Raw genomic sequence first — 72,089 nt, forward strand, 5'->3', positions numbered from 1 at the left:
AGGAAGTGCACATAAAAGCTTCAAGATATTGTAATCTTCATGATTTGCATAGCAAAAGAAGTCGAAAGCATTAAGAATCACCACTCCACTGTTATAGTCGAAAACTACCCAAAGACTCAACTCTTCTTCACACCAAGCTGCCAGTGCATGGATCAATCCCCAATTTATCATTGTGCCTGCTGCCGGCGTTGTCGATTCACCAACATATTTAAGAGTGCAAACATAAAGGATATGATCATGGTGATTGTGCGAATAGCTTGAGCATCACCTTCACAATCTTCAAGTTCTCTTAAACACACTGCAATCTCTTCTAACGGAGTTCTTCCAGGCATCTTCTTTATCTCATCAAAACACATGCCTCTTCTAGGCATAACATGCAACCAAGTACACCCGAGACCATTTAGTAAGGTGGGATGAATCCAATACCAAACGTACCCGGCATCTCCACCAAAAGATGTGACATGAAGTTGGGGGTAATAAACTTCACGCACCTCTTCACTTCCTGCTGCTTTCGAACTGACAGCCAAAGATATTTATCATTGAGAATGGGACATTAGAAAACAAACTTTTATGCCAAGATACCACACCATACTTTCCTCCCTCAGATGAGAATGAAGATGGTAACATCCCAAGTGATGTTGTAATCAAGCATAGGGAGAAGGAAAGGATCAGCAGAGGCCATAATCTCAGCGAGCCGGTCTGCACCGAAAAGAAGAGCGATACGTTGTTGAAAGAAGATCTTGTGGCTCAACATGACATGAACTGATATATATCGAGGAGTTTGAAGGGGCTGATTAGGTCAGATGGGTAGATTCCGAGGAAACATTGCACCTCCTTCATAGACACCTTTATACTTAGCTCAAAACACTCTACAAACTATCATAAGACACAGAGGCCTATAATTTTCAATAGAGACATGATATCAAAGATTCAAGTACAAAAAGAGATGCGCCTTGAGATGGGCTTCATGCTGATATAAGTTTCATTGAAAACAGACAGACGGTTGAAGAGATATGGACAGTTTACTGGAAGGGGGTAAAAACTGTCATGAAAACAGACTGTCAAACACAGAGACTCATAACTTTTTGCAGCAGTATTTGATTCAAGATCTGATTATATAGAAACATGCATCTTGAAGAGAGCTTCGCGCTGATATAAATTTCATTATAATCGGACTACCGAGAGCAGAAAGTTATGAGCAAAACGCTAACAGGGGGTCAAACTGTCATGAAAACTACCCTCCACCCAGGCTAATTTCGCCTGAGCAGGATGCTCCCTCAAGACTCCACCTTCATCAACGATCCACCCCTCATAGATTTCGCCTAGAAGGAGGGGAAGAAGTTTGCATAGTGGCTCGGGAAACAAATGGACCATGTGTGCACAGTGAGCAGCCGAATAGAAAGAACTTTTAAGGCTTTGAAAGAAAGAAAAGGGAAGAGACACTCAAGAGAGAGAGAACCTGAAGTGACCTTCATTACAAATAGAGTGAGAATCCACCTCAACACTACAAACACAAGGGAGAAGAAGAGGTTTCATACATACAAAAGGGAGCGGGAGCTCCAAGACTACTCATAGAGAGAGAATAAACTAGAGAGAGAAGGACTCAAGAGTCTACATAAGAGAATATCTACAAGAGGAAGAGAAGGCTCATGGAAGAGGCTTGGGGAGACTAGAACTACAGCAACATAAGGCCCAATGGTGGAAGAGATTCTGCTGAACAAGGGAGAGGAGGGCTCCTTTTATAGAGATTTTATTACCCTCCTTCACCCATTTACAATTGCTGCCTGTAGATTCCTTTCCCTATCAATCACCTAAGCACGTATGTCACCATCCATGTCCTTTTTGGCTACTCTTGCCATGTGTCCCATCAAAAGATGCTCAAGACTCTTAAAATATTGAGAAAGTCAAGAGTCTTCTCACATGGAGCCCATAGGGACCCTCTATTTTCCACATGTCCACATCCTCCTTATTCCACATAGGAGTTCTAGAAGGATTCCTCTTGACTTCACACTCCTCCACATGCCTTCCACATGCTTGGCATGTGGCCTCTCTTATATTATTGGAACACATGGACATGAGCCCACCTCTTTATATGACTCACTCTTCCTATTTTCTAAAAAACTCATAATATCCCATACACAAATAACTCTCACCCCATACCAAGGTATTTATAATTCATACCTATGGTATTTACAATGAGCCATTCCACTTATCCTCTTAATCCCATAAATATCATAGAAAATAGAAATAAGTGAGAGCTGCTAGGCTATCACTTGATACTCAAACCCTTATCAAACATAGAGAAAAACAATATCAATGCCAAGTTAAAAATATCAATTTTTAGCATCACAATGTCTACTCATTTATTTCATTCTTAAATCACGGGTTATTTCTTACTTGTTATGTAGATTTAATTTAAAGAATCACTCCACCTTATGCACATGGCATCAAATGGCAATATATGTATAGAAGAAATGAATGTGAGACAGGCTTAGACAAGCAGACAAGGAAAATTCAATACGCATATTGCGTATGGTGACACTTAGAGAGATTGGGTTACTAAATCAATCACAAATGGAGGAAATAATAAACAGCTCAGCAAATTTGCATCTCTTTAAAGATAAAATTATAGCTACAACCCAAAGAGAATTCATAAAAGAGGATTTAAAAGAACTTCAAGAAAAGCTTGATTGGAAGAATCAAGTCATGAATTGGATTGAAAGTTTTATAGGATGCAGCATCACTACATATGAGGAATCATAAATGGCAATAAATGTTTCTATCTTGTATTTGTGGGATTCAGCGTGGAAGAATATGAAAGCAAAAACTAAGGCAGCTAAGAAAAGATTACTGGACATTGATGCAACACTTGCAAAAGCCAGGATAGCTTATTCTAAGTCTCAAAGAATAAGTGATAGCATTGGAGATGAGGAACATAGCCTAAAGCAGAAGGTACATGCATCTTATTCTCACTTTGAGAATTGCCATATAATGGTATTTTTGACAAAAAAGGAGATTATAAAGGGAGATAAGCTTGGTGAGGGAGCATATGGGAATGCTTATAAATTAAAAATCATAGGAAATCCATGGCTTATGGATTTTACTTGCTATGCAGGAAAATAATTCAAGGGTCAGCCAACAAGGCAAGCTACTGAAGCAAGACGAGAACAATCGATGCAAATTATGCATCATGTTCTTATCCGTGTGATTAAAGCCACTAGTGTAAAACCTTTCTGGAATATTACACCATTCTTTAATGGAGGAAGCTACACCAATTCATGCTTAAACTTCCATAAAGCAAGGGGAGTTACACGAGATACATCCATAGAAAAGGAATTGAAAAAAGAAAGTTTAAAAGGTTTCAAGGGAAGCTTCCTAAACTGGAGATTGCACCAAAGGACCTTGAGAAAATTTGCAATTTTGGTAAGGCTTTACCAAGTTGTTTGCATGCCCTTGTATAAAAAATGCACCCACTACATGATGAACAATGGATGCAAACTGATTTGCATGCAATTAACATCATCCTCATCTTCACTTCTAGTGGGGATTGTAGACTAGGGAAGGGCACTTGATGTCACAGAGGATAGAGTGGCATTTGATGTAATGAGAAAGAATGAAAAAGAGAGTGATGAAACTTTCCAAGCTCAAGTTGCAATAGAATTACAAAGGAGGTGTGGAATGAAGTGGATAGCCCCAGAATTGCATAATCCATTAAAAAGTGTATGCTATTCCCGTGCAACGGATGTCTATGCATTAGGTTGGATTCTAAAAGAGATGTGGCTCTTTTATGAGGATTCTAGATACCTTCTTGAAAAGGTGTCTAGATTTTTGGATATCCAGCTTATAAAGAAGGTCAAAGAATGGATTATAGACAATGTGATGAATGGAGATCCATGTGTTCGTTACTCTCTAGAACAAGTGGACAGCTTCTTTGCAAGTCTTGGTTTCAAAGGGTTTCTTGCCATGTGTCCTCGACATGAAATGGATCCTACAATGGTTTTGGGAGCAAATACTTGTAACTAAATTATTTAATATCATGAAAAAAATTTATTGAGATGTTATCATATGAAAAATGATAGATCTTTGGTATTTTTCCATTTTGGTTAAATTGACATGTTGATTGAGTTTTTGAAATATAATATTCTTTATATAAATATTAAAATGATAAGGCGAATAGTATTATTCTTCAATTAGGAAGAATATTTTGTGATAAAATCTTTCTTATGTTTCTAAGCATCATTAATTTTCCCTTGTTCATGTATCTATTTCTTAGGCATCCTTAAAATTGTGTATCTATATCTTGAATATTAACAATCACATATGAATTGATTATCATGTAGAAAAGTTGTTGATTCTTATAGCGCATTAGTCATTGCAAGTTCGTCTAGCCAAGTAGGAGAAAATCATAGCATACAAGATGGTACAAATGCTCTTCTCCTATTGCGTGCTAAAGTGGAAGCTACTTGCTCCACAACACCTAATATGGACGTGGAAAGTGTTTTCACAAGGGCAAGTCCTTTTTCCAATCCAAATGGACTCAAATGGCCAAAAGTTAAAAAGATTGCCCCCAAGGATGTTGTCCAACAACTTTGGACAAAGGGTTGTGCTGGGCATGCACATTGGGCTATAAAAGACTCACACATGTATTGATAAGAAAGCATGCTACTTAGATTTTTACTTCAGTCCGTGGAAGAATTGCTCATTTAGGTTGCATTCCAATATTCTAGAATTGCACAATAATTGTATTCAAAGTTTGAGACTGGAAGGGAGGTCGACTTCTCTAGTAGGCCTCCTTATAAGAGAAGACGTGTCTTAGAGCCGGCAAGTACATCAAGGAGAGGTGAGTTTGGCAAGTTAACTTGAAATCTTTTGCATTTTGATGTTTTATTTCATTTCTAAATATAGTTTTTTCTTTGAATACATGCAACAAGCACAACTCATGATAGACTATACACAAGGCATGCATTTGAGGACGAGATACATAATGCCACAATTGAACAATATAATGATGATGAAGAGTTAAATTGTGCAAGTATGCAAACATCCCCAAATACAATAACACTTACATTTCCTTCTATCTTGTTGCGTAATGCACTCCATCAAGTGACTAGTGAAGCCGAAAAAAAGGATCGAGTATATCAAGAAAGAATTGTGCAATTGAATGACGAGATTGCAAATCTTCAAAAATAAAACTTATCCTTGCAAGAGGAAATTCAAAAATTAAAAACAACAGAGAGTACATATTTTCAAGTACAGAGATTGGAAATACAATTAAAAGAGCAAGTACTCATAGCACAATGCTTTTCACGTGCTGCTGAAGATGTGAGGATTGCATTACAACACATTGATAATGGGGGTCGTGTTTTTTATTTTGATCATGACATGGTGGGACTAGCAGTAAGAATACCATCAAGTGTAGGACAAATTGATGTAATGGGTTATACCAAGGGGTACAAGGGTTGTGTGTTGGTTAGTGTGACGAGGTTGGTGGGCAAAGATTCATTAGGTGTGATTAAGAGACTCATAGAATTGATTGAGAAATCAGTGGAGTGATTTGTGGATCTAGAGATGCTGTCCTTTGGGACACATGCATTGTATCAGTAGCTACCCTTATAAGGGCCTCTCTATTCTTAAATAAACACCTCTATTTTGCTTCATGTGTTGATTCCTTGCTGTTGTTCCATCAAGAAGAAGACTCACCTCTAGCCTCTTTATGGCTATATGGGGTTTCCCCTAGACATCGACGAAGGCCTTAGTATTTTCACAACAGAGTACTCTTGACTTGTTAGGGTGACCTTAATCTGAGTCCTGGCAATCTGCATGGTCTTTGGCCTCTCCATCATCTCCTCCATTGGCTCCCTAAAAAAACTTAATGCAACTAGTTGGGCTAGCGGCAATACTGAGTTGTACAACTTTTCTCTTGCTCAAACGAGGCTCATAACCACTCAGTAATGGCTCAATGTAATCTTTTTCCCTCTAAGGCTCTCAGCGATCTTTTGGCTCACTGGATGTAATCTTTTGATCTCTAAGTCTCTCGGCAATTACTGAGTTTTTACTATATTTATGTATTCTCTTTTGTTCAATTTGAGGCTCTCAGTATGCACTATTGTTAACTTTTATATTTGAATGGTTATGGTTGCTAGATGTAATCTTTTCACCTTGAACGCTCTCAGCAATTGTTGAGTTTTTATAAATTTAAGATCCTCTATTCAATTTTTGCTCAATATAAGTTGTTAATGTTTATGTAACCTATTATTCGATGTAGATATACATTGTAATCTCTTTTGCTCAATTTTCACTCGATGAGTTGTAGTTGATTATCTGGATGGCACCAACGGGCCTCCAGTCACTAGTGGCTTAGAATACTTTTTCCCTCATTTATATTTATTGCAACAAGGACTAAAATACCAGTAAAGTAGGACTATAATTTCCTTGGTTTAGGAGCAAATTAGTGCTAAAATAGCTCCAACGACCCACTATTGTGGTTGCATGGAGATACATCTAGTAAAATACAATTAAACTTTTAAAAAATGCAATTGACAATATGGCCCTTGAGGGGTCCCCTCTAGGGGCAAGGGCAATATCGACATGCATTATACAATATCTAGGATGCCACTCAACAAATATGGCATGTCGATATGGCCCTTGCCCCTAGGGGGGACCCCTCAAGGGCCATGTTGTCAATTGCTTTTTGCTTGGTTGCATAAGGAAATACATTTTTTTTTGTACACAAATATATAACTCCAAGAACCAGCACGGTGGCTATCATAGATATCCTTCTGTTTGCTAGTGCGGTGGTCATCATAGACCTCCTCCTGTAATATGTAAAAATAGGTGATAGAACTATAACTCCAAGAAACAGCACTGTGGTTGCTCCAAGATAATTTTGAATTCTGGGCGATGATAGGTCATCCACTGTGTTGAGGTGATGTTTTGAATGATAGATTACATCTCATTATTAAGCCAAAAACTAGCATGGTGGCGGAGAAGGAAGGAGGAGAGGAAGGAGGAGGGAGGAGGACAGAGGAGGAGAGGGAGGAGAAGGGAGGAGAGGGAGAGGAGGAGTTGGGAGGAGGAGAGGGAGAGGAGGGGCTGCAAGGTTGGAGGAGAGGGAGGAGGATTTGCAAGGTTAGAGGAGGAGGAGGAGTTGCAAAGTTAGGACATGTTTTTGGACATGGAGTGCAAGGAAGCATGGACACTTGGAGACAATTTCTTAGAATACCAAAGTAGAACTCAACACAATGTTCCAAAGAGTGTGTGGGCTTCATTCCATTATGGGGTATATATACAAGTTAGAGAGCTTCTCTCTCTGCATGTAGGAATTGTAAGACATTCTCTCTCTACATGTACAACTTGCATATAGAAGTTGCATGTAGGAGTTGCATGTGCATGTAGAAGTTGCATGTTGCATGTAGGGACTGCAATAGATGTGATCCTGGGAAGGACCTGGTGCTATGCCATAAATTGCCAAATCGACTAGAGAGCGAGAACCACCACTCTCGTGTATGAGGAGAGAATCTAGTAATTTTGCTCTGTAAATACCATTCCACTTCCTTACAGTACGACCACCTGCTGCAAGAGGCAAGGAACTTTTAAATGAAAGCAATTCCAAAGCTCCAGAGGGCCACCAGTGCCCCCTGGTCCGATCCTCAGAAGGAAATCCATCCCAATGCCACTGGAAGTCCTAACCCTAATCTCAATAAAGGCAAACCCTTGCCACAAACTACTCTCCCACCTCTACTTTCCATGCCCAATGCTATGAGCACCACCAAGACATTCCGCCAACAATGTGTGCATAAGGCCATCCATGCACATCGCTACTCCAACGAAGGACAAGAATCTTCAAAGACCAAATCCATGGAATGGCTTTTGACCCCTTCTTGCCCTGCACCAACACAGGAAATTCCCATCAAGCAGTAAGGGTAAACAACACCAATCGCCTTGCTAGTAGCAAGGACAAATTCCAACACTCCATGGGCAAAAGTTTCACAAGTATTGGGTTGCATCAAGGCTCTTGAAAGCCCAAGGCTACTATCAAGGCGAGCGATATGTTTGGGTTCCCAATGTTCCAAATACACAACCTCAACTCACTAGGATTCATAAGGTAGTAACACATGAACCTGCGTAAACTCTTGATGCAGTCCCACAAGAACCTACCCTTGAGCCTGCACGACAGACCATTCTATGGGCATAAAGAAAATCATGATTCCACGTATAATGCAACTCAATGAGAGAGTTGCCAAGGTCATCGAGGGAGCAACACAAGAATCGACCCCTAAGAGCGGGGTAGTTACACAAGAACCTTACTCCAAGCCCATGCGAACACCATTGGAAGTCATTGTACTCAGGGTAGCACCCACGGTGTCGCCTGGACCTACTCCTCTTGTCAAATCAAAGCTCGCGGTACCACAAGAACCTACCCCCACTTTGAGTACAACCACACAAGAACCCACGTGCCTTATTCCAAGAGAGGTCCATCAAAGCAAACTCCACAGCATCGATACACCCCTGACAACCAAGATGATGCACAAACTCAGCACATGCTCTACCTGGCTAATGACAAAGTATGTTGCTATTCAATATTCAACTCCGTTGCATTCCACATAAGAGACCCCCCCTTTTTAAGGTGCACGATCATCAAGTCCATGTCTAGGTGAGTTTGTACCCTCCTTGTATATTCTGAATTCCTACTACTCCTTGTCTCCCAAATCTGGACTCCTTTGGGCATCCATGGGTGTGAAGTTACTTGTTTTAGGACTGCAATGAAATAGTAAGGGCTCATCGCTCTTGTGCGAGGAGGTTTTGAAGCATCTAGATTTGGCGGTCGGTCCTTTCCTCATTTGTCGCTCTTCCACAGTTCAAAGGATTGATTTGTCCTTGTCTAGTTGGTTCATTTATGAACTAGGGCTTCACTACAAAAAGCTCATCCTTGAGCTTCATAATAGTAACCTCTAGGTCTTGGACCTTGGTCCTATACTCGTATGCTGTCTAGGGTGGTTTGCCTAGTAGCTTGTGCGGTGACCATGTGGGTGTGGCTTTCATGTGCCCTAACTTGTGCTTGCAGTAGAGAGCAGGACAATTGGAAGGCATGCTCTTGCCTCCACTACAAAATTGTGCATAGTATTTGAGGGAGTTGGGCCATTGCCTCTAGTAGTTGGAGCTCCATGTTTGCCTTTGATAACTATTCGGTTGACATTTTGCTATATCCTCCAAGTGTTTGGTACTCAGGTGCATTGCAAAACTGTAGGGCTTTTGTGCCTCCCAACATTTTCTTTTCTTCTGTTGAAATGTCTCTTGTGGATTCTTTGTCGGCGAGCCCAAATTTGATTAGTGGCTACTGCTCCAACATGTGGTAAAGTATGGGCGTGTAAAGCTTTGGGTTGCCTAGGATATTGACATGTGTCTTTAGGTCCTCACTCATCTGAGTATAGAAATAATCTACCCAGTTGGTGACTATTGCTTTGCCAGCCTCGCAAGGATGTTTGGCACTATAGATTGATGGAGATCCGTGTGTTCAAAGGCAATTGAAGCATTCTTGTTGCCGATTTATCCAGTGCAGACACAGTGAGCTCTGAGAAGTGGATGCGAACCTTGCTTTTGTTCTTGCCATAGTTGCAAATCTTATCGAGGGGCTCATGTAGATTCCTCTTGTGTGTATACTTTTTTGCAAATACTGGTAGGTCAAAGGTCGAGCACACTACATCCACATTGAGGTGGAGGAAGGGGGGGTCCCTGTTGCATTGTGGAGGAAACTAGCCTGCAAATTTGAGCTGTAAGTGCTGATGAGCACCTCGAGCAGCTTCATGTTGAGGTGACATGGCAGTCGGTCTACAACTGGCTTGAGACCTATCATCCCCAAGGAGGCTTGCACCTCTGGATCCTTGAGCGCGCGGTATGCAACCACGATGTGGTAATAGAGGGTGTAATACTAACCCTCGTAGACATATTTGGAGTGGATAGCATAGCCATTAAGTTGTTGAAGCTAGGCTTCCCTGAGTGGAGAGTGTACTAGTGACCTTATGACTTTGTACTCCCCCTGTGATGGTGCTGGCATGCACTTCCTAGAAGATCGAGAAGGAGGGGTGGAAGCCACTATTGATGGCTCTTGAGAGGTCTATTACATGGTGATCTCCTCCTCATTTTGCAATTCGGCTGCTGCAGGGATGTCGGATGGCATCCGAATTGACCCTGAGGTTGTGCTTTGGGATTCAGATGGGATGGTGGGCAATGGAGCGATAGGTGCTGGATTCGGGGGGTGGAGACCGAGTTCCCTTTCAAATTTGAAGAATTCATTCTAGGGATTCATTGGAAAAAAGGCGGACTGCAGGTAACAAATGAGTGTGTGGAGGAGGATAAGGCCGATGACATTCTAATGGTGGCAAGGGGGCAGTAGGGAAAGAGGTAGGGAGCTGTGGAAATTCTGGTAAAAATTTGACAGAGTCTGATTGTTTTTGCTGAGGCGATGATCTAAGGGGATAAGGGGTACTTTTATAGTTTTCAATATCCCAACCAAGGGGATATCATTAAGGCAATGATCCAGCGAGATGACTGTAAGGTGACAATTCGACGGGATGTCTATAAGGTGACGGTTCGACGGGTTGGCTATAAGGCAACAATCTGATGAGATGACTGTAAGGCAATGATCTGGTGGGATGGGTATCAGGTGACGATCCAACAAGGTGGTTGTAAGGTGACGATCTGGCGGGATGATGGGTGCACAACCCACCACCTATACACTATCCCCATGCACAATCCCCCAAACACTTTAAATGCACTCCGCGCATAAAATCTCATCTTCCACATCGGTCTCACCACCCCTCTCCCACTTAACACCCTATCAACCATCCTCCGCCAAAATTTCGACCATTATCGCCCCATTCTAGCTATGTCCTACTTCTCCCTCGAGCTTCAACCCACCAACCTATCCCTTGTCTGCTCCTCCAATCTTCAAGCCTTAGCCACCCAACCCATTCTCTTAAACTTCTGGGACTGGTGTCAAGTAATCACTGAGTTCACTAATTATCCATATGACGATGATGTGATGCAGCTAGCGAAGCCCAACGAATTTAGTCCATGGGTTTGTACTCTCAAAAGCATCCGATCTAATATCAATTGGATGTAGACCTATGGACGGGCTTTTGCAATTCAAACTCAAGGGCATTTACCTTCCTATCACTTCATGACATACCACCCCCTTAGCATCATCATTTTGTTCAACAAGGTGCTACAAGCTCTCCACATGAGTCCTTGGTGAGCAATTTTGAAACAATTCATGCAGCATACCCTGAAGTTGTCACCAAGGAGGAGGGGTAGGAAGCCATCTCTGTCTTTAATGCTATCGCCCTCCCTGCAAATATCCCTCGCCCAAATCCCACTCCCTAAAAATCCCGCCCACTCTCCTTAGCAACCCGCCAATCCTTATCTGTCTCCTCTTCCATGCACAAGCCAACTCGAATACTCTTCTAATGCCTTCAACACAAGCACCGCATAGCACGGGACTTGCCAATCCATATCCTCCAACACTCCTGTCGACCTCCCAGACAAAGTGCTCAATGCATTGCTACAGCAGTCGGATAATTCTGGTCCATAGGCCGATCGACCTTTCGCCTGCAAGGAATGCAGAGGAGAACCCCATGCCAAATGTGGATGATGATTTTCCTCTAGCACCCCCCTCCTCACTGCTAGAAGATGTACAATGGCAGCCTAACCTACAATCCTTCTAGGACTTTGCTCTTATGCATCACAGGAAGTCACAACTTGAAGGATTCCACCTTCACTTGTATGAAATAATAGAATTTATCCCCCTCACTACGTTTATCACTCAATCCTTCAACAATTTAAGGTGAGCCAACCCGAAGCGCACATATGGTGGCTACCACTTACCTCCATACGTGCCCATTCCTCATCGACATGGATGCGATCTTAAACCCCATTTGTGTACCCCCTTTTTTGAAAAAGGAGCAATTTTGGTGCTACTATCATAGTGCACCCCTCGAAGTGGTAGATCCATCCCTTCTAGATGTCCATGGAACACCGATGGTGGTCCTAGGCTCATGGTCCTGGGCTCAATTCCAGGAGCTCCAACAAAAAGATCCCAATATCATATACTTTGATCCAAAAAACCATCTATAGCTCTTAATGGGCACCCAAGGAAATGACTCAAGAGGGATTTTTCTTCCTTCAGTCATTCAATGATACGTAAGCTTGGTTCTTGACCCCACGGGGTACTTGTAGTGCACTTCAACTACCTTATCCTCGTGTTGCTCTGGGATCTCCCCACCATACTCGTCCAATTTGACGACAAACTTCACAATCTCAACAACTAGATTTTCTTCAACCTCGACATTAGCCCCTCCCAATTCCAAGACTTACGCCTGTACCTTCGAGCCTGCAACCTCCATGGCCATCACATTCACACGTTCGAGGACATGCATGCCACCCACTTCTGGGAGTATCGAGCTTATTTCACATGGTCACTCCACAGCAATTGGACCACTATGCAATACTCCAGATGTTCCTCTCCACCCACCTATTGCAATGCAGCTTATTCGAGGATGGCTCAATAAACAACAAGAATGGAGGCATGCTAATAGCCATTGAGCATGCTAATGGATCTGGGCCATCCAAACCCTATGGGTTTTGAGACACAAATGGCTCAGTTTCAAAGTAGTCTCCGAGATCACCCCAATTGGCAAAAAAAACACAAGAGCCATTTGGATCCCGTATATGGGTAACACACAAGCCATTTGAAGATAGAGAGAAGGTTTAGAGAATCATTATATGCCTTGGTGCCATATGGGCCCAAGTAAGTGTAACAAAAGAGAGAGGATGATACAAGGAATTAGGGTTGGCCCTCCCTTCAAAAGGTAACATGTATAAAAGTCCAAGTGGTTGACTTTGGTCTCCATTATTGTATGCAACCTTTGAGAAATACAAGCTTTTCTTGCTCATGTGTTGAGATTGAGTTTTTCTTGCTCTCCTTGTTTGTCTTTGGTTTTTTCCATGATCCCCCTTCACCTTCGTCTCCTTCTCCATCCCCTTCTTTCCTCCCCCTCCCCTCTCCCTTTCTCACCCCCTTCTTCTCGATGGAAACCCCATTGCAACAATCTAGTAGGCACTCGAGTGACACGAGCGAAGGATTTACTGCTCCCACAAGGAGTATCATGGAAGTGACGAGCTTTGTCAATGCAGTTCTAGCATCCCCAGAGCACATGTGTCTTTGTCAGACTATAGAGCTCACTATACTTCGCAAGAAATAAAGCAAGAGCTGAAGCTAAAATTCAGACAGATCCACATGGTGATAGCATCTTCGAGGATCCTAACTACATACCAAGTGGAGAAAGTTCGTCATCAACAAATTCAGCTAGAATGTTGAAAGACTCAACACCTACTAAAACTTTCCTATGAACTACACTCGACAAAGATCTAGCTGTAAGCTTATACATTACTACTCAAAGACAACTGAACTTCAATCCCTTGCCACCCCAACCAAAAAGGAGAGCACCTGTAGTACCACCTGTCAGAATGCATAACCCATTAGTCAAAGCAGCAAAATTTGATGGGAAGAAAGGACAAGACCTAGACAGTGATGTCGAGTAGTTCGAGACCTATTGGATTGCTAGCAAATTTGGGGCACTACCTGATGCAGTGAAGAAAGAAAAAATTGCAACTACCTTTGAGAGTAAGGCAATGAGTTCATTTATGCAGTATGGTCTTGCTCATTTTGTAGATTATGATGCCTTGAAAAACTCAATAGAAAATAAAAGACTCTCTAAGCAATGCTTAAGAAGCTTTGGAATATGAAGTAGAAAGACCTATTGGTGGAGGACCATGCAAAGAAGTTTAGGGATCTAAACCGGAGGCTAGTTGCCCCAAAAAGGCATTCTCAAGAGCAACTTGGTGACTACTTTTGCAAAGGACTGAACAAACAATTGAAGACTGCAGTAGCAGCAAGAGACCAGTTGGCAGGAGCAAATGACTTCAACAACTTGGTGGAAGCATCCCAAAGAGCTAAGAGAGATTTGGATCTAACAAAAAATCAAAGAGAGGAAAGAAGAAAAAAACCCATGACTCTAACACAGATTCAGACATAGAATTTGATTCTGATGATGTAGAGGATGAGGACCGTGAAGACTCAAAGTCAAATAGATCTGATGAAGATTCCGATGACGAATAATCTAGCAAAAGCAAAAAGAAGAAAAAATACACGAATTCAAAGGCCAAGGATAATGCAAAGAACAAAAAGAAAGAGGACAACAGCTCAAAAGGAGACTCTATAGTGGAATAAATTATAAAAGAGCAATTGCAGAATCTGAGTTTGTCACCAAACAACGATAAGATTTCTTGTGAGTACTGTGTCAAAGACAATCATGAAAAATAGAAGTGTTGAGGGAGGGTACCCCATCATATTCGAGTAGCAAACAATGTAGTCCCACCACCTACAGTCAATCACATTGGAGTGGGAGGACAAATGCAACAAAGGTTCAATAATATTGCACCAAGAAGACAGAGCAATCATAATTGGGTAGCTCAACAAAGACCCAACATGAATCAATCTTGTAATTATTGTGGTGTGGATGGTCAAAGACAATGTCCACAACGTGAACTATGGTGTAATCATAGGGAGGAAAGAGGCATTCCAATTGTGCAATACAGTGGAAGAGGAAACCCAAATCCCCCAGCCAAATGTGTTACCAAGAATCAATGAGAGTCCCCTTAATACAAAAGATGATAGAGATTCACAAATGCCAAGCCACAAGAGGATAGCAGAGCATCCAACTAATGAAGAACAAGAAAGTCACAGTCAGAAAACTAAAACAATTGTCCCTGAGGCAAAGATTTAGATTTCTTTTGGAACTAAATCGGGGAGTAATCAAAAAGCAGAGAGCAGCAACAATAGACAACCAACAAAGGATTTGCAAGAGGTTATGTCTAACATGTATGACAACACTATGGTCTTGAAAAGAGACAATGCTCACAAGGAAAAAGGTCATGGTTGGCCTTATGCTTTCTTCAAACAACTACTACACTCACAACTACTTTGGATCACGTACTGAATCTAGTACCTACATTCAAAGAACAATTGTTTCAAGGCTTACAAGAATACAACCTACCTAAGGCACCAAAAGAAATGCTCGAGGAGGATGAAGAAGAAGCTGTAGAAATCTCCACCTTAGCTGTGGAAGAAGTGGATTATATAGTACCCACAATTGATGTGGAATACAAGAGACAAAGAATCTCTGATGTACTTATTGATGGAGGATATGGAGTAAACATATTGTCTGCCGAATTACTCAAGAAATAATTTTGCTCAATGAATTAGCTCCAGCACCCTTCCAGGTAAGAATGCAACCATTGGAAGGAAAAAGGAGTCAACATGTGGTTGAACTAGAGGAAGATGATGAAATTTTTGTGAGAAGGAACCCATCAGTTGTACCTCTATTTCAGGTGGATATGAGAAGTACTGTGAAGCAATACATCAATGAAGAAGGAAAACCACAAAATTATGATCCAACTATAGAAACTTTATAGGCACACAGAATCAAATAGAAGTCGGATACATGTTCTGTCAAAACAAAGGATAATGATGCAAATGAGTCAGAAAATGAGGATGATGCAGTGGATGGCAATCACAAAACACGTGTGCAGCCCATTATTGAGGCAGAGAAATAATTTGAATAACATATGAAAAGAAGTGCAAGAATAAAGAAGGTGATCTAGAGGAGATGAATCTTGGAGACCCTAATGCTCCAAAATAAGTGCTTGTAAGCACTGGGCTTCAAGAGCCATTCAAAGAACACCTCAAAAAATTGCTGATTGAATTCAAAGATGTGTTTTCATGGTATTATACAGATATGAAACAGGTAGATCCTATATTTTGGCAACATAGGATCAACCTCAAAAAAAGGATGTAACTCCAGTGATCCAACAAAGGTAGAATGTATCCCAATTATGCCAGACAAGTAAAAGAGGATCTGGATAAACTGCTCGAAGTTGGATTCATGTATCCATTGGACCATGTGACATGGTTGTCACCAATTGTCATTGTTCCAAAAAAGAATGGCGAACTGAGAATATGTGGACTAAAGAAAGTTGAATGCTGCCACACTTACTGATCCATTCCCACTACCTTTTTGTGACTCAGTCCTAGATGTTGTTGCAGGCCATAAAATCTACAGTTTTCTGGACGGATTCAGTGGCTATAATCAGATCAAAATGACCCCAAATGACAAGGACAAAACAGTATTTGTGACTGAGTGGGGAGTCTTTGCATCTAATGTAATGACATTTGGACTCAAGAATGCACCACCAACTTTCCAAAAATACATCCAAGAAGTATCTGTATGTAGAATACTTAACAACTTTCATGAGAGTATTTTTGGATGATTTCCCAGTTTTTGGAAACAGACATAAGCACCTTGATCAACTCCGGACTATGCTCAAACTATGCTTTGAAAAATGTAGAATGTCTGGGCTCAGCCTCAACCCTGCTAAATGTGCATTTGTTGTAAAAACGGGAGTCCTTTTAGGACATATGATCTCAGAAGAAGGGATGGAAATTGATCCCAAGAAAGTCTCAGTGATGCAAAAGGCAAACCCTCCAAACAATATCAAACAATTGCAAAGATTTGTTAGTCAAATCAAATGGCATTGTATGTTTCTGAGGTATTATCCGAAGTATGCTTCCCACTCACCAAGATGATAAGAGAGTCAGAACAATATGTATGGGGAAGAGAGCAGCAAGAAGCCTTTGATATCTTGACCTGATTGGACATTACCCTTTGATGTTTTTGTGGATGCATCAGATGTGGCTATTGGTGTAGTATTGATGCAGCAAAAGAAAGAAAAGTGGTTTAGACCAGTGTACTATGCAAGTCAGATTCTGTCCAAACATGAGAAGAATTATGCAGTCTCACTGAAAGAGAAGCACTTGGAATGGTATATGCATTACACACTTGGCAACAAGGTTATCTTTCATGTGGACCATCAAGCACAAATATATTTGGTGAATAAACCTCAATTGGCTGGAAGACTTGCAAGATGGATGCTTTTTCTATAGGAATTCGATTATTCAATTGTACATAGACCTGGCAAGCAGCATGCTATTGTAGATTACAGCTTGTCTTGTAAAGCAAACCCTACTTGGTCATTATTGGAGTTCTCTATAGGAGGGGGATAGATCGAGTCATAAGGAGATGTGTACAAAGTCATGAGCAAAAGGATGTCTTGGCAAAAGCTCATGGAGGATTAGTAGGAGGACACTTCTCAAGTGAAATCACACGAAGAAAAATAATGCAAGCATGCCTCTAGTGGCCAACAGTGCTAAAAGATGCTCATAATTATGCAAAAGCTTGTTTAACATGCCAAAAATATGATAGACCACTTGATGATGATAGAACTTCACATCAACCCATCCTTGCATTGGGACTATTTCAAAAATGGGAGCTAGATTTTGTAGGTCCCATCAAGCCAGCAGAAAAATACACCAAAAACCAATACATCCTAGGTGCAACTGATTATTGCACAAAGTGGGTAGAGGTTGTGGCCCTCAAGGACAACAAAGCAAAAACTGTTGCATGGTTTCTATACCACAATATTATCACAAGATTTGGTGTTCCTATTGAGATTGCATAAGATAGGGTCACAGACTTCAACAACAAGACAATCAAGAAGGTCACAAAACTACATATGATGCTCCACAAGAAATCAGCAGCTTACTAGCCACAAGGGAATGGTCAAGCTAAAAGTACAAACAAAAGCATGAAGAAAATATTCAGGAGGACAGTGGTGGCTGACAATCCTACATATTGGGATCAAAAGTTAGATTCAGTCTTATGGGCACTGAGAATAGCTTACAAGGTAGCAATAGGTCTAACACCATTTAGACTGGTTTATGGCTGTGAAGATGTAGTTCCAATGGAATTTGCTGCAGGAAGCATAACATTGGATGTGGAACACAGACTTTGCCCAAAAGAATCAATCAATTTTAGACTCCAACATCTATTACAACTAGATGAGGATAGGTTACAGAGTTCCTGCATTGCTGATATCATTCAAAAAAGAGGAGCTATTTGGATCAATAGAAACATGAAGTTCAGATTCCCCAACCAATACTGATCCGATTCCAGAAGAAATGCAGTCCGACTACAACAAGAAGCAACAGAACCTTACCAACGACTCCGACACATCCAATAACAAGGAAAAAGGATCGGGAGAGTGGCACAACAGGTACAATGCAAGCATGAGAAGGTCAGACAATCGCTTCGAAAAGGCAGACAGGGAAAAATATTTTGACTCGCAGCCGCATGGCAAAAAGAAGGCAGACAGCTATCCACAGCCGTGCATGTTCATATTGACAAGGGAGGAACACCATCGGCAAAAGAGAATAGTCAAAATCCACATAGCAAGCCATCCAATTGTGGTAAGCAACAGGGAGGATGAGGTCAGTTGGACAACAATCCCCACCAAGTGGAGTCCAACCCGCCAAAACGAGACTACAACTGGGCCCACAATCCATCTACGCTCCACCAACAAAGAGTCCACTAACCCAAGTCTAACTTTACTAAGCAAGAAAATAATGAGAGGGTACAACCCCATCCACCCATCAACCAAGCAACCACAAGGAAAAGATCAACGGTGCATTCAACTGTACTCCGACAAAACTGCATCTGACTTCTTCAAACGGCTCCGACCCAGTGTTTAAATGTCATGGAAATCAACATTTTTCTTCTTTTGATCTCACAGATGACCCCCTTCTCAATCGCTATTGTTCTGTGCTCATCGATTAACTTTGCTCAAGGTAGTACAAAAAGCATAAGCCAAAATCTACACATAGATTCAACTCATCATGTAGTAAGGACCAAACGTTGTCCTCAACCGTTTGTGGTGATGCCAACTCACACAACTAAGCTATGTCAACACTTAATGATCCACAATTTCTATGACTCAACTTTGGAACTCAAACTCAAACTATAACCCATGTACAATGAACTACTCGCCTTATATACTTCTCACCCTTGATGCTTAGTGTGCACTCCACATTGGGTGTTGTAGACGTGCAAAACTTGCAACATGTCAAGGGAAATTGGGCCATGTACGGGTCCCAAGAGCCGCCCCATAGCCACCCATAAATCCTCTAGAGTCTCCCAAACCCCAGAAGGGGATGACTCTGGAGGGTTCAATGGGTTATACATTCAAGTGCACTTAGGACACACTTATAAGCTTATGGGATTAATCATCCCTCAAATCATACATGTGTCACAACCACGTGGATCGTTCTAATAAACCATGCTTCACACACCCAAATGAGGGGTAAAGGCCACCACCTTCAACACCCCCTGTGGACAAACCTCGAGGTGCACAACGTGACTAGCTAATCAAACCAAAAGTGACCCAAAATTATATCAAGGATGAGCCGACCAAACCAAGGCACTTAATGGAGCTTAGATAAAAAGATGAGGAGAGCAACAGAACTGCAAGGCAAATCTGCAGTTAAGAGTAAGTGTGGGAGATGATATATGACAATTATGACAATTGAGGTTGAGGAGGCCTAGGGGACAGTTCGAGGTAGAGGTTTGATCACAGCAGGCAGGCCGATGCAACTGCAAAGGTGATGATTGAGGTGACGGACATGGGACTTGATTGACTGGGTGTGAGAGAAGCAGCTGCAGCAAGCAATCATGTTTCAGCTGAGGCCAAAAATGATGGCTCTTGGGCTCCTATGCTCATAAGAGAGCCTTGAGTTGGCCTCGAGCCATGCGAATGACCCTAGGTGGAGATGCAAGGAGCTCCAATACGGAGCTTAAATGGAAGAGAGCAGACGAGGCAAGTCCACACGCGCCTCAAGGGCTCAAAGGTCGTGAAGAAGGTGATCGGGCACCGTTTTAGGCTCACCTCAAGGGATATGAAGAGCTCCTTGAGAGCTGCAATAAAGAACTTCAAGATTGCAACCAAAAATGATGCGAGGGGACAAAACGTTGCCCACGAGATCTACTACTCGCCTCTCCCCTTTCCTTTCATCTTCTCTCACAGCCAACTCTCTCTCACTCACAAACTCTCACCAACACACAGATTGCAAACTCTCATATAGAACACCCAAACTTCCAGTTCTCATATTCCTCTTACCAACGAATGTCGAAATTGCTCCTCAACATGCTCTTCTTTTATAAAGAAATGTTATTGACGTACACATGCACGATTTGAATCCAATTCCTATGTCACACGAGCCGAATACTCTGATCATTATACGGACAGAAGTTTAAGAAATGCCACCTACTGAACAAAGTCCTTCTGCAGCAGTACGCTGCCCGCATTGCCCAAATAAATTCCTCATTTTGGAACTCATTTTTCAGCTCATGTGCTCACACTCCCAGCTCTATGCTCAGTATATTCATGGAGCTGCTGTATGTGCTGCTTATCTTCTTTATCTGTGTATGCTTGCCTATGAGGCCTTGCAGAGCATTATGCTTGTATTGCGCACAATGTCGTGTATAGCTTGCAGCTCCCTTGCTCAGCTTCCATGCTGCTATGGTATTTTACTCCTGGGTGCTCGCCCTTCATCACTCGCATTACTAGAGCCTCTATTTCTCTTTTTCAAGATCCTGTAGCGCTACCTACTGAACAAAGTCCTTCTGCAGCAGTACGCTGCCCGCATTGCCCAAATAAATTCCTCATTTTGGGACTCATTTTTCAGCTCATGTGCTCACACTCCCAGCTCTATGCTCAGTATATTCATGGAGCTGCTGTATGTGCTGCTTATCTTCTTTATCTGTGTATGCTTGCCTATGAGGCCTTGCAGAGCATTATGCTTGTATTGCGCACAATGTCGTGTATAGCTTGCAGCTCCCTTGCTCAGCTTCCATGCTGCTATGGTAGTTTACTCCTGGGTGCTCGCCCTTCATCACTCGCATTACTAGAGCCTCTATTTCTCTTTTTCAAGATCCTGTAGCGCTACCTAAGCTTGCCAAGCAACAATCCTAGCTGCATGTTCAGCATAGTTAATGTATTTTCACTTCTATTCAACTTCGACTTTGACTTCACCATCTACGCCTACATCCTCGTCAATTTCTCTGTGTGCATGTGTGTGTGTGAGGAGAGAGAGAGAGAGAGAGAGAGAGAGAGAGAGAGAGAGAGAGATGGGTTTTTCAAAATTAAAACTTGATCTTAACCTGTTTATCTTGATCTTAATTGAAGAATGCCACTAATTAATCTGTACTCCATCAAACCAATTAGGAGGAAATGCAACACTTCACTATACATAGAATGTTGGCCTTAAATCAGCTGTGATAAACACATAATCTTCAATAAAAGCACTTCTTGTTAGAATTTCATTGAACTTTAATCCGCCACAAGTTGCAACAATAACAACCAGAGCTTAGAAAACAATTACTTCCCAGAGGCCCCCAAAAAAGAATGGAAAACATGCTCTGTGTCAATTGTTGCGCCTGTGGCGCAGCTTACTAGAGATTACCGTACACAATTTTCAAGGCAAGAATGAACAATTTGGTTAAGCTTCGAGAAAGGATACAATACATGTATGAGCAGCCATTATTAATGACTACAAACAAATGGGCACCAGGCCCTGCCACCTGATACAACTGAAAACCCTTTGATCAGGTGCATTGCTGCTTCCTTTTGATGATGGTCAACAGGATTGAGCTACCTTGTACATACAGCACTTTGACTGATGGACTCTGGGAATTTGTTACAAGTGAAGCCATTCTCCATACCTGTAGTTTCCACATTGTAATCCATGTTTACAAGGCTTCTCAAAGAATTCCACTAACCTACTACAATACATTGTCTGAGCCCACAGATATATTTCTTTCAAGGGTCCTTGCAACCCAAACTGTCCCCTTTGGACACAACTATTGGTAATTGCTATCCAGAAACGCTTTCTTGAGCATGTTTACATCATCATGGCAAGGTCTGCCAAGTCATCCATTGGCACATCAAGGCCCATAATATCTCCTCCAGCGTCTGGCAATCCAGGATCCTCAAAATCCAACCACGATGTCAAATCTGGACCTTGCCCACCTAGGTCACCATTCCCAACAAAATCATCCATGCTGGGAATTGGCAAGTGACAGAGGTCAAGTGGTGCTTCAGGTTCAGGCTGTGCTTCTTGGACAATACCAACTTCCAGTGACATTGGTTCCTCTTTGGCCTTCATAAACCTATCTGCTGGCTTTTCTGAAGGAATGGAAAATGTTGGGGTACTCTCCTTTGCCAACTCTGGAGGTTTTCCTAATAATCCTACAGCCTTCAATAGTGGTGCAGTCTTTTGCCTCGGCTTTGTTTTGGTCTTTCTCTCACCTTTGATTGTGCCGAGGGCCTGCCGCCCACCCTTGTTGCCATCAGTTCTGCCAGCAATCTCCTTGCATTGATTTTTCCCATCCCTTACCCTTTCACTCCTTTTCCCCTTTATTCCACCAAGAACAACATTCCCAATGCCACCACTGCCCACATCTTCAAGCAAAACTTCTCTTTCTTTAGGTCTAGAGGACCAGACATCATACTTCTCTCCCATTGGATCTGAAGAAATTGCTGCAACTTGACCGCTTTCAGAAGATTCCTTGTCTGGCTTCTCCACACCAGGCATATGAAACTGCCCATTTCCTTCCAAAGCTGATTGTTACACCAAAATCAACAAACACGAAGTTAAGACACATTTCAGCTCATATTGCTCATTATAAACCAGTCTGTTTGCTTTCATCATCAAACGTGTGTCTATACATCTGCATGTGTATTGCTTTTCACATTAGAATACTTGGAATTTTGGTCCTAAAATATCAAAAATCACTGTTGTTCCTCGATCAGTGATCACACCAAGCATACCCAACCTAAAAGCTAGGAAAAATGTATGTCAGAACTTAAGCACATAAACATGAGATTCCAGGCAAATGCAATGAAGACAGCTTTACTGGCACTATCTTCAAGAGGCTTATCAATATGAACCCTAATCACGTAGAGTGATGCTTTCAATCTGCAAAGATCAAGGGGATACGCTTTCAATGTGCAAAGAACAAGGGTCCCACAATCAACTAGTTGGACATTTGAAAACCAAATTTACTTCCAATACCTTTACTCAAATGCTCCCCTTTTTCATGGCCAGAGGAGGGATGAAACCAACCCTATTATGCGGCCTTTGCTTACAGTTTGGCTAAGCTACTTACACAAGGAGAAAGAGCACCCACACAAAGCAGTCTACCAAACCCTCCTAGCAGCTTCAGTGGCTATACAAGCAGTCCTAACCTTCCACCAGGTGAAAGCAGCCCTAATAATCTACCCTTTTCAGAAACATCTGACTAAACTCCATTCCAAACAAGAGCATCCACACACATGCACAATGATCAACCTGACTATACAAACACCTATGATATGAGCAGTATTCCACCATTGAGAAATAAGATACTGTCCATGGTCTACCACGAGCACAATACATACCACATGGAAGGAAGATGTCTCTTATCAGAACTACAGCATGATTTACTACACAAACCGGCTGCACTTATATGTGCATGACATCCCAGCCATGTGCACATGCATCCGCTGGAGAAGCCTAATGACATATTTTGTCATATCAAAGCCATTTCAATCAGCTTTATCGCCACTCCACTTTTGCAAGTGAGGGGAAGTTCCACAAAGAGCACACCAAACAGGGCAGCATCTCCTCCTTGCCTAATCTTCCACAACATGCAATGTCTATGCTGAAGCCCTGGGGAAGCAGGTTATAACCAAGTTGCTTTCCAGATGGGAATACACTAAACATGTTCCATTCAATGTAGCACATTCCAGCAGGAATAGAGTATGCAATCTTCAAAAAGGTCTTCAAAACCCTGATGACATGTTACTTCCAACTTCATTGCCAGGGATGATGGACATATGAAACGCTTATAATTGTAGTTATAAATCATAGTAGCCCATGTGCACAGAGGAATACAGCTAGAGGAACGCATATAGGGATTGAGGGCATGGAGTGCAAAGAATCCAAACAACAAACCTGCTGACTTCAGATCAGAAGAACCCAGGGAGCACGGCCCACCTGAATTAATGGCCCATGTTTCACCTATGTTTGTCAAACCTCTGACTTCCCCCTCCTTTGACGAAACACAGAAAAGAATGTCCCTGAGGCCAGCATCTGTAAAGCAACTTTGTCCAGTCTCCACAAATTGTTTCCATCTTGACAAGGTTCGTTTTGCAAACGCCAAAGCTGCAGCTCTGGCGGCCTTGGATGTTGAACTCTTACCCCCAGAAGCCCCTAAGATACCTCCACGACAACCCTGCAAATCAGAAATCTCCTTATTAGGCCCATGCAAAGCAATTTGGATCAGTTTATCACCAATGTCATTTCCTCAATAGCAGGGAAATTTGCCATTTTTCTTTGACAATGCTATAATATCTTTCTAAAGAATAGGCACAGACCACACTGCATCAATATCATTTGCTGAATAATTGATCCAAATTGAGACTCTGAGAGAGAGAGAGAGAGAGAGAGAGAGAGAGAGAGAGAGAGAGAGATTATCAACGTCTAGAGAACAGTATCATAGTCCTTGAGACTAACAGCTGATGCAGCAACTATAACTGCTGAGCTTAGAACCTAAAAATGTTGAGTGCTAGTGCTCGACACAAACATGTAACTAGCCTCACGAGTCACAGAAGTCGTGACAGCATACGAGATCTCAAATACTTTTAAAACACGGACCATATATCTTTAATTTCCAGGTACTTGCCTCTTTCTTTCTTTCTTTCTTTCCTCCAATCTACATACTGTCGTAGGGCAAAGAGGTTGAGGAATGTAAGGGAACAGATTTCCTTGCTTTTTCCTTTCACCATTTATTGGCCCATAGCTGTGTTGGAACCAGAGACAAGAGAGGGCCACAGGGGGGTCGCACTCATGTATATATCTTCAAGGTTCCTTACTTCATACTCGTAAAAATTATGTGATGTGAAGCTGGGGAACTTGACTTAATCGGACATAATCACAAAACAATCCTAAAGTCTTTTAAAAGGGTCTATCTTAATGGTGCACAGATCCAAAGAAAAGGAATGGTGCACTGCAATCACTTTAATGGGGTTTAATCAGATGCCATCCAATAGATTAAAAAAGGTTGGAAAAAACCTACAAATATATGGAAAGACAATAAGGGGGCAGGCATATACCACTCGTCTACTGAATGCAACTTCCACCAGCTTAAACATTGCAAGTCGCTCTCTCTCCCTGCGAGTAATATATCAGACATAATTAGGTTGCTTGAATAGAGCATGTGCTTCAAGCATGTAGTCAGTGAAACAATACTCTGGTCATTCTCTTCAATAGAACAACACAGAAATTATTATCTATAGACTTAATCGATCAATCCCATTGCATGCCAAAACCACTCATAGCCTTGACAAAATCTCATATCCAAAACTCTAATATTGATAACTCTCAGCTGTAAACTTGTATTCCTTAACTCAATGTAGCTGAATCTAAGACGCGACTAATCACAAAACATCATATCATCCATCTCATAAACATACATGAATCTACAATTACTAACAGATTAAAAAAAGAAACCACCCCAAAAAGGGAAACAAATGGTTAAGAGAATTTGCATACTTCTCTTCAGTCGCTCTGCTGTTTGAAACTGTACTTTCCAGACATGTCAGCCTCTCCTTATTTGAATGTATCTGTTTAGCCGACCAAAAAAATCCCCCAAGATAGTAAAAACAAAGCCCCGGATGAAACTATTAGAGCTTTAAAAAAGCACCAAGCGAATATCTACTGAAGAAGCACCAAAATGAAGCAAAAGGACAAAGTCAAAACCTGATCCTTGAGCTCTATCTGAGATCTCTTTAGCTCCACAGCAATCTCATCATCTTCTCGTACTGAAAGATCTGACTGCTAAAAGAAACAAAATAACTAGATGAATTTGATCCAAAAAAATATTCATGTGTAAAAAATACTTGATCACATTAAGAACAAATTAATTCATCACCACGCCAAATTATAAAGTGTGATTGATTGCATAATTAATCACCAGATTTATCCACCATGAAAAAATTTTGTGGCATAAGTATATGATATGCCTCCATGTCAACAGCAAAATGTTGTTAAGACACTCATGTTCTACAAATTGATAAGGAGCCATTTAATAAAAGTATTCAGAAAATGAAAAACTAAGCCTGAGATATACCTCTGTAAAACATTCAATGTAACAGGTACAAATTTTACTGCTGACTAAAGGTAATCCATGTCCACATCAAATCAAATACACCCACAGGTCATAATATACAGAGACTGAATCGGCACAACACAGTAAATATAATCATGCACTGGAGTAAACCTATAAGACGTGCTCGATGTTTGAACTTGATTGAAATATACTAACCTGAATGCTAACCTTCTAGTTCCGTTGAGCTTAAAGTTTGATACTATTCTGTCCATGTACTAAGTTATTTCAACCTTTGAGGCTGTTTGTTGACATACATAACATATCACACGGGTCCTTGTCAAGGTGATTTGACCATTCTAGACTTGTGACAACCAGAGGGCAATCGATAAGGCTGATGTCTTCGCTCACGGTCTTCTCTCAAACAAAATGGTGAACCTCAATGTGCTTTACCTGATTATGAAACATTGAATGATAATGCAACAGACATGCAATCTCCTCTGAATACCTTGATGTAGATCTCTCCGTATCAGCACCACCTCCCAATCTAAATCATAGTAACCACTGAGCGTGGCTCAACGCTCCTGTATTATATCTGTTGTGTGCCTCTAATATAGTTAAGCACCCAGCATCCATTTGTCAATCATCCCATGCTCAAGTGGGGAACTAGCTCAATTTGGAGTGGCAAAGAGTTTACACTGCTCATCCAAAAATACTATGAGAATATCACTAGCGTATCTTCAATATGAAATAAAAATGCCTGTAGGTCCAGCAGCTCAATACCAAGGCGAAACGTAGTCCATTATTCATCAAAAGAGACTCAAACCTCTGTAAATCTTCTCTGTGCGCTCTCCCTTCAGGACTACATCATCAACATATATAGGGTTGGCATCTAAAGGACTCGTGGAAGATATATCCGTCTGATGCACTTATCAATGCATTTGTACCACGCCCTCAATGCCTGCTTTAATCTGTAGTGTGTCTTATGGATTTTGCACACCTTACCTCTTGGAGGCCTCAAAACCTGGAGGTTGTCCACATTCACCTTCTAGATCTCTTTATAGGAAAGCAGATTGCACACCCCTCTCAAGTTCTGGCCATCAGTGATGTTCAGCTGTGACACAAGGACTGTCCTAGGTTAACTTGGCCTAAAGCTTCTCAATCTCTTGGGAGTATCAACGATTGGCTCAAGGTCATCCACCGATGTACCAAACTCATCCAAGGTCCTCACACAACATTGGGAGAGTCGTTCCTTCTTTGCCACGGATCACATGTGAATTTTGCTAATTGTTGCAGGAAATGTTCACTCCCCAAGATCGTGTTTTCGTTTTAGGCTGCCCCAGATTTTCCAGAGCTTAACGGGGGTTGATGGACTATCGATAGGTCATTTCACTGTGGTTCCACATCAGCTGAACTACCCTGTTGTCAGCATCTGTTGTGATTGCTCTTAAGGCAGGGACTTCTATCGACTCCACATCTTCTTCATCACCAGCCTCCAAAATGCTACTGTGTTTATATGGCATGATTCTCTTCACGCCTATTATGTTCCTAGAACACAATGTCTCTGTTGACCAATACCTTCCTGATGAGTGCATTGAAGGCGTCAATACCCTTGTGTAGTCTACATTATATCCAATGAGCTAGCTATATGCATCAAGCTGTCTTGAGCTCATTTGAAACAGGTACACAACATTCAGAGCCGAAAACCTTCAAATGTTCATTTTAGCTGAGTTGGCTTTGTGTGGAGTTTTTTGTTCTTCAGGAGGGTGCTACAAAAATTATGTGACAATCAAAGTTGCATAGCTACTGCCAAGAACCCTGTGTTTCATGCTTGAACAAAACATGTTGAGGTTCATTACCATTTCATCCGGGGGGCTCATCATCTACGAGAGCGTGGAATTGATGTAGTGTCCAACTTCCGTCATCATCTCAGATGTGTTCACAAAGTCTCTCCAGAGCACAGCTAGAGCACATCATTCGAGCATGGTAGCCCAGAAGGAGAAATTGAGAAGGGTGTTAGAATAGGTCACTGAACCATCTGTGAGCCCTCATATGAGGACACGGCTTCGGTACACCTAGGTAGGGCAGGAGGATACCTGGAGCAGTCGCCTATAACATGGGCTGCTACATGACAAGTTTGCAAAAGCTTGAACAGCATACTCATAGGAGCAGCGCGGGCGAGCAGCGTGGGAGATCTTCAGCAGGCTTTGCAGCCGCGCATGAGGCTATTTATGGGCCTGCAGGGACCTGAGGACAGTTCGGGTGACAGCAGGTCTGCTGGGTCCGCTTTGAACAGACCAGGGTCGGCCTGCTCTGGTCCACATGCTGGTTACTGACCTGGTCAGCCTGGTCCAGACAGTATGCTGCCTATAAAAGCAGGGCACTCAGGCCCGGAATTCTCTCACTGAAGCCCGTCCATAGAAGGCACAAAGAAGCAGAGATCCTTATCTACCATTCTTCAGTTTTGCGCCGTCTGATCAGGCTGTCTTTTTGTCCAGCAGATTTGCTGGATGACTGTAGCTCATTTGTGGAGCATTTTTCCACCCTTGTGGTTGCTGTAAAGTGAGTATTTTTGGAAGTACACGTGCTGCTCTATCTCTGTGTTCAGAAATCTTTGTGCATCTTGAGTTGTTTGCAAAACGTTTCCTAGATCTACCCACTGCGTTAAAGGTTCAAGTATTTAGGCCTCTATTTTCTAACTACAAATCCAGTCATCCACACATACTTGAGCATCCATTTATACGAAGGTCTTCGTAGTGAGTTTCTGTCAGCCCGGAGGTGAAGGGCAGACCCAGCCGTGACAAAGGCTAGCACTAAAGGAGAAGGGTAATCAAAAAGCAGTCCACATTCTCTTCATTCAAGCTACAGCTGCTTGTGAAGACAATGATTTCATTTTTGTCTCCCAAACGAGCATTTCCAAGCAAAAAATGCTTAGACAATCTAGATTCCTTTTACAGCCAGTTATCCACAGCAGCTATACAAGACTTTGGTGGACTTGCATGACCGCCGTTACCAGCACAGGACAACTAGCACACAGATTGTTTTCATCTTTCAGAGACCAAACATATTACCTAAAACAAAACTTCAGTAACTGCACAAACTTAGAAAGATACCCTCTACTTTAGAGAAAGACAGAAGGGCAATTTCTTTCCTTTGTGTTTGGGACTACATTATTCATAATCCCCACACATTGTTTTTTACACAATAGTGGGTTACATTCATGTCGGTATTCTCACCTTTTACATTAATATATTGATACTTCAGCATAACCACAGAAGGTGTAATTGATTATAGGGTCATCCTTGAAAAATGACAAAGTAGAACACACAGGTTGTATTCATCTTTCAAAGACCAAACATAATACCCAAAACAAAAGTTCAGTAAACTGAGCAGCATTAAAAAGATACCCTCTACTTTATAATTGAAACTGTTTCAGACTGTGTTCAGCCACATAAATGGCATTGCCAAGGGAGAAATCGAGGAATAGAGGAGGATTGCCCCTTTCTAGTTTCAGACAAAACCAACACACTTACAGATACCTTTCTTTGTTGGGAGGAAGGAGAGGATGATTGAGAGAGAGAGAGAGAGAGAGAGAGAGAGAGAGAGAGGAAGCGGGGGGGAGAACACACCAGCTCCGGACATAAACCAATACTTTGAAGCTCCAAAACTATCCTGTCATCCAAAGTAAGGCTCTTATAGCGAAAATCCCAACTCGGCATTCCACAAACTGAACCAAAGGATTGATCTTCCTTGCTCTTAAAAACTGAAAATTGTTTTTGCTTGTCTTTCTTTGTTTCTACCACAGCTGAACAGTTTGCAAGATCAGTTTCTGCATGCAATACAGTGTCCTCTACATCTGCTTGGCCAACTTTCTGCAAAGCAGTTGCAGCATCAACGTGTCTATGCCCATTAGAGATTGATAAATCATCATGCAATAAACTTTTGACCCACCCATTCGACTTTCTACTGTCCTTTCTTCTAGTCTCTTCTTCAAATTCAGACAAGTGCTCCCTTTTTTCCAGTTCTGCCTGTTCATTGTCAGCTAAATCATGAGAAGACCCATCTCCTGCATAAATTTGCAGCTCATTCTGCCTTCCATCTTCCCAGCTGCCATCTTCTGAATCACCCTCGATAATAAGAGCTGCTAGGAGTCTTTGAGAAAGGGGAATCCCTTTGTCAGTCCAACTTCCATTCAGGCCCATTCTCCCACCCATGCCTGCAGCTTCTTTGTCTTTCAAGTTGTTGAAAACTTTAGAGACGGCACCTCCATCAACTTCCATGCTTCCATTTGCCAAGCATGCTACCTTGCCACCCGCATCTGCCACAGGAGATTCTGGCGGCGTAGCTACCATAACATCAGCCTGCAATAAACCATGATACAAGAATGATAAACAGAAGATACTTTTGAGTCATGGCATCCAGGCAACTCTTGAATTTATAAAACCATAACTAAATATGATTACAAAGTTAGAAAAAATAAATCCTGATGCATTACCTTTTCGCCTTTTTCATCGCTGCTAGAAAGACTCAATGATATTTCTACCTCTACCAACTCTCTTACCTTCACAGCAGTCCAAAAGCATTTATTATTCAAACAAATGGATATCAGGAATGAATAGTATCTCCATCAGAACTTGCCCACAGAGCTTACAATATATGGTAAGCAAACAACTGCAGTTCTTACTTGTTTCCTCAGATTCTCTCGCTCATCAGGTGTTAAATATGCAAAAAAAGGCTCCATTTCTCTCCAAAATTTGTTTGGACATGATCCAGCTGCAATGTAAACAGCATTGTGCATTTTTAAGAACAGTGAACAGGTCCAGAATTTTATCTCTAGGCCATCTGGCACTGTAAACATCATAAACTTGAAAATGCATTAACAGCTATAGCCAGAAACCACACCAGATTCTTTGAAAGCCACATTCAAAAGTTAAAGTTCGATTTTTAAAAAGGCATATAAAAAATGTGCAACTTCAAGGAAGCTGCCCCTTTCAGATAAAAGTCAAAAGCCTGTGTTTGCTCTCAAGCTGAAAAGAAGCACATCATGGCATTTAGAAAGTTGAAAGTTTCATCTTTACAATCACCATCTCAAAACAATGGGAGCTTACCGCTAACATTCACCGCAGCCTGTACAGAGGCCATCAACTCCTCACGATCATCATCTGACTCACCTGGTAGCAATTAGGAGTATAAATCGTGACCAAGAAGTCTTGGAATAGGGTATACGTAAACTTGATTCAAAGTGATTACCCCGGTTCAAAGTTTGAGATTTTAAATCCTCGCAAACATTGAATGCTCATATACAGAAATCAGAAAATGTGAACATCAAAAAGGTGACACAAAGCCACAAATTCTTCATGTTCAACTCACAAATACCTGAAGCATCTCCAGTACCATTACCAGCAGGTCGGCGTGGCCTTGTTAAGGGCTTACGGTCCCCTGTCCCCTTCTTTGTAGGAGGTCTCCCAGGCTTACTGCAAAAAAACAAAAAAAAACAGAATATAGCAAATATATTCCAATAATAAACTCTGCAATTCCGATTTCTACACATTATAAAGACCTTGTGCAGCCTTTGACCTTTAACCCATCAGCTAAGGATCAATATTCCACGCACAACAAATTTTCTCCCACGTGAAAAAAGGCAGCACAAAATATTATCATCTAAGAGGAGCTTTGCAACTCTAGCTGCTGCACTTCTCATAAAGATGATATGTTGCTCTAAGCTTCCAGACCATCAACTAACAGGTCAGATTTTCATACACACCACCCCGGCAGGGAAAAGAAAGAAACAGAAGTGTCACCATTGAATAATGAACTGTGTAAGTTTCTCGCATTCACTCAAAGCTTTCAGTGCTTAAGCAACAGATCAAGAGTTCAATAAGCAACTGTTCAATCTTCAGCAAATAAAATTGTGCCTTGACTCACATTTCGACAGACTTTTCCAATTTTTCAATGCCAGGCCTTGCACTTTTTAACTGCTTTGCATTGACCGAAGCATCCATCTTCTCAACCTGAGTTACAACAGAATTTTCTCTGGCTGCTATTAAGACCCTACTTCTGCCTTGTCTCCGCACACCATCACCACCCTCTTCTTTGGATCCTGTACGAGACTTTTTGCCCGGCAGAAAAAGAGGTCCCATCTTCTGGTTAACAGGTGCAAATCTGCCTTCAGAATCCCCGTGCTTCTTTCCTTTCTCCTTTGACTTGATGACACCAGCTTCTGAGTCATCGCTGTCAGAAAGGCCCGTGGAGGGGGTGACCCTTTCAACCTTGGGTTTGCTTTGGGATAAGGTGGCAGTACTGGCAAGCCTCCTGGGAAAGCCTCCAGCAGGTGACATGCTAGGGCTGGACCTTCCTACCACACTGGTACTGCCCTCACGAGCAGAGGTACCTTCCCCCATGCTAACTGCTTCATCTCTGCTGACAAGAGGGCCAACAGGCGGCACTCTGTTCATTCTCCTTTCTATCCGAGCTGTTTTTTGAGGCCTTTGCCCACCCCACTGTGCCACAGGAGCAGGTCGCTTACGATTGCTTGGACCAACAGGAAGTTGAGGTCGACTTGGTGCACGGTCCAACATGTCAGTTGATGAAAGGGGTCGTGAAAGATGTGCAGAGGGATTCACAGAAACCACAGTGCTAGACCGAGGAGCACGTGCAGCCTTTGTTTTTGTCACTGTTGTTGGGCTAAGCAATGGACCATCTTCCCTGTGTGACAGCCTGCATGGATGACAAGACTTACATACTACAAACGTTCAAGCTGAGCTTTAAGATATTAAGTCCCATAAAGGATTCGTAAACTGGACAACATTAAAAGGATGTTGCTAGTCATTCCTACTGTGGCAACTTACTTGACACCATTTTTCAGGTGTGCCCGCTCCTTCTCAGGTAAAACAGAGCGATCACCCTTCTCACCTACAGAAGGTAATCCATCAGCAGACTCACTCCCATTTACAGAGCGCATTGCTGCCCCATTCTGCTGTACACTTTCTACCTTATGCATAGACATCACACCATGCACAGGGCCGGACCTGCAAATGCATTGCAGACATTATTAAAAACCTGCTGAAACTATGATGGCAACCACTTCATTTTCATTAAACAATAGAGTACATAGGCAATGGTAAAATTAAGACACAGGGAACTTTCACTAAAAGGATACACATTATAGAAATAAAGTTCAGCAATCGCATCTGTGAGATCAATACAAAATCAGAAAACTACAAGCTTAACAGAGAGATCCAGAAGAATCCAGTAAGAACTGTTCTATCAAAGGGTAGCACTATCATTTCCATCTTTCAACCTCAACAGGGCTAGGTGACTGGAATAAGTGTCAACAAAGTTTGGTACAAGCTCATCAATTTTAATCTCTCTTCCACCTTTAAAGAACACTTGTAACAGATTTTACTGCAAACAAAGGCTGAAGATGCCCATGCCTGTGACAAATTATACATAGTGTGCCATCAATGAGAAACTGCCTAGACATATACTGCACAAGTGCTAAACATTCAAAAAAGGCACCTGCACAGAATCTACACTTGCAAATATATGTGCCTGCCCCATTGCTTATGCATAGCTGGTGATGTTCAATATGTATCTGGTACCACTTAGAATCAATATTAACCGAAATTGAATTGACATTAGCAGTCTGTGAGGACCTAATAACAAATGCATGCCAATTCAAATGGAAACCAAATCACCTATCATGCAATCGCATGGCCTAGGACCACGCGCATTGCTGCAAGACAAATGTAAGCACAACAAAGAATCTTTAGCAAATCAAATGTAAGTTGTAACTAAATTCACCTGCCTAGGCACATGGGGCTAAGCTCATACTTTGAAGCGGAAAATTGTTTTATGTAAGTTATATTGTTATGGTTTCAAACCCACCATCAACACAGTTACCATCATTCAGTGTTTGTCGACATATAATCATACTTCATTGCTCTAGTGTCATATTCAAGAACCATCCATCTCTGTGCGTATTAAACATTCCAAAGAATATGTGAAAGTAGCAAAATTTGAGATTCATATTGGAGTTATGCACTCGTATTAGTTAACACACGAGTGTGTCCAGACTCCATGCACACAGCAGTGTCAGTTTGCTCTAAACTAGTTTACGTGTCCCTCTTGCCTTCTTGTGGATCAAAGACAATAACAATTCCTAATCTTAGATATCCTTAGCTTCCTGAGCGAGGCAATCCCTTTCTTCCTTGGTTGTCACGCGAGGCAATCTGTTTCTTCTTTTTCCTCCCAATGTAGTTACTTTCCTCTTGGGCCTCTACTTGTAGGCACAATCTGATTCCTTGTCATTACATTATTATGCGACACAAACGGGTCTCTTGCTCTGACAACATCTGCATGAGTGTGTCATGATGGACTCCTATTGTTGGTCGTGAATCTGTACCATGGCTTGCAACATCAGGAGTATACTATATGGTGTGAGGGGTGCATCCATGCATGGATATGGTCCTCTGATGGGGAAAGTATCTCTCCTATTGGACATCAATGTCTATTTGGTCCTCTCTACAAGTTGACCCTAGTACACATCTAATATTAGCACTCATGCTAGAGTATGGTTGAGAGTAGTCATGTGAATGCCAAGCCTCATGTGTAGCCTTCAACCCTCACCTTGAAGCATTCCTTAGCTATCCTAAGGATCATCGTGTTTGTGTAGGAAGAAATTGCAGGCTTCTTCTCTCCTTCTTGCAATACACTTTGTTGATATTTGTGTGCACACTCACCTTGTCCTTGTACTAGTGCTTGTGGCTGTTGTTCAAGCGTCAAGAGCATCTTATGTTCCTGAGCATAGCAAGAGGAATGGAAACTCGAAACCATAACTCATGGCTTAAGCCTTGAGCATTGTTGTTACTTTTTAATCTTGAGACACCTATGAAAATTAAGAGCCACGCCTATGTAACACGTAGTGTAATATGAAGCTTGCCATGTGGTGTGATTTCACCCTTCTAAAATTTTGGACTCTTGAATGGTGCTTTCTAAATTGTGCCTTCGATATTAACACTATGCTCTGTAGAATATCAAGGTGCCTTCAAGATTTGGAGTTTCTAGCCTTGAAATGTCACATGCACCAGTGCCAGCCACTGGTGGCAGTGACAACTGGCTGCACAGTCACCATCTTGCAGCACCCCAACACAGCATATTTGCACAGTTTTTGGGGCATCCCAAGAGCCCATGATTAGGTCACCCAGGGTCAGCCTTCACGGCTGACCAAGTCGGACCAAGCAGGTCGGTCAACCGACTGGTCTGCTCGATCAAACTACCAGTCAGTCGGCCTTTTTTCCAGCCTAGATAAGGGGCTATTTGCCCCTCAGTTTGGCATTCAGTCTGCAGCCTCCAAGCAGCTCTCCAACCCCTTGTGCAGCCTTCAGCCCACTCCAGTCACGCCATACAGCAATAGAGATCAGGCGTAACAATCGCAATCCAAAGGGAGGAGGTCTGCAACACTTCAGCCACACCTATGTAACAGGTCGTGCAATATGAAGCTTGCCATATGGTGTGATTTCCCCCTTCTAAAATTTTGGACCCTTGAATCGTGCTTTCTAAATTGTGCCTTGGATATTTACACTATGCTTTGTAGAATATCAATGTGCCTTCAACATTTGGAGTTTCTAGTCTTGAAATGTCACATGCACCAATGCCAGGCACAGGTGGCAGTGACAACTGGCTGCACAGTCACCATCTTGCAGCACCCCAACACAGCATATTGGCAGGGTTTTTGGGGCATCCCAAGAGCCCATTGGTAGGCCCCACCAAGGCACCCAGGGTCAGCCTTCACGGCTGACCAAGTCGGACCAAGCAGGTCGGTCAACCGACTGGTCTGGTCGATCAAACCACCAGCCAATTGGCATATTTTCCAGTTCTATATAGGTGCTATTTGCCCCTCAGTTTGGAAGTCTCCAGCTCTCCAGCCACTTGTGCAGCCCTCATTCCGCTCCAGTCCACGCCATACAGCAACAGAGGCGTAACAATCACAATCTAATGAGAGGAGGTCTGCAACACTTCAGCCGGGGTTGGGCCAGCCCAAGTAGTGAGGTTTGGGGTTCTATTTCAGCAGCATAGCTCCATCTCCCATGGTCGTAGTTAGGGGAGTTTTCTAAGCTCAGTTTTAAATGCCGATTTGGCACTCATGTACAACAGTAGTCAGGCATTTATGCCAGCAATATATAAAGCAGTGTACTATAATTACGAAGATCTCTGGTGTCTCTCATGCTTGAGTTCTCCTTTTGCATATTATCTATTTTTGCACAGCAAGTCCCTGCAGAACATAGGGTATAAATGTAGCCTCCAAGCAGCTCTAGCCCCTTGTGCATCCCTTCCATGGAATCACCATTTTTTTCCACACATTGAATTGTAACGGAGAAGGTCCCTAAGTTACTCTCTCACTAACTATGCCTGTCTTGAATGCTAACGAGAGAGAGAGAGAGAGAGAGAGAGAGAGAGAGAGAGTTGTGCACATTGCTTGGAAGACATCATGGTTAAGCAAACTACTAACTTTATTCCTTATGTCGGGGCTTGGCAATCACAATACTCCTCTCAGCCTGTTCCCAGTTGATCCTCTCATTAAGAAGTGCATGCATCTGAGTCCCCACTGATAGGCTAGGTGAGTGTAAGAAATCCTAGATTTACTATATTTAGAAATGTGCTAAGGAACAGAAAAGAGACTGAGATAGCAAAGAACAAGGAATAATTGTATTGCTTGAATATCTGTAGGGTAGATGTAGTGTGTCATCCATACAATTGGGCCTCTCTTATATAGAGAGTGAAGAGTCACACATGAAAAGGTGTGTACTCCAAAGGGTATGTGCATGAAGAGGTGTGTACCCCTTGTGAAGGGTGTGACCCTTGATGAGAGGGTACATTACAATAGGAATGTCTCTTCAATAGGATGTCTCTTGTGAAGGGTTGTGCCTCATTAGGAAGTGTCCCGTCGAAAGGGCAAGAGTTGTGCCTCTTAGGAAGTGTCCCGTCAAAAGGGCATACCCTTCCACAAGTGTCCATTCATCAAACCATCCATAAGTCTAGAAATAGAGAAAGGAATACGTCACAGATCGTGACATCCCCTCCCACTCAAAAGAAGACCCTGGTGGAGATAATGAACTGATGTAGAAAATATCACTGTAAATTCTGAAAATACTGCTGTAAAATGTCAGGGTACTGCTGTAAGTCTTCATCAGACTGCCAAGTAGCGTCGGAGTCGTCCAGATCTCGCCAAAGAACAAGGAATTCCGTGATAAGTCGATGTCGAGTCTCTCGCTGTCGATGGTCCAGAATACGCTCAGGAATAAGGAGAACATAATCGTCTTCGATTTCTGGGACATAAGCACCTGCAGGAGGAACTGCTTCATCGCCTGGAATGTACGTCTTTAGCCAAGAAATATGAAATGTTGGATGGATTTTACCCCATGATGGTGGTAATTCCAATTTGTAACTTAAAGGTGAATTTTTCTTGACGATCCGGAAAGGTCCATAGTATCTTGGTCGCAACTTAGGAAACACAGACTTAACCATCTTATAGCGATGTGGGGCTACAAATAATAGCACCATGTCACCAGTGTCAAATTCCACGTGACGTCTATGTTTGTTGGCAGACCGTTGATACCGCTCTTGCGCTTTTCGCATATGATCCCTGACTTGCAGTAGAATGTCTTGCATTTCTTGAACCAATTGATCAGCTAGGGCCACTCGATGTTGAAGTACAAAATTCGTTGGTACAATCGGAGTGTGTCCATAAGCTGCTTGGAATGGAGTCATGCTGATGGCACTATGGAAAGAGTTATTATAAGCAAACTCAAGGAGTGGTAGATACTCTTCCCAAGCTGCTAGGCGTGACTGAACATAATGTCGAAGCATTTCTTCCAGAAATCGGTTGACTCTTTCAGTCTGGCCATCTGATTCTGGGTGGTAGGCTGAACTGAACAGTAGAGTTGTACCCAAAGATTCGAACAGTGAAATCCAAAAGTGACTGGTAAACTTAGGATCTCTGTCGGATATGATATTCTTGGGTAATCCATGGTGTCGGAAGATGTGTTGTATAAAGAGTTTGGCTATGTCCGAGGCCTGTGCACTGCTTTTGCAAGCAACAAAGTGTGCCATTTTGGACAATCGGTCAACGATTACCATAATCTGAGTGTTACCTCTGGAGGATCGTGGTAGTGTTGTAATGAAATCCATGGAAATACTTTCCCACCTTTCAGTTGGAAGTGGAAGAGGCTGAAGAAGTCCTGTTGGAAGTCGTCGACTTGCTTTCATTTGTTGACAAGATAAGCAAGATGTAACCATTTTGATGACGTCGCTTTTCATCTGAGGCCAGTAGTATGTTGCACTGAGTAACCGATAAGTCTTATTGATGCCTGGATGGGCAGCATAAGGAACTACATGATGCTCTTTTAACAAAAGACGTCGAACATCCTTGTCATGTGGTACACAGACGCGATCTTGATAATACAGAAGGTCGTCCGTATAAGAATAGGATGAGAAAATCTTATGTTCGGAAGTCAAAGGTTGATCTTTTGAAAGAACCTGTACTGCTGTGCCGAAGTCTTTATCATTGAAATACTTTCCTTTGAATGAATTCGGGACATCCACAGATAATGTAGAGATTACCATGGCTGATGCGAGAGGTAACCTGCTGAGAGCATCTGCAACTACATTGCGTAGTCCTGGTATATACTCAATGGTCATGTGAAAGTTCACCAGAAACTCAACCCAGCGTTCTTCTCGAGCGTTCATGACTGGCTGAGTAAAGATGTACTTTAAAGAGTGATGGTCTGTCTTGACCACAGAGTCGGCACCCATGAGATAATGTTTCCAAGAGCGATAAGCATGTACAACAGCAAGAAACTCCTTATCATAGACCGGATATCGGGTTTGGATATCAGAATGTTTATGGCTGTCAAAAGCAATAACTCTGCCTTCTTGCATCAAGACTGCTCCTGTAGCGATGTCGGAAGTGTCGGTCATGACCTCAAACGGAAGGTTTGGGTCAGCAATAGCCATAACTGGTGTGGTAGTGAGTGCTTGCATGAGTTGTTGGAAACTATACTCTGTTTCGGGAAGCCACTGAAAAATTGCTGTGCTTTTCAATAATTCGGACATAGGACCTGCGATTTCGGAAAACTGATAGACCTTTGTATGGTAAAAGTTTGCCAATCCGAGAAAAGAGCGGACATCATGAACATTCTTAGGAGTAGGCCAGTTTCGGATTACCTCGACCTTCTTGGGATCCACAGAGATGCCTTGAGCGGAAATAACATGTCCCAAATATTCGAGTTGGGTCTTGAAGAACTCACTTTTCTCAATGTTGATGTAGAGAGAATTTGCGCGAAGAACTTCAAAAACTTGGTGCAGATGTTGTTTGTGCTCATGTAGGGATCTGCTGAAAACGAGGATGTCATCGAGGTAAACGATGACGAACTTATCGAGGAAAGGCCTGAAGATGTCGTTCATTAATGTCATGAATGTGGTCGGGGCATTGTTTAACCCAAAAGGCATGACCAAACATTCATAGTGTCCATACTTTGTTCGAAAAGCTGTCTTGTACTCATCACCTTCTCGTATGCGAATTTGATGATAACCTGAACGAAGATCAATCTTGGAGAATTGTGTTGCGTGTAGAAGTCGATCGAAGAGGTCATCGATGCGAGGCAATGGATACTTGTTTTTGATAGTGAGCTTGTTGAGGGCTCGATAGTCGATGCAGAGGCGCATTGACTTATTCTTTTTTTCCACAAGTAGTACCGGAGATCCGAAAGGGCTGCGACTGGGCCGAATGTGACCTTTGTCGAGTAGTTCGGTGACCTGTCTTTGGATTTCTTCATTTTGAGTGTAAGAAACCCGATAAGGAGGTTTCGACGGTGGATTACTGCCGGGAATAAGTTCGATTGGGTGATCCACTGGTCATCGAGGTGGTAACTGCTTTGGCAATTCCTGTGGAAAAATATCCAGGTAAGGCTGGAAAAAAGGTTGGTTGAGGTACTCAGGAGGATCCTTTGTTGGTGTCTCCTCTACTGCCGTAACCAACAGAAGTGAAGTCTTTACTTGACGTTTACGAACCTACTTCTTTACTTGTAGGGCAGAGGCAACTGGGGTTGAAGGAGAGTCCCTAGAACCAATTAGCTCAATAAGTTTTCCCTGGTGGACAAACTGGATAGTATGACTGCGAAAACTGATTGATGGATCATAGTCGTAGAGCCACTGTTGTCCAAGTATGACATCGTACCGAGAAAGAGGCATAATGTCGAAGTTCAACTTGTCCGTATAATGTTGGATGCGAAAAGATAAGTTTTTTATCCTGGTGTTGCACAAGAAAGTCGTTCCATTTGTGAGTTCAATCGGATAGTCCATGAGACTAGGACTGGTGGTCAACCGAAGTTTATCGACCACAGAATTGGCTAGGAAATTCTGAGAACAGCCACTGTCGATGAGGATGGTGACCGTTGTTCCACGAATCGATCCTTGAACACAAAGTACTTGAGTGACCCAAAAGGTTCGGGGTTGCTGACAAGGCTCAGGTGGATGGTATTCGCCATTCGAACAGCTTTGCCTTTCTTGTCTTGTGCTGAGGTAGCATCTTCTTTTTGGGAAGTGCTAGGTTCCATATTGGAATTTTGCTTTGGGCGCTTGGGACAATCGAACCATCTATGGTCGCCTGTACAGATGGTACGAAGTCCTTTTGTGCTGGAGCTGTTCTTCTTGTCAGTGGCCGCACCTTTATGTTGGGGATGTCGGTAATGACTTTGTGAAGAAGAAGAAGCGCGATCCTTAGAGGAGTGCTTCTGTTAGAATCCAGCAAATCATTTCTGAGGCTTCTGGGGATCTTGAGACTGTCGCTGACCTTGATTACCGAAGTTTTTTCGAAACCTGGTGTTATCTTGAGGGCGAGCACCTTTGGGCATAGGAGAGTTATGTGTGCGATTAGCACTCTGCTTCCCTGTGTGTAGGAAATCTATAATGCGCTCTGCGTAAGCAATAGCGCCATCTGTGGTGGTAATGTTTGCTTTAAGGACATCAATGCGTAACGAGGAATTTAGGCCTGAGATGAAAGCATGAAGGCGATCATCCTCAGTTAAACCATCAATCTCCAGCACCAATGTGGTGAACTGAGAGATGTAGGAAGACAGGGAGCCCGTTTGCTCCAACTGTCGGAGTTTTGAACGTGCTTGGAAGTCCGCATTGGCAGGTATAAACTGCTTACGGAGCACGTGTTCAAAACGTTCCCATGTTAACACACTTTTGCCGTCCTTTAAGCGTCTTTGCCACCATAGAAATGCTGTATCCTTCAGGAGGGAGGCTGCCAAGGCGATCTTTTTGCCTTCAGTGAGGTCAACAGTATCAAAATACATGCGCATTTTCGCGAGCCATTGGTCAACTGTTCAGCGATTGCGTTGACCAGTAGGCTTCCGGAAGTTTGACGTCAAGTCTTTTAGTTTTGGAAGCTTGAAGTAAACGGTAGAGGGCACGTAGTTCAGTGTTTTCTACCTCTGGTGGGAATGAATCCGCATAGTCGTCTGGTTGCGTCACGCCATCCTCTGATCTGCGGTACTTCGAGAATCTTGAAGTTGTTGAACTTTCTGGACCAAGTCGGAGATGTTGTCCTGAAGTTGGGATATTTGAAGTTGCAATAGTGATTCGCCGTGTACATGGACTTCAGGAGTCTTTTTTGGACTTGATTCTTTGATCTCTGGAGAGGCTTCACGCGAGCGGTGCGACATATCGGAGATCCCTGTGAGAAAAGCGCGAACTTGCGCTCTAGTTTGTACCATTCCTGGAAGAGGATTCGGGCTGCTCCCTGAGGTTGCTCATGTTGGAGGGGGCAGGCGAGGCAGGATGGAACCACCCGTGGAAATCTGGTAAAGGAGGCCCTGTCTGAGGTAACACTGGAGATGCCGAAAGTGGTGTTACTGCTCGTGAGAGGACAGGGGTAGGTAGCAGAGTCCACGGATCTGAGAAGGGATAAGGAGCTGCTGTCGGAAGTGGAGGATATCCAGGAGAGGGAGTGCCTTCAGAGTGTAAATACTGACTTGGAGAAGGTACAACCTGTAGAGGAGGATATCTGGGAGCTGAAGGGGGTGGAGAGTACCCTAGAGATGCCAAAGGTGAGGGGTAAAATTCTCTCCAAAAATGGACAACAAACTCTTGAGGAATATTGTGTTCAGGGTATCTTCGTGTCTCGTGGAACACAACCTGTACTGTGCTGAGGAAGTAATGTAACTGAGGTGCCTCACGCAGAAGGTAGAGGATGTGGTCCAAGTCACTAGGAGGGCACGTGACACAGAAGACCCAAGATGCAAAGGCTCCGAAATGGGCTGGCTATGCAATTTGAACACGATATTGTGTGGTAGCTGATGCCTGAGGTGTCCTTGAAATGGCAGGTGAATTACCAGGGGCTTCCATGCTTTAAGGTGGATTCTTTCATTTGCTGTAATTTTAAAAGGAAAAGAATCCTTAAAGGCAGATTGGAAAGACTCCACCTGGCAATAATTTAATCTGCCAAGTTGTTGCGTAGAAGAAGGCTGCAAATCGGTGTCCGGAGATCCATGATGCAATGGTTTGCGAGGAGCGATCGATACTTGTCTGGTCCGGGCTGTCAACAGGCTGTCTTCATCGCCCGAGGAGCTGCAACTGGTGCTGATTTGGCAGGACCAAAAATGGCGAAACAAGGGGCTGCACGCTGTCAATGGCGAGGCTTAGAGCATTGCCCAGGGCTGGACTGCGCAGGAAAGGCAGGAGCGAAAGAACCTGGCGGGTCAAGGACTGCGCAGGAGGGGGGGGGGGCTGGCGAGGCCAAGGATTTGTGTGCAGGGCTGGTCGTACAGAATGGCGCAGGGCTGTGGCAGGCTGCAGGACTTGCGCAGGCTTGTACGGCAAGGGCAAGGGCTGGCTGCAGGGCTTGCGCAGGATTGTACGGCAAAGGCAAGGGCTGGCTGCAGGGCTTGCGCAGGCTGTACGGCAGGCTGGCCGGTGGTACGGCGCAGGCTGCGCAGGACTGTACGGCAAGGACGAGGGCTGGCGCAGGCTGCAGGTAAGTCCGTACGTGCAGAGGCTGGTGCTGCGCAGGCTGCCAGAAATCCGTACGGTGCAGGCCGTACGGGAATGAAAAGGAGGCTGGCGACTTTTCGTGGAGGCTGCCTAGGTGGTTAGTTGCCCCCAAAAATTAAATGGGGGGTTTAGTTAACCCTAGGTAGCTAGGGTAATCCTAGGGGTAGGGGATCGGTTTATTTTTTCCTTTTTACCCCTCTAGGTACCCTTTTGTAGGTACTTGGGGCCTAAAAGGTGTGCCTATTCGAAGGGGTGTGACCCTTGGAATAGGTGCACTTTTTCATGAAGGGGTATGTCCCTATTGTTAAAAGGGGTGTGACCCTGCATGAATAGGTATGTCCTTTTGTCCACGATGGGGTGTGTCCCATGAGTGAGGAGTCGAGACTCGTCACCAAAAGGTGTGTCCCATGGTGCGTCCCTTGGTTTTGGGACAGCCCAAGCACCTGAAAAGACACGATTTTTGTCGTGTCCATTCACATCAACTTGTGATGTGAGGGAGATGGAGAGGCCATAGATGACTTTAGGCAGGGAAGGCGTTTAAAATTTTTACGCTCATCCTCTCCATCTCTTCCATGCACAATGTGCACGGAATAACCTTCTAGCGGAAAAGATGTATCAGATCAGCGCTAGAAGGTGGGGGGCATTTCCTACAGGCAGGAGCGAATTTTGCTCTGATACCACTGTAAGAAATCCTAGATTTACTATATTTAGAAATGTGCTAAGGAACAGAAAAGAGACTGAGATAGCAGAGAACAAGGAATAATTGTATTGCTTGAATATCTGTAGGGTAGATGTAGTGTGTCATCCATACAATTGGGCCTCTCTTATATAGAGAGTGAAGAGTCACACATGAAAAGGTGTGTACTCCAAAGGGTATGTGCATGAAGAGGTGTGTACCCCTTGTGAAGGGTGTGACCCTTGATGAGAGGGTACATTACAATAGGAATGTCTCTTCAATAGGATGTCTCTTGTGAAGGGTTGTGCCTCATTAGGAAGTGTCCCGTCGAAAGGGCAAGAGTTGTGCCTCTTAGGAAGTGTCCCGTCGAAAGGGCATACCCTTCCACAAGTGTCCATTCATCAAACCATCCATAAGTCTAGAAATAGAGAAAGGAATACGTCACAGATCGTGACAGTGAGGCTATGAAACTGTCCATTACTAAAGCTATGCCATAGAGACCAAGGGAGAACTAACCCCATGAGAGGAGGGCCTCTGGAAAAGCTATGGGGTTTGCTTGAGTGTTGCTACTGATCCATGGCCTGTAGCTGCCTCTAGAGCTGTAGGAATTGCTACAACTGTTGCTGTTGGAGTTACAAAGGACTGTTAGGCTGGCTGATTTTGTTGTATCAACTGGAGGTGCTAGAGATGTTGTGTTGAGTGCTATTGGAGGTGAAGGTGGAGCCACTGCTAGAGCTCCTACTACTTCTGGAATTGCCGAGGCTACTACTGGTGCTAGAGCCTAGGGGGCTAACGGGTTCAAAGAAGTAATGGAGTAGCAAAACAATATACCTTCGTAAGACTAGAATAAGTCCAATCATACAAATTTAGATTTTTTGTTGTTCTAAAGACCAAAAAACAAAGCTAGAGAGCGGAAAAACGAGCTGTCATTGCATCAACACTCAAGTGTAAGAGAAGTAAAAGAGAAAGCGATGGGACACCTCTTTGAGTCCCAACCCTAAAACCCTAGCCCAATTAACCATGGGACAAGAATTAAGTTTAGGATGACTTTATCCAAATGAACTAACAGTGCACAATAGCACACTAACGAGCCTACAAGGCCATAACAAGAGATGAAATCTAATGAACCCCCTCCACGGTATGGGTGAAGTACTCTGGAAACATCTCAAAGATACCTGGAACTAATCCCTTCACTGCACATGTTCATCCAAAAAGATATAGCAACCTATGAAAGTACAGGGATGGTAGTTGTTAGAAATCAACCAACAGAGGGTCGCACAGTCGAAGACTAATAGAATAGCCCAAGAGCTCTCACACTGTGTGGTGTAGGTGTAATCACAAACTTCTTTACTTAATGTGCTTCACATAGATGTGTTGTGTAGACTAGCAAAGCGACAATGATCCAAGCCATATATAGAATCAACCAAAAGAATATATTTCCATCCATGTCTATGGACACAATACAATAGATAGATCTAGAGTCCCACCACAATGTGGTCCTCTGATCTTACCAAAAGGTTCTTCTACTATCGGCCGTATACCTCTAGATCTCTGAGCCCGCATGCTCCACCTCGAGCATATGTAGACTCTCCCACCAGATCTCAGCACCTTGCTACACTGGTAGACAGCATAGGGGTCAGCCTTGTGTAGAACCAATCTGCAGCACCTTTGGTCGTCCTTTGCCTACTGGATGTAGGCCCAAGGAAGGGACTCTGGCTGTTCCTTCTGCTCCTCTGTTTGCCAACTTGCTGGATGACGTATGAGGCCCCAATGGGGCCCTTTTATAGGGGCTGGTAGCCCCCCTATCTGCACTGACGTGCTGCCTTGCTGGCCAACTCAGCATGCGCTCCAACCGACCCCACACATCCCCATTTATGGGACTGTGGGCACTTGTTCTAGGGCTGTGTGCTGGCCGACCTGGCTAGCCAACCGACCAGCCAGTCCAGCCCCATATAAGGGCAGGGCACTGCCCACTTGCAGCCCCCCTTTCGCCAAGCACGGACCCAGCCCATGGTCTGACCATGACCTGCCATATCTGCGCCATCTGCCAGGGCCCTGTTGCAGGCCGTACACCTTCCCACAGTCCCTCCATACAGATGCCTTTCACCCAGGGTATTCCGCCTTGCTGTGCTGCTCTAAATCTGCCTCTGCCAGGCCAGATCCATGCCACAAGTGCATGGCCATACGCAGCCATCTTGTCTCCCGGTATGTTTATGTGAGGTGCTGCCCATGTGTGACACGACCCCGCAGGATCTGACCCTATCACTGACCTAGAATCTCGTCCTCAATACAACCAGAATCATAGAGCAAGTGCCTCGATCCTCCCGACCACGAGAACCTTCGATACACCACCTATGATCCGCCATGTAGATGGCCAGAGTCGCGGCCTGGGTCCAAGCCCCTTCCATCAGTTGAGGAGCGCTCAACTGATCTACACAATAGCACTGGCCCTCCCTCTATATAGAAGGAAACCCGCTATAGATAGCACAATGCTATGAATAGCTCCCTCCATATAAAGCGAGCACTATATATGAATCAATCTCTATATATAGCAATCTAGGCTAAAAATAGCCATCCAGTCCTATGCTATCCCGTAACCCATGTTCACCTGATATCCAACCCTAGGTACACCATGCACATGACATACTCCCCTTCCTCTAAGAACTCACTCCTGAGTTCACCAGAAAGCCCGAAAACTCTCTGTGAAGATGAGTCCATGCCAATAATTATACTCTGACTATCAGTTTGAGTGTGCTATACTTTCCATGAGATTCAAATCAGAGAAAATCTAAGGCCAAAGCCACAATCTTTGATAACTAACCCAAGGAAAGTAAATCTCTCAATCTAAACAAGGTTACATATCGTCGAGTAATCTTCTCGAGAAATCAAGTAACGCCTGAATCCACAAAGTTAATTCCGATGACATATCCGTACACACGCATGGTAAAATCCGTACCTGAAGGTAAATGATTCTATCAACCTTATCTATTGAGTATCCTTGAACTCAAAATCTTAGGTTGAGATCGAGGAATCATTGTTCGAACATCCCCATCAATTGAACCCCTCGAGGCCAATTTTTGGGTTGCAATTTCTATCAACCCTAATTCTTGAATTACTTAGTATATTCAGAAAATCCCTCAACGGAATACCCTTGTAATTCAAATTCTTGGGTTGAAATACATGACAAACTTTCCATTGCAGAACAATTAGTTATCAGTTCATAACTCATGATGGAAGAATCTTCATGGAAAAGATATGGTCCCCCTGATCTATCCTCGAAATGCCCCTACATGAGGATAATCAGTAAAAATTCAGTTGGCTATATCCAGTCAATGGTACTGTTCTAGACATGTATACAGACAACCATCATAGGAAAACATCCTATGTGATCCAAAGACTATGGAAACATACAATCCGAAATCTCTTAAAACAAGATCCACTATCGAATATCCTGTATAAACTTGTGCACAACAAAACCGCTCCAATCACAGGATCATCCAGTTCTTAGGACCTCTTATCTAGGAACATCAAGTTCCAAACAAGGCACTGACAGACCATCATCAGAAGAGATGCTGTAACCCTCCCTAAGATTGAGTCTAGACTATGGAGCTCCAGGGTTGAACCCAAAAAATACATGGCTTCTCTCAGGTTAAAGAATCTTAGTCAGCCCTCGTTATTTTTTATTTTATTTTTTTAAATCTAATCAGGTTGCCCCCAATTCAATTCAGCCTACTTGTACTTCACCCTAGAGGTCCTTGGGTATTATTTCACGCTGGATTTTACCACCCATCAGAGAATCTTAAGTGTAACATACCTTAGTATCCCATACCACCAAAGTATAGTGCAAATAAAAAACTCAGTGGACAATATGAGTGAATCAGGTAGCCAATCCCTCTTCAACTCAGATGATACCAGATTGAGTCAGGGTGGCAAATCCGTACTCAATCCTTTTCTTAATGTGATTATATCACCCCCTTGTCTTACAATACCCCAACCAATAGGTCAAAGAAGAAAACAGCAAGTAGCATCCCTAATAACTCTTGAATCCTGACTATCCACGACCTCGAGCTAAAAGAGTGAGAATCAGAATAACCCCGCCTTCGGACATGATTCAAAGAAGGTATCCAACAAGACTCATCCTGGTCTAATCAATAAGAACCTTCATATGTCCAAACGGTAACTCGAAGAAACGCCATAACTCACAATCACATCGAGATCAAAACTTCAAAGAGAAACCAAACAGGAATCTACGCACCAAGATTCGAGAAAGGGAAATCCAATTGTCTTAGTTAAGTCCACTTTAAGATGTAACAAAGTCTCAGGCATCCTCAATGTACCATATATCTAAAAAACTGCAAGATATATGGAACAAAAGTACACGTTATATAATTTGAAAAAACCAATCAAATTATAAATGCCACTTAGTTACAAATCAAATCCAAATTAACCAAAACCTGGTCAATTTAATAACAAGACAAATTAGAACATAATTCATACAAAATTGGGGAGCTTCTTGAACCAAGAGTGGTTCAAAAGATCCAGTCGAGCAAAAAATAATTAGGTGTCGGTCAAAACTGAGGATTTCAACTTCTTCATCGCTTCTTAATAACTCGGAAGCGGTATAAAGACTCTAAAACAAGCTGTCTACATTTAGAACAGCATGACCCTTCTTCAATATATGTCTAGTACTGAGGGGTTTTATAGTAGTGAAGAGCTGCCCGGAGTTCATCCATCAAGGAATCCATCTCTCGTAGCAGGTCATGAGGTCTACGAGGATTAATCTCCGATGTAGCCTCATCCTCCATCTCAATAAAATAGTAATCCAACGTAGGTGTCTCATTATTTTGATGTCCTTCCATGGCTGGAAAATATCTCGCACGGGAGGGACTAGAAGAAAAACAACTGCGTCCAAACGCGTGCTCTTCACACTAACAAAAAGAGAATCTGGGGCTGCGTGGAATCAAGGAAGAAGGCGAGTAGAGGACAGCAAGAAAGATGGCGGAATCTGATAGGCTGATCTCAGACGGAAAGAGCGTGGGAAATTCGCCTTCATGCGCTGAAGTGCTGAAGTGAGAAAGAGAGAGAAATCCCGGGTATATAAATAGCCTGGAAGGGCCATCAAAAGCTAGGCGAATTTGGGTGGGTGCTTGATTTAGAGCAAGTGCTTTCCTTGCTAGAGAAAAACAAAAAAGCAACCTGCTTTTTTTAACCAAAAAACAGTCTCGCTTTTAATAGAACTGGTCCCACTTTTCTCCAGCCAGCCAAAAATAGCCAAAACGCGCTAGATTTAGAGCAAGTGCTTTCCTTGCTAGAGAAAAACAAAAAAGCAACCTGCTTTTTAACCAAAAAACAGTCTCGCTTTTAATAGATCCTGTCCCGCTTTTCTCCAGCCAGCCAAAAATAGCCAAAACGCGCTAAAATCAGGCCATGCGCTCCTTCCCAAAGCCAAGCGCCTGCCCCCAATCATATCACCCCTGTCTCTAATGCCCGAATCTCCTAGACAAGCTGCTTTCTAGGCTTATGAACGCTCTCTCTTTCCTCCTACTTCTCAACTGCAGCAAATCTAGGTCTCTAGGGTAGGAATCTCATCCTTGAGAACCTAGAGCGAATTCTTTCCCTAACCAGCCTACTGTCACACGTCCCCACACAGCCAATCACATCAACAACCCAAGCGTGGGTAGTTATAGGTCAGAAACGATCCATCCTCATATCTTTTGCTGAAAGCATCAAGTCTTCTCATCGCCTACCCATCTCAAGGAATCACGATTTCCAAACACGTAGCAACCGAGAGAGAGCACACAGCCTATGGACTTCTATTTCTTCCACAACTCTCCCAATCATGAGCGCACATCATCAGCCAACGATTCAGCCCATACATGAGCGGAAATTCAGATTTGCAAAAGCAATCTCAAAAAGTGTACCTAGAAGACATCTTTTCTGCATACCTCGTGTTGAATTCAATTGTGATAGGACGGCTCTGATACCAGATGACATGACCCTGCAGGATCTGACCCTATCACTGGCCTAGAATCTCGCCCTCAATACAACCAGAATCATAGAGCAGGTGCCTCGATCCTCCTGACCACCCCCGAGCACGTGGGCTACAGCTCGACTCATCCATAGCGACTCATCCATAGGCTCGTATCTAGCGCACGCGTCCCATACCACCTGAGCCCGTCCAGAGGACCTTCGATACACCACCTATGATCCGCCATGTAGATGGCCAGAGTCCCGGCCTAGGTCCAAGCCCCTTCCATCAGTTGAGGAGCGCTCAACTGATCTACACAATAGCACTGGCCCTCCCTCTATATAGAAGGAAACCGGCTATAGATAGTACAATGCTATGAATAGCTCCCTCCATATAAAGCGAGCACTATATATGAATCAATCTCTATAAATAGCAATCTCAGCTAAAAATAGCCATCTAGTCCTATGCTATCCCGTAACCCATGTTCACCTCATATCCAACCCTAGGTACACCATGCACATGACAATGTGGCAGCCGCCTCTCTCTCTCTTCTCTGGACATATCCTGCCCTAGGTCTTCCTCCGCCATGCTCTCCTCATTTGGGGCTTACAGATCGGGAGGTGACCTTTCCAACACCCCCTCTCACCGACACATCTCAGCCCAATGCCAACACGTTGATGACGGTGCCCAAGAAGCTCCCATGATGAAACCCTCTGGAACAATTCGGTGTTGATTCCAGTTTCCTGGCTTTTCAACCAGTGGCTCCTGCTCATCCAGGTCCGGTCCTCCACACACAGGTCCATCCAAGGTAGCACCAAGATGGCACCACCACCTTCAGTCATGTTCCTGCCTTCGAACTCGAGCAATCCAGATACCACCATCTTCCAACTATCCCCCACATAATGAGTGAACAACCTGGAGTCTTCTAAGCACCATACGTAATCACCTTCCAGCAATCTGCTTCCAAGATTTAAAGAAGCACCCACACTTTCCCTTCTACCTTCGAAGAACACACATTCCTTCCAATCTCGCATTACTTAAGACATATGAAGAGCAAATTCTCTCCACAGCATGCTATAAAGGCATAAATTAATGACATCAAATACATACCAAAACATCGTACTGCATGTATGCTTTCTCTAACAGCAAACCATGCACCTCATGGAGGTGCATACCAATAACATAGGTAATCCTGTAATGCCCCCTTCTAAATTACAGCATCCATCTGAACCTGAAACCCTAGGGCACTCCATGGAATCCACCCTCGTGTCAGCCACGCACCTAGAAGAGACCAAGCACTCCTTGACTCCTCATCGGCCTACATCTCAATATCAGACATCTTCACTATGACTTCCAGGTCTACATATCTGACCTCAGTAACACATGGAGATGTCAGCAAGAACAGTTCTCTGATTACCACACTAGCTTTTGGATCGCCATCTGAATCTGAGTCGAACTCCTTGTTCTTCTAATCCGCCTTCTTCTTTCTACAATCCTTCGCAAAATCGCCTGGCTCATCACATTAGAAGGAATTCTTCTTCTGCTTCCATGTCCTTTGCCAGCTTTGTCCTTTGCCAACAACGCCTTATCGTTGTTGTCTTTGTTAAAGAGCTTCTCCCTAGCTTCTTCCTAGAGTAGCAACGGACCCAACTCTTCAAAAGTCAGACATTTGGTCCTCTATCTCGCTGTCACGATCGTCACGAAGCTCTTGAAACTCCATGGTAGCATCCCAAGTACCATCAAGGCCAACTAGCTTGAGTCTATCTTCTGATCAACCGATACTAGTTGATCCCTCACTCCCTTAACCTTCGTCAAGTGGTCATGAACCGAATCTCCCTCATCCATATCCATGTTGTAGAGTCGATGTTAAACAGTCAAGATCCGAGATGTATTATCTGTCTCATACAGATCCTTCAAAACAGCCCCACGCCTCTACTGACGTGTCAGTCGTCTAGATATGAGGATTCACAAAGTCCGCCATAGTCCCTATAATCAATGCCAAGGCATGTGTCGATAATAAAAAATCTTTGAATTTCCCATTGACGGCTACCATGTGAAAATATCCCCCTATTCTAGAGACATGGCAAGATATTTGTGAATCATGTCTACTACAGTCCAAGGATGGTATGCCTAAATCTTGTGGTAGGTCAAGGATGGTAGTAGAAGAGCATGTGGTGGTCTACGAGTCCAAGCGTAGTAGTCTAAGAGCTTGTATTAGTCCATGAGTCCGTAAACATTCAAGAGTCTAAGTTCATAAATGTCCAAGAGTCTAAGAGCTTATATTAGGGACGGGATATTACTTCGCACCATCATTAACCCTCGACTCAAGAAAGTAGCACAATTCCTATCAACAATCCTAGGGGTTAAGTGCGGCAAGAACGATCCCTCCCACTCCGCACATTTGTTTTGCTGAGTAGGCAGCTAAAGCAAGACTGGATCCAGCACTTAGTCATTTTCTTCACAAAAAAACTCGATGATTCATCTAGCCAAAAATGTATAATCATTTATATACCTTTATAAAACTTGAATATATCCAATCTTACAAATTTAACTTTTTATATAGAACATGCAAGAGAACAAATGAAAATTTTTTTAATAAGTAAATAAAGGGACGGGGGAGAGCGGAGGGGGGAGAACAAAAAGAACTTAGTACATGCTTATGTTCTCATCAATACCCAAGCCAAGCATAAGTTGCCATCTAGCTTTTGAAAGATTCCAGAATCTCTTGCCCAAGTATAATGATCATTGCCCAAGTGTTTCTACGATTTTAGGACTCTCTTTATTTGGGACTTGGTAATTGAAGATGAATTTGGAGCTTTTAAGGTCGCTCTAACGGCTAATATAGACAAGCAGAAAGATGAACTTCTAGCTAAAGAAGTCGAGTGGAAACATAGAACCCTTGGAAGAGACAGCCGATTTTAATCTAGAATCATTCCATAAGGAACATGTTAAGGCAAAAGTAGAGTATGCATCTTTTGAAAGCACCAATGGGTGTCCACCACTATCATAACTGCAAGGAGCAAGGCTTGTGTAAGCCAAGAAAAAAAGGCATGGATTTGCTAGGAAAAAGAAGCACATGTATTTGCCAAATAAGAAAGGCATGTATATGCCAAGAAAGAAAGGCATGGATTTTCCAAGAACGAAGGGCATGGAAGAACAGACTATGTACCACACAGAGAAGAAAGAGATCAGAGACAAGGTTACCTAGCAAGTACTACGTCAAGTTCAAGAACTACTTGGCACTAGATGCCAAGTATGTATATGACGAGTTTTCCTCAGAGTATCCATAAGTACCTTTTCAGTTGTGGACAACAGATTAGATGCTAGGAGAGGTCATGAAATTGTACTTCTCCCAAGAATAAAGAGAAATCTTTTATTCTTGACTACCGTCAAAGAGAGTTGACTTTGGACAACTTAGAACAAGTTTCGTTTTCCTTTGTTTTGCATTGGTTTAATGTGCATCGTGGGGATGCCCAAGGGACTAGGATTAGTCCAAGAAGTAGAATGCATGCATTAGCTAACCTTTAACGGGTTAAAGTGTTGGATATTGTTTATTGATTGTGTCACAGAATCATATATATCCCAAGAAATAAAGAGAAATTCTTTATTAGATTGACTTTGGTCAAAGAAAGTTGACTTTGGTTAACTAGCAAGAGTTTTATTTTTCTTTGCTTTGCATTGGTTAAGAGAACTATGGAGATGCCGACAAGAGACTAGGTATAGTCCAAGAATCAAAATGTACACATTTGTCTAACCTTTAACGGCTTAAAGTGTTGGATATTGTTTATTGAATGTGTAGGACCTAGAAGAGTGCAAAAAGGAACCAAGGGACAAGTGCCAAAAAACAAGTCCCACGAGAGCAAAAGAACCAAGAAAGTGGCGCCCCACTCTAAAAAGGGCCCAGTAGAGTCAAAAACGAGATTCAGCGCCAAATTAGGGAGATAAAGCCCAAAAGCCAACTTTAAAAAGAAAAGCAGGCCCTAGCTTTCTAGAGCCCATGCTTTTGGGCTGGTAGCCTAGTCGAGAGGCCTTGTGCCCTCAAGAACACAGAGTCTATTGTACTCAAGCCTCATGCTCTTTTATGAGCCAGTTGTACAAAGTTCAATAAAAACCTTTGGGGGGATCCAGCCCTTTTTCCTAGGCCCTAATGTGTGTGTTCTCTATTCTTTCTCCCCCTGTCTCAGTTTGTTTTGTTTTCTAGAAGAAACCTGCTGCTACTAACCCATCAGATGAAGCTATTAGATGCTGTTTTTCCCTGTTATCTAAAATTTGAAATCTATCATGGTGATTATCTACTACGACTTGAGGATCCAGGCTGCGTTATACCAAAAGTGATCAGTTTTTAGGGTTTTTGGGCTGATTACAGATTCGTTTTAGGGTTTTTGGTCCAATTACAGATTGTGTGGGACCTTGGAGAGTGCAAAAAGACCCAAGTTTTAAGAGGGACAGCACACAAAGCAGGTCCCACAAGAGAAAAGAAGACATGGAGCACCCAATTTTGGGGAGAAAGCACATGGCAAGGGGGGCAAGCAACCTAAAAGAGGGCCCACAAGGCTAAAAGCAAGGAAATCACCTTTTTGGAGATGAAATATATTGCTTGGGGGGAAGGCAGCCTTTATTTCTGGCCCCTAGTGTGGCACCTTGTTCTCTTTCTCTCTCTCTCTCTACCTCTATTAAGATTCAAGTTCTAGCTTCATCGTTTAGTTTTTCTTGCTTAACCGAGTTTCCAGCTAGCATTTGAAATCATTTTTGAAGTGCCAAGTGCTCAGATTTGCTGCGAATTGAATATTGAAGCTGCGTTTTAGTTCAAGAAAGGTTTCACTTAATCAACGTATGACACTTCGAACTTAGTCTAGACTTTCAGTTTACACTGCAATAGACATACACTCAGTTTTGACCTCTCTACTGCTGTCTCGATTATGTTGTTGTCGTCCTGCTCAACCAACTCTACACTCCAGCCATGATGATTAGCTATTTCATACATTCATATAGCATCCTATGGGACTTTTGATTTGTGACTCCTGTAATTTACACGTGACTGCTTTGAGCCTCTAGGGCGCGAGAGTCTGGCCACGTGCGCGAGACTATTAAAATTCCTAGTGGACCCTTGGAAATTGTGCTCAACCCTTATCACCCATCTGTGAGCAGTTTGGACGTCATTTTGCACCTGCCTATTTGGGCAGCAAAGAGCAGTCAGTTTTAGCAGGTGATCCATTTTCTGTGCACGTCATCTAGTCTTACGGTCCTACATGTTTCCGCATAGCACACATGCTTGGGTGAACTCTCACACCTTGAGCATCAAGTATGGCTAATCCATGACCCATACAGAAAACAAACAGCACACCCATGACCATCCTGCATATGCCTACCCAAATGGAAATTATCCCTGGCAATAGCTAATAAATGCAATCACAGCACCTCTATCCCCCTTTTTTCCAACATACCACTTTTGACATCAGTGTCGCTCTACAGATCCCAATCATATAGCAACCTCTATTCTTGCCTTGTTTCTCGCTGCCACCTCATTACTTTCCTGGTTATTGGAAAAAAATTGTTCGAATTTCTTATCACATCTTGTCTTTGACTTAGCATTAGCTAAAATTTCTGAGCTATGGCAATTTCAAGTTCAAAATTGAAAATAATTGAGCTTGGTATTTTTCATCACTTTGAACTGAAGGGATAATTGAGAAAGTGGACTAGTAAATTGGGTTGTCGTATCACTTAGTCCATCACCTGGCCTCAATAACATTTGGTGATAAGAACCTTAAATAAGTCTGTCTACCAGTAGCAACAAGAAACCTGGTTACCTAAAGTTGGGCCCTTTCTTGAAATCAAACTGATGCATGAGACATTTGTGAAAGTCAAATTTTGAATTTCACACAATCCTTACGGTGAAACATGATATGGGCTCTTACGTTGACAATATGTAAAAGCAAAACAAGTAGTACTGTCGAGCCATATGACAGTCATCCATAAAACCATCATGTGCAAGATAAATATTACAGACTAGCTACTGTGACAAACCTCTCGACTTTATCAAATGCCCAATAATGGGCATAGATTGTTGTGTGTGCCTGCACTCTCATGTGTCACATTCCCTTACACACAATCTCATGTATCCACATCCCCTTACACACAATCACAGAATATGGCATACTCTCAGGCGGTTGAGCATATCTGTACAGCCCCACACACAGGGCATGCATACATACCAAGGACATCGTACAAAGCTCTAGAGATGAAGGGCAGGCTCCATCATGACAAAGATCAGCACTGAGGTAATGGAGAAGTAAAACTTATTCCACATACCTAAATGTCACATATTATTCCTAGTCTACCCCATAGACCACTTCTCTTCTCCTTCCTAAATCTTGTAATAAACTTTGCATGACCTTGAGCAGCACGTCCCGGGACCTAAATTATTTCGTACCGCAATCTCCAGTTGCATACATCAACATCCTTTCACACAAATATCAGTGCCCTACAAAACTCTTCGAGGTGGCTAGATGTTCTAGAGCAAATTGCAGATCATACAAAGGCTTAACATACATATCTAAAAATCCTCACCTAAAGCCATGGCCTTCACTAGGCCTGGACCGATTTTCAGCACTAATGCGATGTTGAGCTCCCCACTTGTGGTCCCGCTCTACTTCCAAAATTCCATTTGCTGCAGTCGCTACAACAGCATCTGACTTGGTCCCTGATCTTCTACCTTTCATTTTACTTTTTTCCCAGCCTTCACCGCTGGTTGTTACTGTCCTGTCTTTCTCTTCAGCGCAGCCGGCAAGAGAGCCACTTGACTTAAACGACTCTCGGTCTCTATCTGTCATCGTCAACGATCTTTGAAAGCTTGAAGTGTTCGTACGTCCCTCAAGCTGTGCCAATAAGATTGAGAAATCTTTAATTCACTCATTTGAGAAAAAAAACCATGACCCAAGCAGACAAAGAAGCATATGATAAGAACAGGCAAAATCATGCCACGAGACAGAAATAAGATTCCAGGTGAAGCTGCAATTTTCAAGTCCAAATGAGCTGAGATCCCTTGGATATCCAATTTGAACCACCCACCATTTATCCATTTACAGTACAAATAAACCGTTAACTCTACACGTAATCAACTTGGACTACAGAGGAAAGATAGCTCGCACAAACATGACAGAGTAATATAAAAGGAACGATAGCCAGAATGTAAGCTTCCCATCAAAATGTTCAAACAGTGCATTTTAAAAAAATGAGCATCTAAACCATAACAAGAAACTGTAAATGAACTTACCCGTACATCTACCATGGATGTACGGACACGCTTGTTTGGTACGACACCCTTGTTCTTGTCCTCTGGTTTAGGTGTGCCACTGTCTGCAATATTCGAATGACTGGAAAAGCTGGCCTTCATAGAGTTTCCAGCAGCTGCTGGGCGTTCCACAGACAAAGTGGTGATAGGCCGCTCATGAACTTCGGAACGAACTCGCTTGCGTGTTTGAGTAAACGCTCGATACTTATCAAGCTTGGATATAGCCTCTAACAAACCCCGAGATCTCTCTCTGATAAAATTTGAAAAACGTCATTAGTTTCCCAAATTAACAAGAGCATTCTATATACAAAGGCTGTTCAGCTTCACATGAAATGTACAATACTTGAAATAAACAAGAGCTACAGACGTTAGTGTGAATCCGTAGGCCGAGACAGCTGTAATACTTGCTTTTCATGTTTTAGCTTTCTGCTGATAATCATACTGTACCTCGCTCTAGCTGCATTGTCAGAGAGGCTAACTTTGATACGTTTGAGCTCGTCCGGTGTTTGTTGTTCAAGGGGCCTTGACTGTAAAGTTCCGTGCATTTGTTCTTCACTTGATATGCCCACAGCAGCAATAATTGCCCTCCTCAGCTCCCATTGCCTTGCATATTTTTGCTCTCCTGAAGACACCAGGTCCAGTGATAAGACCTGTGAAAGGGGCTGAAGCTCTCCATGACCCGAACCGCTGCTTCCAGGAAAACTTGCCCCTACCACTCCTTGTATACCTGATCGACCATCATGACTATCCCGAAAGCTGGATCCCCTTTCAAGGTTTGGACCACCAGAAAAATGACTACGATGAGTGTTTGAGTACCCAAACGGTACTCCATCTGGGCTACCAGAACCAATTTCAAACCGAGGATTCACTGCCATTTCCTTCTCTTACGCACCCTTTGGTGCCGTAAGATATCTTAAATCATCAAATGATCCTTCAAATAATGAATAATATCCCAATTAAATCCACAACTTCACGTGCTGATAATTGAGGATTTGATATCCCATAACATCTCAAAGTCCAGAACTGCTCATGTTCTATTTAGTCCATTAGACGCCTCCAGCCAAAACTAGTCCACAAAACTGTCCTTACACGTAAGAGAAACCCTTTTAAAACGATGACTCCACGTCTATCCATGAACGGGTGAAACCCTAGCAGAAAACATTTGCAACATACAAAATCATCATATGGACGATTCAACAGTTCTGGCATTCTATGATAGCTTTACTCAGTACAAGCTTTTAAACATTACTGTAGCTCAAGAATGGCAGCTTCCCTGACATATTCTATGTCAACTTGACTATCGTAATTCAGTAGTACCATGGAAACTGTGTAACTGGCTATTTGTAAGGAGAAACAGATGTTAAAGTGGAGAAAAATAGACAACGACCAGACTTCAAGCTAGGAGGAAGTAGGGAGAAATGTAGCTACATAAAGCTGACGCTGAAGGGAATTACCATAACACGAAACGAACTCTCACGCACACTAAATCGTGGCCAGAAATTGTGCAGTGATTACGTACAAAAATTGTAACTTCAACCCAACAAAGCAGCAATTAACTAAATGTACAGGGAAGATCATCAACTTACAAATCGCCACGAATTAGGAGGCCCGATTACGCAATGCGATTTCCACCAGAAGGACCACGTCCGCATCAAGGGGTTCACGGCGGCTGGCCGGCAGGGAAGCCGTGATGGAGAATTTGGGGCTGCCCCCTACGTTCTCGGACGACAGCGATTTTTTTTATTTTTTTTTTGGGTCGAGTCCCGGTGCCGGTGGGAATGGCAGGCAAAGCGAATTGCAGGGGTGCGAGGGCGAAATCACGGCGACCCAAATGGGGAAAAATGGGGAGGAAAGGGGGGGGCGGGGGAGCGATCGGAGCTGGGGGGGAGCTGGGGGGGAGTGAGGGGAGGGAATTGGGGGGAGGGGGGAGGGGGATCAAGGGGAAAGGGGGGGGTTTTGGGGGGGGAAGGGGGGAGGAGGGAGCGGGGCATTCGCCATAGCCAGGGGGAAGGGAGCTCGGAGGGAAGAATCAGAGCAGGAAATGAAGGAAAATACAAGCAACGGAGGTCGCAGAGGCTCAGAGAGAAAGAGAGAGAAAGACGCAGAGAAGAGAGAGAAAGACGCACAGAGAGAGAGAGAGAGAGAGAGAGAAGGGGTTCCCTGCTGATGATGATGGTAACACCAAAAAAAAAAAACACGTAACAAAATTGTCTGAAATTTTTAAAGACCATATATATATACGTATAACCAAAAAAGTATTAAATCTAAGGCCGGCTCTTTAATATTCCGCACTTTTGCATGAGCATATTAAGGGGGGCGCTTAGGCTTTTAGCGTCAGTCAACGTTTAAAAGACCCTCTCGGTCTCCCCCTTCCTGCACCTTTGGAACACACAAGCACAGTCAACTTTACAACTCTCTCTCTCTCTCTCTCTCTCTCTCATACACATGCACAAATGCACACCAAAGTGAGCCTTTCTCCATCTCAGTCTCTCATGGTATAGGCTCTCTCTCTCTCTCTCTCTCTCTCTCACACACACACACACATGCACAAATGCACACCACATTGAGCCTTTCTCCATGTGAGAGTCTCTCATCGTATATATAGGCTCTCTCTCTCTCACACACACACACACATTTGGTGTATACTCTCTCTCTCTCTCTCAAAGGTATATTCCCTCTCTCTTAGCATCATAAGAATAAACCCACACCCACAAATCTCATTATCTCCCTCTATCATAAAAATGTATGAGCATAAAACACTAATGTTCAACTTCCTACAAAGTTTATTCTTACCCTATGACTCATTAAAAAGGAAAGTAGTTATCCAATGCATGTTCTACAAAGTGTGCCTCACAATGAAAGGTTGAGCATAACAAAAACATAAGTTAAACTTTGATCCTCTAATGACTTGAAAGAGAAATAACAATTCTGGAAAAGGTTGAAAGCCTTTGCTGAATAGACAAAAAAGTTGAACAGACAAAAAAGTGCCAAACAATGCAAGAAAACATTTGCTCCATTCTATGGCTTGATAAATCAAAATCCATCTAATTTATGTTTTCATATATCTCCTAATCAAAATGAATGTAGGAGAAGGTACTACCCAAATCAAAATTGTGTCATCATTAAATGTATGTTTAAAATTGCAAATGGAGGGTTAATGTAGAGTAATAAATTTGACATATATTGCCTTGAAATTCATTCAACATATTACCTCACATTGCAAAACAATGCATGTCTAGTTGAGCTTTATGTGCTTGGTATTTTCTTACTTCTCTTGCATGAATTCTCTTATCCACAGAAAGGGAAATCTATTAGAAAGATATAAGCAAAAGCCATATTCTAGTAAAGGTGACTTGTGCATTATCATAAATTTGTGTTTGCGTGGTAACTACTTGATTAGAGATAGTATAACTAGAGGATAGGTATGTATGAACACCCTCTGAACACCACACCATGTGTGCTATGGACCTATTCACATGGACGTGCCACACCATGCATGCGTGCATGCATGTGTGTGTGAACGCGTGCGCGCACATTGTTGCATGTGTGCACATGTGAACCATGGATATATGTGTGTATGCGCACCATGCATGTATGTGTCTATGTATGTTTTTCCTCAAAAATAGTATGTGCATGAATATTTTACAATGTGTGGCACTCATTTCACAATACTTCTTTATTGAATGTGAGGGTTTCATGGCCATGAATATTAATTTTGTAGAGATATCTATGAATATGGTCAAGGATGTTGAGAGTTCACGCTCAACATCATGTGATCATGTGTGCATAGCACCATCAAGTGATCATATGTGCATAGCACTAACCTTATAGAGTGCTATAAAGGAAAGGGTTAGATCCCCTAACCCTAACCCTAAAAGGGTTTGTATATATTCTATTTTTTCAACTAAATTTAGTGTACAGTTAGTCATTTGTGGTGTGCTCTCTAGCTGTGCCCTCTCTCCTCATCTCCACTCTTCTCCTCTCCCCTCTTCATATTTTGTCATGGTATCAGAGCTTTGTTCTGCCTTCCGTCGAGGCGCCATCCTTCTTGTGAGAGTGATTGAGAGATTGAGAGATCGAGTGTTCTCTTCCGTTGAGAGAACTTCTTCTTCTTTCACTTTCGTTGAGTGATAGAGAGAATTTCCGTCCATTGATTCCTTCCATTGCATTGAGGGAATTCCGTTCATTCTTGAGAGATTTTAGTTCCTTCGCTTGAGTGTTTCTTATTCCGTGAGAGAGAGAGACCTTTGAGTGTTCATTGAAAGCTTCAAGAGCTATTACTGTGTGAAAGAGATAGAGAGGTGTCTCAAGAGAGTTTGAGAGTGTTTTCTTTTTCAAGAGAAGCCCAACAACAACTACGAAGTCCAATCTACTGCAAAGGCTCCCATCATTCAGTGAACGACCCGCATGCTCCTTTCTTCTTCCTCCTATCCGTACTGCTCTTTTCTTCTTGGTTTATCAGTTCGAGTCTGCCAAAGTCTTCTTTCTATCAATAGATCTATTATAAAGAACATGGAAAGTCATCCGTGGGTTGTAGCAACCTTCAAAGAAAGTATATATGAGCTCCTCTAAGTTGTTGCTGCTTCTTTTCCCCAAGCACGTTCATCCGGCTAGCTCTAGTCCAAGTTCAAGTGGAGACATTGGTTCTTCTGTTCTCTGTGTGGTCGCTGTGCTTATCCGGCCACCATTCATAGGCTTCATAGAAGTTTTTCGTGCCAGTGGAGCGCTTTAATTGTAATCTATCCTCACTCTATCCCTATTGATCAGAACTCCTCCGGATCACTGTTCGAGCTAGCTGCATTGGTGGCTCTTATAGGTGATCGTTCATCTGGGTTAGAGCGGCAAGATCGTTGGGTAACAGTTTTGGTGCACGGTTGATCAACTCTATCAATGGGCTATAGCTTCCAACAGCGAGTAACTCCGAACGGACTTCCGTTCATGGGCAACGACCTCACAAGGCTCTACCACAGCTCATGCATGCTACCGACAGATGTCCACACTCCTCTCCAGTCGCTCTTGCAACGCCATCTAGCAGCCTTCTAAGGATCCGCGGCTCTATAGTTCTCCAAGCGACGCCTCCTACAACAGCTCGCCCACAACCTCTCCACGGCTCAGCGAGCAACGCGACCAAGCACACAGGCTCTCCAACAGATGAGCCTCCTTCACGTGCTCCTCCGCGACGGAATCGGAATCTTCGATGGAATCTTCATAGATTTTGGTGCACCATTGGTCGACACATGGCAGATAGGATAGAACCACGGTCCGATGAAGATCACCTTGGGTTAACTGGTTGACCCACAGTTGGACACGTGGCACCTTATCTCCAAGTGCCACGTCATCTTATCTGACACATCAGCAACCCCGTGAGGCTGCCACATCATCGATTGCCACGTGTCATCCCTATCCTCTTGCCATGTCAGCACCTTATCTGCCACGTCACCCTTGCCAGCTTAGCTACCACATGATCACCGACAGCCACGTCACCTATGCCACGTTAGTAATCCACATCATCAGTGACACATCATCGTGCCATGTCACCACTGCCACATCATCAATGCCACATCACCTCAGCAGTGCCACCTCAGCAGTGCCACCTCAATAGTGCCACCTCAGCAGTGCCACCTCAGCAGTCCAGTTAGCATTGACCCCTGCCAGGCACACACAGTGCTCCACAGGCACTTCATGTGACCACTCCTGCCACCTCAACACAGAGCTTCACAGGCACACATCTTGCTAGGCACAGTGTCACATCATCACTCCATGTGACTCACAGTGACACATCATCATTGAGCACATTTGCACTCCTTTTGCCCCTCCACATAGATCAAGTCAAATCTCTTGATCTAGGAAGAATTTGAGGGTGCTCCAAAAAGTAAAGTTGCTCGTTTTTTCGTGCTCTACACGTTCGTCACATCACGCACACATTTCGGCGCAAGTTACACTCACATTTGAGCCTCGCCAACAAAACCACTTCCTTCACGCACATTTGCCTCTACATCGACGCATCTGACCCAGTACTTACAAAGAACAAAAGAAAAGGAATTATTTGCTGTTCTTTCATCGATCGACGGTTGGTTTAGATCTAGATCAGAGTAGACTAGATCACCATAGAGGGGACACTTTGAATTCCCCAAGTTGCCAATCTAAGCCATGCCCGAAATTCCCGACTAGTACCTACTCGAAGTCAGTCCATATGCTCACATACGGTTTCACATCATTACATTACTTGAAACCTTACGTTCATCAGTTCAGTGAGCAGACTTCAGAGTTCAGAGGCATTGCAGATTGATTCAGTGGGCAGATAGCACTTGATTTCACACACACATGCCACCATTGTAAAGCCTATTCGGCTATCTCATGGCATCGTGCACATCATTTCAGCCTTCTAAAGCCTCTTGGCTATTCCCGGCATCATTGCCACAAGCCTTGTAATACAGATCACATTTTATATACTGTAGTTCTATCTTCACCGACAATTCAGAGATTTCACTTGGCATCTTCAGTGTATTTGCAGTTGATTCATACAGAGATCTTCACGACACTTTTGAGTACATTTATTGCACCATGTCGACTAGCAACCTCAATCTGGAGGCATCTGCTAAGTTAGACAACTCCAATTACGGTACGTGGAAATACCGAATGGAGACCATTCTTGTGCTTCAGGACAAATGGGAGTATGTCGATGGGTCTACACCTAGACCATTGGCCGATCTAGCCACCAGTAGCTCTACTCCATCTGTTGTCACAGCACCAGCAATGGAATCTACATCGGGATCTACTTCTACATAAACAGTTTCCGCACCAGTAGCAGATCTTGCCATTGCCCGAGCTCAAGCAGAATGGGATAAGAAAGACAAGTATGCTATCACCTGATCAAGCAGAATGTACAAGATGTCATGCTAGGACAACTCAACATAGTCAAGACATCAAAAGAAGCATGGGATATGTTCGCAGCTCTCTACGAGTCCAAGAACACATCCAGGATTCTCACCCTGAGAAACCAGATCAACCAGAGTTTTCGCAACAGGAGTGAAACCGGTCATGCTTATGTACTCCGCATAAAAGACTACAACAATCAACTTGCAGCATCAGGAGAGACTATGAACCCCGCAGAAATGGTTCAAGTCATTCTGAATGGACTAGGAGAGGGATATGAGAATCTAGTCTAGAGTATTGCCATCCAACGGCAAATTCTGACACTGAAAGAACTTCAGTCAGTTCTACTTGGTGAAGAACTCAGGACTCAGGCCATTCAAGCATGTAAAGGTCATTCTAATGATCAGGCATTCACAGCTTCAGATAGAAGCAGAGGCAAAGTTAGAAACAGAGGTAGATCATATTAGAAAAGTGGTCATCATCAACAAAATCAAAGTCAGAATCAGCATCAGCATCAGCAACATCAAAATCCACTAAGAGGAAATCATTCCAATCGAGGAAGATTTCAAGGACGAGGAAATGCATCCACCAATGTGTCAAACATCCAGTGCAACTTTGTCAGAAGTTTGGACACTATGAAAGAGATTGCCGCAAGAAGCAATACGACCAAGGCGGCCAATCCAGTAGTAACGAGGAAATCCCCGAGGAAGAGGAAATCATCGTGATGGACATTCTAGTCACAGTCATTTTGCAAATGAACGTGGAAATATGTTTCTTGCAAGTGAGGAATTGCATCAGACTGACACAGTGTACTCAAACACTGATTTCAATCCCAAAGAGGATTTCAGCTATCAAGTCGACCAAGTGGAACAGGATCCTTGGTACATCGACAGCGGTGCATCATCTCACATGACAAATCATCAAGAATGGTTCACAGAAATGAAGCCGTTGGAAGGACAGAAAAATGTCATCTACACAGTAGATAATACACCGAATCCGGTCCAAGGGACAGGTGTTATCCCTATGAACAATTTCACTCGTACAAAAGGATTAGTCAAAGATGTGCTCTATGTTCCGAAGCTCAGTAAGAACCTTTTGTCAGTAGGTCAAATGACGGAACACAACTACAAAGTCATCTTCGACGGTGATGAATGCACTATTAGAGACAAATCCAAAAGATGTCAGCTAGTAGCAAAAGGTGTTAAGGAAGGACGCTTATACAGAATGCTAGCTATAGTACCATATAAGCATGCCATGTCAGCTCAAATGCAACAGATGCCACTATCTGCAAAATGGCACAAGAGATATGGTCATGTCAATTTCAAGTACTTGTTAGATCTCAGGAATCAGAATATGGCAATTGGGATTCCGAAGCTACAGTTTCTTGGAAAGGTTTGCGAAGCATGCTGCTTCGGCAAACAAAAGCGAACCAAATTTGTCAAAAGTACCTCTCGTGCACGAGGTATTCTTGATTTGATACATACAGATGTATGGGGTTATGCCCAGACCCACAGCATCAATGGTTCACTTTACTACTTGACCTTCATCCATGACTACAGCAGATATTGTTGGGTCTACTTTCTAAAAGAGAAATCTGAAGTGTTTTCCAGATTTCAAGAATTCAAAGCCATGGTAGAAAACCAGACAGGCAGAAAGATCAAGGTCATGAGATTAGATAGAGGAGGTGAATACATGTCTTCAGCATTCATCAACTTTTGCACGGCATACGAATACAATTCACATGTGCAGATACTCCTCAGCAGAATACAATAGCTGAAAGGAAGAATGGAACTTTAGCAGACAGTGCTAGAGCAATGCTTAGTGAAAAGCATCTTCCAAATCAGTATTGGGCAGAAGCAATAGCTGCAGCTAACTACTTGCTTAATCGGCTTCCTACCGAACCGATACAAGGTATGACTCCTTATGAAGCATTCATTGGACACAAGCCACGCATTGGGCATCTCCGCATATGTGGTTGCATAGCATATGCCCACATACATGATGATCATCGCAGAAAATTGGATGCGAAGACACACAAATGCATCATGGTTGGCTACAGTGAAGAAAGCAAAGCATACAAATTGTATGATCCCATCAATTGCAAAGTCATTATCTCCAGAGATGTAATCTTTGATGAGGAATCAGAATGGAAAACCTCACCTACACAGGAGATACAAGCATCGACTTCATAGTCATCTATAGAACAGGTTGATGAAGAAGAGCAAGAATTGCCAGCAACACCCCAAGCAGAGCCATAGCAGCTCAGACAGTCTACTAGGGAAAGCAGACCACCAGCCAGATTGACATATGCTCAGAAAGGCAAAGCAATTCAGGTGGAAACCACCAACTATGCTCTTATGACTACCATCATGGCTACAGAAGAGCCAGTGTACTTCGAAGATGCAGTAGACAAGCCAGAATGGCAAACTGTTATGAATGAAGAAATGGATGCTTTGTATAAAAATAACACTTGGGAATTATGCGACCTTCCACCAGGAAAGAAGGCCATAGCAAACAAATGGTATACAAAGTGAAGTACAATTCAGATGGAAGTATTCAGAGATATAAAGCCAGATTAGTTGCAAAAGGATTTGCACAACAATATGGTCAAGAATATGATGAGACTTATGCTCTAGTAGCAAAGATGGATTCCATATGGTTCTTGATATCCCTAGCGACACGTAGCAAATGGAATGTGTATCAACTCGATGTCAAGAATACATTTCTCAATGGTTATCTAGACGAGGAAGTCTACATGCAACAACCAGCAGGTTATGTTGAACCAGGAAAGGAGAAAAAGGTTTGCCATCTCAAGAAAAGTCTCTACGGCTTAAAACAAGCACCCAGAAGTTGGTACAGCAGATTTGACAAGTATTTTGCTGATCTGGGATACATGAAATCCAATGCAGATCATACTCTCTACTACAAAGTTCAAGGGGAAGACAGTACTATTGCACTTTTGTACGTAATGCAAAATCCAAAACAGTCTCACTGGAATGCAGCCAAAAGAGTCTTGAGATACATCAGAGGTACAAGACAGTTTAGGATAGAATACAGAGAAAGTCATCCACAGTTGCATGGATACTGTGATAGTGACTAGGCTGGAGATCATGAGACCAGGAGATCGACACAGGGATATGCATTTTTCCTTGGTCAAGGTGCTGTATCATGGTTGTCAAACAAATAGCCAACTGTTTCTTTGTCTTCGACTGAAGCAAAATATAGAGCACTCACTACAGGAGCATGTGAGGCTATATGGCTCAAAAGACTATTGTCAGAAACAGATTACTTTGATGAGTCAAAGCCAACAACAATATACTGTGATAATCAATCGGCTCAAGCATTAGCCAAAAATCTAGTATATCACTCCAGGACAAAGCACATTGATGTCAGAGAGCACTTCATCAGAGAATGAGTGTTACTTGGTGACATCACACTGCAGCATTGTGATAGCAAAGAAAATGTTGCAGACATCTTTACCAAACCACTTGGTAAAGAGCTATTCGAGAAACACCTACTAGCTCTTGGTTTGACACAGAGGAAGGGCATTCCCATATAAAGGGGTGTGATGGAATGTAATGCTCAGTCCTTCTTCGATTCCCCAGAATCATCATCTTGAGGGAAGGCCTACTTCATGATGTTGATCTTGAGGGAAGGTGTTGAGAGTTCACGCTCAACATCATGTGATCATGTGTGCATAGCACCATCACATGATCATATGTGCATAGCACTAACCTTATAGAGTGCTATAAAGGAAAGGGTTGGATCTCCTAACCCTAACCCTAAAAGGGTTTGTATATATTCTATTTTTTCAACTAAATCTAGTGTACAGTTAGTCATTTGTGGTGTGCTCTCTAGCTGTGCCCTCTCTCCTCATCTCCACTCTTCTCCTCTCCCCTCTTCATATTTTGTCAAAGGATGCATAAGATGGACTAATTTTATGCTCTATTAATTCTATACTGCATTCCCATTTTATCATATTGTTTAAGAGGGACATCAGTTTTGGTTACTCCTTAATACTTATTTAATGTATTGAATTTATCACAACTATATAATATTTTGGCAAATGTTGCCAACTCCTCTTTGACTAATTATGAGTATGTTGTTTGTTCAAAGTATATCTTTACTCTTGAAACCTCAATTGCAGCTTATTGGTGCTTCCTAAGAATTGTTTTGTTTATTTGCTATGACATACAATGTTTTTACTTTAGGGTGAAAGGAAGCGATGGTCATATAATTTTTCAATACAAAGGGAGGTTGGCAACTTCTCCTTACAATAGTACTACCATTGAGATTAGTGGCATAAAAATTTTGAACTTAGCCTTGTTGTTGTTGTGTTTCTTTTTCTTTTTCTTTGAATCCTCATCTAAATCAAACTCTGAATCCGAGATATCTGAGGATGATTCCTCACTTTCATCCTCTTTGGAGCTAAAGTCTTCTTCTTCATTGGACTTTGTGTCAGAGTCCTGATACTTCTTCTTTTTATCTTTTTTGTCTTTTAGCTTGATGATGCCAAACCTTCTTTCAACTCGCTGAGCTGCTTCCACAAGGTTATAAGAAATCATTGGCTCCTACCAACTAATGCCACTGCAGTTCTTAAGTGCTTGTTGAGACCCTTACAAAAGTAATCTCCTAATTGCTCCTTAGAAGGCCTTTGTGGGGCTGGTAGCCTCCTATTCAGATTTCTGAATTTTTGGGCATAGTCCTCTACGAAAAGTTCCTTTTGTTTGAGTGTTCTTAACCTTTTCAAAACGGCTTTTGGTTTCTTTTCTTTACAAAATCTTCCAAGAAAATCTTGCTTTAGCTCATCATATGTAGCAAAATGTGCAAGACCATATTGCATAAACCAAGCCATATCTTTACCTTCAAATGTAGCAGCAAATTGTTCCTTTTTTACTGCGTCGGGTAGTTGTGCTAAGCCGTTGGCTACCCATCTTGTTTCAAATTGCCCCACGTGATTGTCGGGGTCATATCCTTTCTTGCCTATGAATTTTGTAGCCTTGATCAATGGATTCTGCATCCTACATAAACCTGTCCAGGAAAGCTGTCCTCACCTTTGGATAAGTCAGGTTTCTGTGAGCACCCTGATCATCTCGCATCCTTGTTGAGAAAGTCTGCAGCCAAGTTCTCGCTTCTCCCAACAGACAAAAGGATAGAATCTAAAGGACTTCTGGAGCATTCCTGTCTTTAATAAGAGCTGTGAACTCCAAGCACTCTAAACACCTCTTTGGGTCTTCATTGGGCAACCCGTGAAATCGAGGAAATTCATGAGCCATCTCTCCTCTTGACTAACTTATCTCAAACACACTTCCAACCAGAAATACCACCCAACCAAGGCAATCTCATGAAGAGCTGCGCACATGGAGCAGTCAGGAGTATTTACAGTTACACAGTGGTTCAGTGGTGCAGTGATCCAGCTCACCTACACATGGAGAATTTACACCATCCTAACCAGAAGAGGCTGGCGAGTCAGGAAGTCGCCATAGCCTTCAAGAGAGCCAGCAACCCAACAGCTATCCTCAATAGCTAAGGAGATAAGAGGATGACCAATGGAAAGAAAGGAGGAGATTCTTAGTTCAAACTTCTACTTCAATAGCATTTTCACATGAAGTCAATAGCAAGGCAAGCACAGTTGCAAAATTTCTCTTTGATCAAATTTGTTCACGCTTTGGTTGTCCCCCTTTGGAAATTCTCACTGATGGAGGGACCTCGTTTAGAAATGAACTAATTGAAGATGTGGTGCATAGGCTAAAGATAAAATCATAGCATGTCCACGCCATACTATCCCCAATGTAATGGCTTGGCTGAGAAAACAAATAGATTGTTGTGCAATTAAATGGGAAAGCTTGTAGACACCAAGAAAGGGCATTGGGATAGGCACTTGGCAGAAGTTTTATGGGCTTACAGAACCACACACAAGCTATCTATTGGGTTTACACCATTCCAACTAGTGTATGGAATAGAAGCCATTTTGCCCATTGAATTGGAGATACATAGTCTTCGCACTGCTGTTGCAAGAAAAGAAGGACAGGAGGATGCCTATGCTCAACACTTGGTATAGCTAGAAGCCTTGGATGAATGTAGATTACAGGCCTTACAAAATTTGGAAGCTTCTCAAAAAAGGCGCAAGGCCCGTTTTGACACCAAATTACACAAGAAGAAAGATATTGCAGAAGGAGATTTAATCATGAGATTTGATAGCTGTTTGGACAAGCGGCTAGACAAAAAGTTTATCGGCCGATGGGAGGGACCATATCGAGTCAAAAAGAAGTTCACGAATGGAACCTATCAGCTTGAGGATGTTGATGGAATGGTGATACCCGGACGCACCAATGAGTATCGCCTTAAATTCTTCTATGCTCGACCACCTTGAGGGCCAGCAAACCCATCATGCATCTCTACACTACTTCTACACTGGGTCTCTACTTCTTCTGTAGTGTGCAGTGCTTTCATAGTAGACTCAGTCTCCTCTTCCTTAAATGCAAGCTCTGATATTGCTTCAGTTGCACATTGTATTCTAATGGCAGCAATTAGGTCTCGAATGATTTCAGCCCTAAACAATTGTCTATCCTCCTCTGAATATTTGAGCTCCAAAGAGTCTTCCGATGAGATCTGTGGCTTAAGTGAGAAAATTTCTTTGAAAATCAACATGCAGTTGTAGGCAACTTTCCACCCACAACTATGCCCATCTTCCTGCTCTACTACTAAATGCTTTTGGAAGTCTACTGAGTCTTTGTACTATCCTGTTTCTCTGATAGCAGATACCAACTTCTCAATCGACCTGCTCATCATGACATATTAAAAAAACTTAGTGTGTCTATTACATAAGGTACATATCATAGAAGTAACAACAGATTAATAGAATACTTACATTTGCACTGAGCCATGAAAGCCTGCAATCGAGTTAACAAACCAATAATAGTTGTCTTCAAGGTCCCAAACCACCACCAGACTCCAATGTTCCCTACACGAATAATTAAGAACCATTATTATTTAACACAATGTTGCCAGTATAAGATGAAAATAAAGGTTGCCATGATGCTTACATCTCGTGATATGCCATAAATAGGACTCGCATGCCATGTAAATGTAAAGGCTATAACCATTTACAAACATCGGCTATTGTCTTTCTGCTATTGCTAAGTATAGGAGAAAGGAGGGAATCCAACATATACACATGGTTTTGTACGGCTCTACCAAATCGTGAGATAACTATACTGCACCAACAAATAAATTAATATTAGCTTATTATATTTAATCACAATATTGAATTATCAAGCAAAGAAAAAGTTTGTATCAAACCTGAGAATGGCCATCATAATGTTGTTATTGACCTCATTTGAACCTCTAGAGAGGATTGAAATCTCCTCTCCCCCAAATTCAAGATACTGAGGTCTATGTTGAATCATAACCCTAACATTAAAAGAGCTTCCCAATTCTTCCAATGAAGCCATGTTTGTAGAGTTGAGGTCTTCAATCCTCTTTGACTCTTTGACGGCATTAATTTCGCAATCAATGATTGCTCGAATGGTACATGTTATAAATGCATAGAGATGCAAATGAAGCAACAAACGAGGGACCTCCACAGGAACGACGCTTCAGCCGACATTCAACACACTAGGCAGTGGGCGCATGCCAGCCTCTATAACAAGCTTCAGGCTCCCAACTGCTCCAAAGCCTACGACGAAGACCTCTCAGCAGCAGCCACCGGCAACGACCACGTACTGCTTCTCCTGCAAGGCAACCTTTAGCAAGCAGTCTATAGCGGCAACGAAGCAGCGGCCGACTACAGCCAACGAGCTGCTCATGCAAGCTTCACCAACGGCCAAAGCAATCGGAGGTTCCCTGCTCCATCGACGGAGCAGCGCAGTACATGCTTGTGCTGCCTCAGCCCGTGAAGATGATCTTTGGCTGCACGATGCCAGCGGACTACTAGAAGCAAGGATCGCCTCGCGGGCCTTTTCCTTTCAGCCGCGCGATAGCACACAGGGTCTATAACTTCGGCCAAACAGCAGAGCGAGCAAGGACCTACGTACAACGTGGCTCCATAAACGACGCTCCAACATGGCC

General features: G+C 42.9%; 1 protein-coding gene across 2 annotated transcripts; it reads right to left on the reverse strand.

Moving 5' to 3' along the window:
• Window positions 1-21,409: 21,409 nt before the first annotated feature.
• On the reverse strand, window positions 21,410-58,953 carry LOC147885759 (uncharacterized). 2 transcript variants are annotated; one of them, XM_087396111.1, is made up of 16 exons: window positions 58,730-58,953; window positions 57,591-58,291; window positions 57,126-57,393; window positions 56,420-56,727; window positions 33,002-33,181; window positions 32,079-32,870; window positions 31,530-31,627; window positions 31,262-31,324; window positions 30,838-30,926; window positions 30,649-30,714; window positions 29,783-30,514; window positions 25,808-25,885; window positions 25,601-25,671; window positions 25,162-25,219; window positions 24,002-24,281; window positions 21,410-22,626 (listed from the first exon to the last, which is right to left on the reverse strand). In XM_087396111.1, the coding sequence occupies exons 2-16, from the start codon at window positions 58,016-58,018 to the stop codon at window positions 21,908-21,910; spliced, it is 4,230 nt and encodes a 1,409-aa protein (XP_087252237.1). In that variant the 5' UTR covers window positions 58,019-58,291; window positions 58,730-58,953; the 3' UTR covers window positions 21,410-21,907. The 2 variants fall into 2 exon arrangements, with proteins under 2 accessions (XP_087252237.1, XP_087252238.1); XM_087396112.1 differs by having other exon boundaries at window positions 25,808-25,882; window positions 58,730-58,952.
• Window positions 58,954-72,089: the final 13,136 nt, after the last annotated feature.

Source organism: Dipteris shenzhenensis, chromosome 25 (assembly GCF_047967505.1).
Source record: "Dipteris shenzhenensis isolate YYH24624 ecotype China chromosome 25, Dip_SZ_1.0, whole genome shotgun sequence".
Lineage (NCBI taxonomy): Eukaryota > Viridiplantae > Streptophyta > Polypodiopsida > Gleicheniales > Dipteridaceae > Dipteris > Dipteris shenzhenensis.

What these genes read in the sequence shown, in the direction of transcription:
- LOC147885759 (XM_087396111.1), bottom strand. Translation starts at nt 58,018, where the DNA reads ATGGCAGTGAATCCTCGGTTTGAAATTGGTTCTGGTAGCCCAGATGGA. An exon ending in CACCTGAAAAATGGTGTCAA is followed by an intron (nt 32,871 to 33,001) that starts GTAAGTTGCCAC and finishes TCATCCATGCAG; the next exon opens with GCTGTCACACAGGGAAGATG. An exon ending in TTGGAAAAGTCTGTCGAAAT is followed by an intron (nt 31,628 to 32,078) that starts GTGAGTCAAGGC and finishes GTTTTTTTGCAG; the next exon opens with TAAGCCTGGGAGACCTCCTA.